General features: G+C 41.1%; 2 protein-coding genes across 3 annotated transcripts; both read right to left on the bottom strand.

Moving 5' to 3' along the window:
- Positions 1–41867: 41867 nt before the first annotated feature.
- On the bottom strand, positions 41868–42690 carry LOC147420565 (uncharacterized). The gene is made up of 2 exons (XM_086504902.1): positions 42547–42690; positions 41868–42123 (listed from the first exon to the last, which is right to left on the bottom strand). The coding sequence occupies exons 1-2, from the start codon at positions 42688–42690 to the stop codon at positions 41977–41979; spliced, it is 291 nt and encodes a 96-aa protein (XP_086361028.1). The 3' UTR covers positions 41868–41976.
- Positions 42691–42713: 23 nt separating this feature from the next.
- Positions 42714–57263, bottom strand: LOC147420564 (2-hydroxy-palmitic acid dioxygenase mpo1-like). 2 transcript variants are annotated; one of them, XM_086504900.1, is made up of 6 exons: positions 57124–57240; positions 56886–56989; positions 55812–56172; positions 55669–55731; positions 55508–55579; positions 42714–42964 (listed from the first exon to the last, which is right to left on the bottom strand). In XM_086504900.1, exons 1-6 carry the CDS (start codon positions 57223–57225, stop codon positions 42845–42847), a joined length of 822 nt encoding a protein of 273 aa, XP_086361026.1. In that variant the 5' UTR covers positions 57226–57240; the 3' UTR covers positions 42714–42844. The 2 variants fall into 2 exon arrangements, with proteins under 2 accessions (XP_086361026.1, XP_086361027.1); XM_086504901.1 differs by lacking the exon at positions 56886–56989 and having other exon boundaries at positions 57124–57263.
- Positions 57264–72089: the final 14826 nt, after the last annotated feature.

Raw genomic sequence — 72089 nt, 5'->3', positions numbered from 1 at the left:
TGCAAACTCTAAATTTGTGAAGATAATGAGCATGTAACTTGTGAAACCTGTATCCAAACACCTATAATCATGTAGAACCAATAAGCCAATCTCGGTATGCATACAAATTGTAGAAATCAATTTCTAACGCACATGTGACATACATAAACCAAAGCACATATGGCTACATGTTTTGAGCATCTAAATTTTGCCAGTTTGATGTGTTTGCAAAAATCTCATGTGATTGTCTCATTGCAGTATCTGGAAGCACCATCTAAGCATGTTTGTCAAGGCTATATTTTTGGGAAAATGTAGTTCTATGTTAGTGAAAGATGGTTCATTGTGAACTACTCACACGTTGCACCTTATTCACACTCCTTCTTTTAATAATCATTTGTACTTTGTGAATTACATTGATGATTACTCATGGCATGCATGGGTATATCCACTCAAGGCTAAGTCCAAAGTGTTAATATGCTTCACACGGTTTTTGTTGTTGATTGAAAATGTATCTAGTTGTAATGTGGGCACCCTCCGTTTTGATTTGGGGGGGTGAGGGAATATATGTCCAAAGTATTTGATGCAATTTTGGTTGGTCATGGGATAAAACACCAGCATATAGTGCCTTATACACCTCATTAACATGGTGTTGCTAAGAGGAAAAATAGGTCACTTATGGACATGGCAAATGGTCAAAGTCAAGCTTTTCCACATGCTTTATGGCTAGAGGCTATCAAGTGAATTGCCTACATACTTAACAGGTGTCCCACTAAAGCTTTGTAGATTAGGAATCCATATGAGGCATGGCATGATAAGAAGCCATTGGTCACTTGCGTGTTTTGGTTGCTTGGATGATGCTATGGTGCCACAACTACAATACATGAAATTGGATGATAAGGACTGAGAACAAGGGTTATTGGTTATATCATTTGTAGTCAAAACATATCTTGACTTCTCAAGATGTTTCTTTTTGTAGAAAATGCAATTTAACCGTTGTTGTCATGTACTAAACAAATAGATGTAAGGTTACATGACATTTTTGATACTTTGTTGCCTCTTTTCAATGGTGGAAATACAAATATAATTCCAAATGAGTCTACTATTCAACCTATATATGTTTCACGTGATATCACATATTATTTTTAATACAAATGTAAATGATGCATTTGATGAGGATAGGGGTGAAAATGAGGAAGCTAGAGGTATGCCAAAATAGCTAGTGTAGACTTTGCATGACAATAAATTGGATGCACCTTTGTTTGATTGTACTCATTAGGGTTCTCATCATGCTTCTTTTTCATAAGATTGTTATGCTTTTGCTATTATTTCAAGTATGTGTGACAAGGAGGGAGCCTCTTACGTTTAATAAAGTACAATTTTCAAAAAATTGGATGGCTGCAATGCAAGATGAATATGATGTACTTGTGAGGAACAATATTGTCAAAGTCAATGATGCAGAAGTGATGAGACCAAGGAGAGAATGCATGAGAGAGAGAGAGAGAGAGAGAGTTCCACCTGCATCTCAATAGTGATTGCAATGTGATCTTGTAGATCACAAAAGTAACCTTCCACTTCCCATTTTTCTCGTTCTAGTACTTCTAATAAGTTCTTTTTGTCACATTGTAGGCCTTCTATTTGCTTTTGTAGCCTTGCATTTTTTGTTTCTGCTACTTGTGTTTCCTCTCCTTCTTGAGTAGTGTGTTGTTGGGAGGTCCTAGGCATCGACTCTTTGCTTTGTTTCTCATGTACATGGTGTTCTCCATCTCTTGTTTTGTGTTGGCCATCTTCCACAGAATCTTTTTGAGCCACTTGAGCTTTCTCTTGATCTTGTTCTTTCAGTCTCTTCTTTCTCTTTGTCCATAGGAAGTGGTGTTGCCTGCTTCGGTGAGACTTGTCATTTTGTTTCTATCTGAGTCCTCCCTTGGTGGTTCCTCTTTTGTTGTCTCATGGCCTTTAAGAGATTCTATAAGAGATTCCAAATTATCTAATTTTTTTCCTTTAGAATCCTATTTTTGTTGCTTGGCTTTCCTTTTAAGCACTTCAAGGATGTGTTGTTTGAATGTGCCAGGTAGCTCTACATCTTCAGTTGATTTCCTTTGTCAATACTGTCATATTTTTTCCATTTTCTCTACCTTTCTTTTCTCTAACTTTTTATCAAGCTCTAAATCATCTTTGTCATCTGCATCAGAGCCCGTTTCATCAATTTTCTTCTTTTCTTCTGCAGGCTGCTTTTGTCTCCCCTCTCTCAGCCACTGAGCTTCTTCCATAGACCTTTGAGTCTACATTATTGGTATCTGCTCAGCCAATTTGCATTTTTTCTTGACCAAAGGAATGGTGATTTCATCCTCCTTCTCTTTTGTTGCTAAATGGAATTATGAAAGAGTGTCCCTATTTGTGGCTTAATCTCTCCCCTAAGCTCTATATCAGGCTCCGTTGCTTCACTGTCAGTGACCTTTGCCTTGGAGCTCTGTCCTCTTTTGCGCCTTTTTACATATTTAAAGGAGGATCCTCCAATTGATTTGACTGCATGCTTGGATTTGTGTGAAAGCTCCAACTGTGACTCTGCAGGTGGTAGCTAATCAATCATACCAAAAGGACTTATTATGTGATCCTTGTCAACACTGAAACTGCGTTCATGTAGGTCTTATTTTGGTCCCTCCCCTTCAGGTTGGCTTCGACTACATTTTCTAGGATATAATTTCCGACCCTTTGCTTTGCTAGTCCCATCTTCATTACCACCGCTATGTGCAAATTCGGCTCTGTGTAGCGGGGTGGTTTCTGAACTTTGAGATACTGCAAGATCAATCTTAGGGGAAACTCTATTTTAGTGTAGACAAAGTCCTTGTATGCAAATTTGTGCCCCTATTGCTTGATAAGTGCTTTATTGTTGTTGATGGGTTTGGTCTTGTGGAACAGACCCTGATTTCCTGTTGGTATGTGGAGGGCTTGATCGATGAGCTCATTAGTTATCCTGACTTTTATTGTTTCACCACCCTTGTCGGTCAGTGTGGATTCAATGTTGAATTAAATTGAGCTCATAAGCTCGGGGGCTCTCTGGAAGACAGTGCCAAAAAAATGTATTCAATTGAAGGAATGTGGATCTTTCAATCATATCTCTCTGCTTGTGCAAGATTCACAATCCCCTTGTGAATATTGTCATCTTTACTTTGGTACCATCTACCGCTTGAAACTTCTCGATGAATATGTTTGCTGGTATTTTGGCTAGTTCTTCCTCTGAAATGTGTGCCTTCTCATTTGAAAAGATGTCAATGACCTTGTAGGGAGATGATTCCCACTCCTTTTGAGATCTTCTTTGAGGCATTTTGGTATCAAAAAACCAATTAATTAGCTCCTAAAATTTGTCAAAAAGTTGTCGAGAAAGTTAAAAAATTGCAAACTTGATCATAAAACAAAAAATGAGCATAACTTGATCAAAACAAGTCCAAATTTGAGCAAACTTCACCAATGCATCTAGGACAACTACATGCCCTAGGTCATGTGGCTACATGTCAGATTTGAGTCAAAGGTACATGGATCACGATCCATGTTGGGACACATTTTTTACTTTTGATGACACCATGTGATTAAGCATTATACATCGACGCTAAAATTTAAAAGTTTTTGGATTTGGATCATTGGCTTGAGATTATGCCAATTCTTGGAGAATTCCATAGACTTACAAATTTTGGCACTTTGGCTAGGGTTTTGAAATCCATACGGCTTGATAATTTAGGGTTAGGCTTTACTTGGCAATTGGGACCTTATGATAAGGTTCTGGCCTAGAGAAGTGAAAAAGGTACATGGATTGCAATTCATGCTTGGTAGCCTTTGAGGTAAAACTTGGTATACATCTTCCTATAGCCTATCTTGATACATTGGTGAACTCTTTTCAGATTTGGACAAGTTTTTCTCAAGTTTGCCTAATTTCCCAGTTTATGAACCAATTTGGTTCAATTTTTCCATATTTGGTTTTGCTCCCATCTTTAATCTTTGCTTGGGATTGATTTGTTTGAGATTTTGCAGATGTGATGGTTGAGAGTTGAAGTACAATCCCAATCCTATCTGTCTGTCTAGTTTCACAATTGTTGGGGTTTGTTTGGACCTCCCAAGCCTGTTGGCAAGATTGGCCCATTTTGCAAGCACTTTGGCATTATTTTTGATATTTTGAGCTCACCACTTCTTCAATACCATAACTTTACTAAAGTCACAAACTTTTGCATTTGCACTCTAAAATTGCTGAACTTTGACATATGACCCATTTTATGCTTCAAACACTAGAATTCTGAAATACACTCCCACAATTGGCTTGTACCACCAACTTTCACTAAAATTTTGTCAGACATTGTCTTTTTTAGTCTCAGTCACCATGTCTTCTGCCATCTTCTTTGTTGGTTTGTGTCATGATCAATGACTTTGCTTGTTGCCCCCACTTTTCTCTGCATGTTTCCAATTGCAGTGAGATCCATAAGACTAGGTCTGTCTTTTTGCTTGCTCTGCATGTCGCTCCATGAGTATTGATAGTGCTAAATGACTATATTGCAAACATCCAATCACGATGACCCTCTAACATTGGCGCCATTGTTGGGGATAGTGATCCTTAGGTGGCGAGTGACCTAGTCGTATTCATAGTCTTCTTGTTTTTAGATTTTGATATCCATTCCATTTACACCTTAGCAATCAAGCAGCTAGACACAGAGTTTAGTGCTTGGTAGAGGCTAGAGGTTGAGGACTTGCTAAATCTACTCTTGATAGGCATAAAGAGTTGTTGTGAGTGAGATATGAAAAACATTTCATTCTCATTTTTCTAGATGTTTGAAAGTACTATTCCATCATCCATTCCACTCTCAATTTTGCATTATTTGTTTGTTTTTGTTCCTAGATTCATTTAAATACTTAGGAGTAGGTTAAGTAACACCCATTACCATCAAATTGGGCTGAAAATTTCAAGGCAAAAAATGCACAAAACCATATTTTGGTGAGACCATAGCTCTAAAAATTTGGAAATTTGATTGTTAGAGCTTGAAAGTTGATCAAAACCCAAAAATTTGTGCAAAAAGGAGATAACCAAACCCATAAGAAGGATTTTGGAAAGTTTCATCCTGTTTGGTGGAGGAACATGGATCGCAATCCATGTATCTATGTGAGAGTTTGAGCAGAGGCTGATACCATTGGGTCAAGGGTGGTTCCTAGCAATTGAATACTTGATTTTGGAGTGAAATTGACACTGAAAACACCTGAAAATAAAAAAATTGGACAAAACATGCAACAACTTTGAAATCTGAAAATCTGACCAAAATTTAAGGTTTTCCAACTTTTAGAAATCCAAATTCAAAAAGGGGGTAAGAATTGATCTAGACATGGCATAAACATTATGATGACCAAGTTTCATTCCAAAATGCGATCAAACATGGATCACAATCCATGTATCTTTTGATCATATGAGGCTAAGATTTGAGCAATAGATAGTTGACATCATTTCAACAACTCTCCCAAAGGCACCATAGCAAAAAGTGCAACAAAGTTGGTTAAATCATCAAAAGACTAGTACATAGTCAAAATCGCAGGGCTGACACAAAAGTTTGCTTTTGATTGAAAGAAAGTTTTTCAAACTCAAAAAAAAGTGGCGAAATAGACTATTGACACTGCAAGTAATCAACATGTCAAATTGGGGGTCCAAATCTGATGGAACACAGATTGTAATCCATGTTCCTTTTATGAGTTTTTGGACTGTGGAAATCAAGAGCCAATTGGGAGCAAAAGTTACATTCAGCTCTATGGGCGTATAGGGTAGTATACAAAACAAACCTGGGAACAAAACCTTTCAAATTGGTGTACAAGATCAATGCCATATTGCCCTTAGAATTCTTGGCAGAGTTCCTCAACTCACCATATTAGGTGAATTGTGACAATTAAACCCAAGTTTGCTAAAGATTGGTGCCAAAAAGCCCTTGTTGGGGAGGATCCAAATCTGATGGTCCACACCAAAGGACTCAACTTCAATTTGTCTAAGTGGTAAAAAAAGGAAAAAATTTAGATACTTTGGGCACCATTTCTAAAAGTTTAGAGTTGTTAAGGGAGTAGAGGTTATTTTGAAATTATTTGATGGCTTCTAGAGCAACACTTTCTCCGCAAAAGGTGCCCCCCATTTGAGGGATAGTAGGAGTACTAGGGGCATCGATAAAAGTTGGTTTAAGACCACATAGGTTTTTGACAAAGTTAGATAATTCCTCTCCAGATGAAGAGAACTGAGCTAGCTCTTGTTGGTATTGTAACAAAAGTATGGGTAGTTGGGTAATGTATTGGGAAATCATAGCAATCCCATCTTTGGTGTCTTTGTCTAGAGTAGCCAAGACTTTGACCCAATCGTTAAAACAAAGCATGTGCAAGATAGAAGACTTTTTATCTGTAGCTAAGGCCGATTCATAAATAAGTTGAGAAGCATCCAAGCTGCTTATACATCTGAGTACAAGGGAGGTTGCTACATAGAAAGGTTCAGAAGCTAATTCCAGGCCTTGTGAGAGAGCAAGGGTGTGCAACAGACAAAATGCTCAATTAGCGAGAGATTACTTAGGGTACGAGGTTACAATGCTCTCTAGCAAGAAAAGGTCTAGTTCTAGTAGCCAAGTCCTTTATAGGAGGATGGTCCTTTAAGTAAAATCTAATTTGTTCTAAAATTATTGCATGCTTCTTTGGGTTGTGGATTATCCTTATGCGAGTAGTCAATTTATATTGTGTGTGAACCTGAAAGTTTATACAAAGTATAGGTTAGTATTGTAGGATGGTCCTGCAACCCTTAAATTGGCAAAATCAAAACGACTAAGATAGTCGTGAGCAAGTATCCAAAATTCTAGTCTACGAAGGACCACCTAACACCAACCAACCTAGAAAAGAATTATAGACAGTGGGTCCAACATAGCACCATAATTCGATCACAACCCTAAAGCCAACATCCTGGCTTCTCAGAGAATTGGGAAAGCCTTATTTATACGATGTGTGTGTAGTTGTTTTACTTAAATAATACAACATAAATGAACATTTCAATTTAAAGTACAAATGGCTTTACACAAGTGACTATGATTAGTACAAAAATAATTGAGTCTTAGAACTATTTTTGTACATTGCTATAAGAATGACGTCTCATCCTAGTGTAGAAGTACAGTGTATGTTTCATGAAATGACAAGAGCTTAGTATGTCAAGGGCAGACGTTTTCTTTAACCCAAAAAATTTCCAAGAAAGGATAAAGTCTTCACTTGCATCCATCCAAACAAGCATGTTAGCCTTGAATGCTTTTTACATGTGTCAACATACTATATTAGTTGTTATCCATGTCCAACTTACAACTTTTTTAACTTAAAACAAATGTTCAAAGTGTATATGTAATCTAGTTTTGTAAAGTACAAGGAGTGTGTTTTTTTAAGTTAGTTTCAATATTTGTAAAAAAGTCATTATCCTTTTGAATTATGGCAGTAGTTACATGTAAGGTTTTTATAAGGCCATTAGACCTTAAATAGATATTAATATACATATCATTCTAATGGAAAGGCCACCATCCCTTTCGATCCAACTGTCCTAATACCATTTAAAATCCCAAAGATATTTTGTACTTATGTCTTAGCCATATAACACCATAAAATTTTTGCAAGGTTGTCCTGCTCTTTCTTGATGTAGCAATTTAAAACCACTTCTAGCTCAACCAAGTGTACATGGTTTCTAAAGGCCATCAGATAGACCATAGTAGCCTATACTTCATCATTAGATACAACTCTAAGACAAACCATACATGTCTTTTGTTTTGGTTCAGGTATCAAGATCAGCTAAGCCTATCAAATTAACATAAATTCCTAGATTGAATAAAAAACAAAGATTGCATCAACAAGCGTATACCCGCCAGCCTAATTTTTAAAAAAAACATAAGCACATGTATTATGATCAAAACCCTAGTGATAAGTACAATATTCTAAAGGCGGCAACACCATTACATTAGCAGTGCATCTTGGTATTAGATTCAACAACAACCACCCATAGCAAGAAATGACACATATAGTGCACCAATTTCCTACATCCAAAAATCTACAGTACATGTGACTCGCGCCTTTTGAGCCGGGAGTATCCAAAGATACCTATACAATAGTTTAAGCTTGCAAAAAATAAGGGTATAACCACCCACTCTTCCCTTACCAACTTAGGCAACATGTTTTTTAGCCCAAGCCAAATTATATGGTGTCAATATCTATCAAAAAATCAACTTATTTAAGGAGTAAAAAGATGGTAATTTTTGCAAGAGCCTTGAAAGTCAACCATAGGTTTTTTTAACAATCTAAATATTCAAGCCCATTATCTGGCGTACAAAGCAGAACAACAAAGTCGTCTAATACATTAAAAAGCCAGAGAGAACACAAATAACGTAATTTGAATAGGTTGGTCTGCTGTTCGTAGCCAATAAAACCCCAAGCCAAACAATCCCAACCATAATTGCATAGGTAAAAAAATTTCTTGCAAACTAAGGTATACCATAGAAAACCAGACAGTGAAACGGAAAAAAATAGAGCTCATCTTAATCACGTCACCACCCAAGTGAGAGTAGGTCCAATGTTTGATAAAAATGAGAAGTTTCTGGTAAGCTACCGACCTAACCAGTACCCCCAAGTTACACCAACTCCATAGCTATACAACACTCAGTCGAGTAGAGGAAGCCCTAAAAAAACTCCCTTTCACATACACACACAATATGCAAAGGACAAGGCTAAGTGAGGGGTATAGAGCCTCCTTCACCTTGTTTAAATAGTGGAGACCATGAGCTACGAAGATTTATTGGTATGTGTGCATACTATAGATGCTTCATAGCAAAATTCTCTCAAATGGTGAGATCGTTACATGACTTAACAAAGAAGAACATTAAGTACTCATGGACTGCTAAAGAGAAAAACGCTTTTGACAAGCTCAAAGAGAATCTTATCTCTCAATTAGTGCTTATGCTTCCGGATCTCTCAAAGCCATTTGAGGTCCAATGTGATGCTTGTGGTGATTGCCTTGGAGCAGTCTTTCTTCAACGGCATATGAGAGCCAAAGGCTCAATACCAATGAACCGGTTTTGGGCATAAATGAAAAAGATCTTTTACTTGTTCTATATGCCCTAGAGACATGGAAGCACTATCTATTGGGGACACCATTTATTTTGCAAACGGACCACCAAAGTCTCAAGTACTTCATGACAAAAACGAAGCTTTCGAACAAGAAAATGAGGTGGGCAAACTTTCTTTCGCAATTTTAATTTTTATATTGCTCACATTGCTGGTAAACATAATCAAGTGGCCAATGTACTATCACGATGATCGAGGGTTAATGTGGTGTCTATAGCAACTCACAATGATCTATCTTCCATGATAGATGAGTATGCTACCGACCCTGATTTTAAAGACATAATGTCATCCCTTGCCTTACGGAAAAAAGAGGAACCATTCACCTTTTAGGATGGTTATCTTCTCCAATGGCAACAGGATATGTGTTACTCACTCCCTTCGTGAGAAAGTCATGTATGAATCCCATGCTCCTCCCTATGCAGGGCATCGAGGGATTCAACCTACTCTTTGAGGAGTAGAAACATACTTCTATTTTCCTACCATAAAAGTGGACATACAAGAGTATGTATCCAAATGTGTGATATGCCAAAAGACAAAGTATGATAGAGGGAAACAACCTAGATTACTCCAACCATTGCCAATCCCTAATTCGCCATGGGAGAGTATATCCATGGACTTTATCTTTTGTTTACCCAAGTCTATCCATGGGAATACGGGAATATGGACAAGAGTCGACAGGTTTAGCAAGCAAGCACACTTTATTCCTATCAAAAAGACTATTAAGGCACACTAAATGGAAACCCTCTTCATATCCTAGATTTTCAAATACCATGGATTGCCAACATCCATCGTGTCAGATAGAGATCCTAGAATGACCAGTAATTCCTAAAAAGGTCTCTTTGAAAATCTAGGTACAAGATTGATTTCTCTTCGGCCTATCACCCACAAATGGATGGTCAAAGTGAGATAGACAATCTTACAATTCTTGATCTACTAAAGACTTATATTATAGAAGTAGATCAACGCTCACAATGGGAGAAGTACTTACCCCTTGTAGAGTATGCGTACAATAATATTGTTCATACTACTACGGGAAAGGTAGCTTTTGAGATCATAGAGGGAAGACATTAAAGACCTTTGCTACTTAAAGTACATGGGAAGATCTTCGTTGCCAATGAGTATAGCCATGACCTACAAGAATATTTCCAAAAGATCAAGGAGGCTATATCCATCTCTCAACAAAGGCAAAAAGTTGTTGCTGATAAGCACAAAAGGGCCTTAATTTTCAAATAAAATGATTGGGTCTTACTCACGTTTCCCAAGGCTCAATTGAGGCAAATGACGAGCAAAAATCCTACGGGCCACCAAAAGTATTATGCTAAACTAGCAAAAAGATACTATGGTCATTTTCAAATCTTGAAGCCAATCAATGACATGTCTTATCAACTCAAGTTTCCCAACCATTGGCTCATACAAAAGGCTTTTCATGTGAGCCTACTCAAGCCTTACACAGGAGAGCCACCTACAAACCCAATTATTGAAAACATATGCATTAGACACTCTTTTTTGCTTCCACCTATGCACCTTGAGTGGACTACAACAGGCAAACCAATGTTCCATCATGCTACCCTCTCATATTTTTCTTCCTTTTTAATTTATCAGCAAATAATCCGTTCAATACTTTATTAATATTTTCCATGCTACTCAGTACTTCATAATGCGCTTATCCCAAAGGCACTTTTTCTCCACTGGGTTTTTTCCTTTTGGTGAACCAGGTATTAGACCCTAATTTAGATCATCATCATTCTACTTCTCTTGTACATACTCATAATAAATAAACAACAGCCTCGCCATTATGCTGCTACAATGGACAAATGCAACATCATCTCTCACATCAGATATATTTGGACCAATCAAGATGTTGCAGCAAATTGAACCTCATCAACAAATTCCACAACAAATGAAGACAATCAGCCCATCAACAACCAATCAAAAACCTTCCACAACCTCCATGGACACTTTTCATGAGTGCTCGAGGACGGTTGTGATAGTTAAAGTGCAATTGTGTTAGCAAAGAACCCCGTATTTTACTCCAAGTCAAAACACATAGAGGTCAAGTATCATGTGGTATGGGATGTTTTTGCTAGCAAACACATTGAGTTAGTCACAGTTCACACAGATGAAAACCCAGCGGATGCTCTAACGAAGAGCTTAGCCTCCCATCTTTACTCTATTCTTTGGTTATACTAACAATAAGGAGATAGAGAAAATTACTCTCTACACCTCCACCCATACACTGTGTATTTCTCTCATCTCCTTCCCCTTCTCTCCTTCCCTCTCTTACACCCATACGACGATTCTATCAATCATGTGTGCTACTTATGTACTTAATAGGTGTCCTACAAAAGCTTTGCAGTCTAGAATCCTTATGAAGCATGACATGATAAGATGCCATCTATTGATCACATGCACATTTTTGGTTGGTTATCTTATGCTTTGGTGCAACACTAAAATTTGGATGATATGGTTGTTAAATGCATATTTTTTTATTACACTACTAAATGCAAATGTTATAGCAGGCACTAAAATCAAAAGGGGGGAATGTTAACTAAGGACGTCAGTTAACAGGAGTTGCAAAAGATCCAAGCCTTATGAATGTACATCAAACATGAATATGAAGAAGCAGTGAAGATTGGAGTTACACACTTTTCACATTTTTCCAAAAATGCCATGTATTGTAATTTCCTGATTTATTTAGCCATTGTGATAATTGTAGCATTGTCAAGAGTTTTTTGGAGCAAGAGATTGCGCATATGTACATATACATGCATGGTGCATCAAATAAAGAATTGCCCATTTTTCAGAGCCAGGTGGTTACGTGGGGCCCACATGTGTACAGGTAGGACAGGGTGTACATAGTGCATCGATTTTCACTATTACCAGTACCACTGTGTTTTTTCTACAATAAGGAGGAGTTGGTAGCGCGTAAAACTTCTCGAGGAAGCTATCCGCGGGCCGATGACATGAGGTAAGCAGGTGCGTCAGATGGCATTGAGTGGCGTCAGGAGGTCGAACGGGGTCAATACTTGCACGCGGAGAAGTATGGACACGACGTGGGTGTTTTCTTGTGATACTTATGCAGATAGGTCATCATGAGGACCACTTTTTGGGGCCACTTCACGTGGTTGCGGGATGCATTATTTGGAAAAACTGAGTCCGGGTGTGCGGATGATGCAAAAAGGTGACAACTATGCACTGCGAGGTCAGTTTTTGGCCTGTTCGGGGTCCGTTTGAGGTCATCTAAAAGGCCACTGGTGCCCAACTAATAAAGCTAATTGTGGGAACTGAAAAAACAGAGAGAAGACCAGAAAAAATGTGGAGAAGAGAGGAGGAACAGCCGCAAGAGTGTTTTTGCTGTTTTTGGAGCATTTTTTGGCCCTAAATTGCTCATCCGAGGTCGGATTTGAGCACTGTGACATTGTAGGGTGGGGTTTTTGGGCGTTCCGGACACAATGGCGCTATCCATTTTGCCAAATTCTCACAGATTTTCTACTGTGTTTTTGTGTAATCTTCTCCGGTGAGTGAAGCCTCTGCTTAACTTTGTGGTTGTATCTGGTGTATTTCCTCAATACTGTGTAAACTATTTGCCCCATTGGTGTTGGGCTGAGCTTCATTGAGTTTAAATAACAGCAATTTTCTTCCTTTGAGCTGAATTGAGAGCGTATTTGTGAGTGTGTATGTGTGAGTGTTGAGTGGGCAAGTGGGAAATCTCTCTCTTCTCACTCCGTCTGTGTGTTTCCTGTCTCGGCCAGGCTGGTTGTGTAAGCCGAGTGGTGCCCCATAATGTGTGTGTGTGTGTCATCCCAAGAGTGTGTGTCGGGTCATTATAGAGGCATTGTGTGTATTTCCATCCCGCTCACATTCTTTTGGTGCCCCCACGGAGGATCTTCTTCAAGTACCTTCTGCTTCGAGCTTCAAGCTTCAAGCTTCGAGATTCGGGGCTACAGGTTACAGGTTACAGGTTACAGGTTACAGGTTACAAGGATAGGTACAGGTACAGGTGATTCACACAGGTACAGGTAGCTGGAGTACAGTGATATACTAGCAGTGATGTCACTTGCAGTTGTTGTGGGTATGCATCACTTGGCGCCTATTTGAGCGCATTGTCTGCTGGATTGTACGTTACTTGTGGAAACTGCCATTGTACACATTTGTGGAGCCATACGTGGTTGTATTTGGCAATCCCAACCATTTCTGAGACTTGGTCTGGAAGATAGTCATTTCTGAGACTTGACTATACGCGATTTGCATTAGCCTTCGTGTGAGGGTCGATAGCGTGAGGTTTTTATTGAGCTGGGGGATTCTCAAATGTGGAGATCCTTTTGGTGATACAGGTAGCTGGAGCACCCTTTTTGTGACCTCGCCATAGGCTATGTACTAGTGAGTCCTATTTGATGCTCGGGTTCTATTGTTGACAGTTTATGCATATATATACAGTCTATATTTTGGGTTCCTACTGCTCTACTTCTGGGGAAACTCTGTCAAAATTTTTCCAAGTTATGATGACTGGTTTCTTGGTTTTTTGAGCCATTTATGCTGTTATGCTGCTGAAATTTTGGCAAAATCAGAGGTTAAGTCAGGTGTGCCTTCTTGGGAGCTTCATGGTTGGCTTTAATGGAGGATCAAAATGGCCCTCAATTCACTCCTTTTCATTTAACTCAAAGAATCCAGATAAATGTTCATGTGTCCAGGAAGATCTTTTTCCAGCAGCGCATAGTCTTTATGTTCGGGCCAAGAAGATTGAGAGAGATCCTGGAATGTCCTTTGCCTGTTGTAATTCCAATGATTAACTATGAAAACTCATTTGATGTGCATGTGTTTGTCCTTATCTAAAGTTGAGCTCCATTGAAGTTTCTGGGGATTGCGTAGTGAGACGTTTTGGGTTCTTGCACGTGTGTTCGAAGGGGTTCTCAAAGCATTATAACTTGGGTAGCCATGGCTTTCTCTTATCCGGAGTTTCATGGAAGAAGTGATGAAGATGTGGAAGAATTTTTGGAAAAGATGGAGGTTGCCTGCATTAGCAACCAGATTCATGACCCTGCGCAGATGTTACGCCTTCTTCAAATTTGTTTGAAGAGTGATGCACGAGTTTGGTCTAAAGCATTTGAGGAGGAGTTGTGTGTGGCTGATCCACCTGTAAGGTTGAGTTGGGACAATCTACGACATGGGTTGGAAGTGGAGTTTGTGAAGATAGAAGATCCTGACAAAGTGTGGCAAGAAGTACAGGCTTTGGTGCAAAAGGAAGGTGAGCCAGTAGATGCGTACATACGTAAGTTTTCATTGGCATGGGAGCGAATGTGCAAGGCCTTAGCACCACAGGTACCCCCGCCTGACATGATGAAGAAGGATAGGTTCTTGGCTAGTCTTTGGGAGAATATACGTTGGAGAGTGGAGCTAAATAAGCCTAGGACATATGAAGATGCACTAGAGGTAGCAAGGAACAAAGAGTGGAAGCTGAGGAAAATGAGCCAGTTAGGGGTGGTGTCTTTGCCCATGAGGTCTGAATTTCAGCCTATGGACTCTTTACAAGGTCGCATGCCAGGGGTTCATCATGAACCAGTGGTTCCTGTTACTACTCAGGTTATGTCAGCAGTGGTCACTACAGCAGTGCAAGATGATGGGCTAAGGCAAGACATGAGGCAAATGGTATATTTAATGAAGAATCTCAGCCTAAACATGCTAGGTCAAGTGGGAAATAATCGAGGTCGAGGGAGGTTTGCAAATCAGCCAGGAGGTGAAGAAAGGCCTAGGAATGGTGTTGGACAAAGCAATGGTAGGTTTTGGAGGCAGACGCCCACATGTTATAATTGTGGAGAGTTGGGTCACATCAGCCCGCAATGTGATAAGCCACCAAGGATGGGGGGAGACATGTATCCATTGCCAAGACAGGTGCTAACTAGGTCAAATGATTATGGCATCGAAATTAAGGGAGACGAAGGAACCAGTGGACTGACCCAGGAGGAAAAGGGAAGGACAAAAGTGCTAAGTGTAGTCACCTTGGAGAAGGCATCAAAGCTAGAGGATACATTAGTGATGCCTATTGGGAAGAGGACCACAGAGGATAAGGAAGGAAGAAGTGCCCCAGGTCCTAGTAAGAAGAAAGGAAAGAGCCATGAAGGCGAGGATGTCAAGGCCAAGAGGAAAAGGAGAGCTCATCGAAAGTTTCATGTTTCAGATTTTCCACTAGGGGATGGGCAATTAAGCTATGACTTGAAGGAGGATCTGACGAGCAGGAAGGCAGATGTTACTTTTGGGCAGCTTATAGAGATGGTTTCTAAGCTAAAGCGACAGTGGAAGAGGATGGTTAACCCAATGGAGAAAGAGCCAAAGAGAGGTTCAGTAAAGGTGTTGGCAATGGATGAGCTACCAGATATTTGTCCAATAGTAGATGTGTGGCATAAAAGCAAAAATTTGGGACAAGGTTATGTGGATGGCGGAGCCCAAATATGCGTCATAACACACTCATGCGTTGAGAAGATGGGTCTCACAGTGGCTGGGGTGTCAGGTTTCCGGATTAGATTGGAAAACCATCAAAAAGTAAAATGCTTGGGTGTTGTAAAGATCTTAGAAGTGGAGGCATATGATGCAAAGGCAGTGGTTGATTTTCATGTGATGCCAGCAGGGTTGGGAGCATATCCTATTATACTGGACAGACCATGGTTACGTGCAGTAGGAGCTGTTCAAGATTGGCGACATGGTACGATTAGCCTCTATGGAAAGACAGGTACCAAGAAGCTTTATAATATGGACACAAGGAAATGATTAGAGGAGCTTTATGAAGATGAGGATGAGTCTAGTGATGAAGACTCTTCCACGGTGACAGATGAGGACAGTGATAGCACTACCAGCAGTGATGAGGATGTTGATGTTGCATTTCTTTTGATGGACAAAGAAATCCAGGAGTTTGGTTTAGTTGCATTTGCGAATGAGGTTGAAGATGAAAGTGAAGGGCCTTATGAAGTGATTGAAGGGCTAATGCAAACCAAGGTTGAGTTGTCAAAGAAGCAGGAATTGATGACACAAATGATCAGTGGAGACCTCTCAGCTATGGAGAGGGATATATATTTGCACATGCTGGCTAGTTTTCCTGATTTGTTCATTACTTCATATGAAGAGATCAGAGGGTTCAAGGGCGAAGAGATGCATATAGAGCTGAAAGAAGGTGCTAAGCCAGTGCGGCAAAGGCTAAGAAGGATGGGTCAAGAGCAAATGGAAGCCTTGCGAGAAGAGGTGGACAAGTTATTGAAGGCAGGGTTCATAGTCCCTGTGGAGACCACAGAATGGGTGAGTCCAGTTGTAGTCAGTCCAAAGAAGGATGGGAAGTGGAGAATTTGTGTAGATTTTAAACCCTTAAACGTAGCCACTAAGAAGAACTCATATCCTCTTCCATTCATCGATCAGATCTTGGATTCAGTGGCAGGTTATGAGAGGTACAGTGTGTGTGATGGTTTTTCACGCTATTTTCAATTGAAAATTGCTCTTAAAGACCGCACAAAGACCACTTTTATTATGCCATGGGGCTGCTATTGCTACACAGTATTGCCATTTGGGTTGTCAAATGGACCTTCCTTCTATCAAGAGAGAGCAAATTGGGTGTTGGAACCATTCATTGGTAGTTGTGTTAAAGCTTTTATGGATGACTTCTGTGTTTATATCAGTAGGGCTGAACACCATGAGAAGTTGCAGATGGTATTGGCTCGATATGATGAATGTGGAGGACAACTAAATCCAAAGAAATGTCATCTAGCATAGCCAAGGGTGAAGTTATTGGGCCATATGGTGTCAGAAAATGGCATTGAGGCTGATCCAGATAAGGTTAAGTCTGTTATTCTTCTTCCATCACCTACGAGTACGAAGCAATTGGCAACTTTTATACACAAAGTGAAGTACATGGCACGGTTTATTCCATTGTCTTTGCAGCTTCTTTATCCATTACAACAAGTGTCAAAGCATGATCCATTGCAATGGGATGACAAGTGTGAAGAAGTGTTTCAAGAGGTGAAAGAGGTGTTAGGGGGGTTGTCAGCCATGCAAGCTCCTGATTGGGAGAAAGTGTTTTATGTAAATCCATCAGTAGGGGATGATGCCATTGGAGCCATGCTATTGCAAAAGGGTAAGGGTAGCCATTATATGAGGCCAGTGTATTGTGCAAGCCGAGTGAAGTTGGTAGCGGAGAGAAAGTTCTCGGAAGTAGAGCTAGTGATGGCCAGTGTAATATTTTCTTGTCGACGATTTTGTCATTACTTGCTACCACGGCCTTTTGTTTTCTTGATGAGTTATGCCTTTTTGCCACAATTAATTAATGGTACTAACATGTCAAATGTGGTGAAGAAATGGGTAATTGAGCTGCAAGAGTTTGAGTTCTCTTTTCTAGTGGAAGATAGTACAAGGGCTACCCTACTGATTTGTTGACCTACAAGGAGAATCCCTTTATTGTTTAGGAAGAGGTGGTGAGAAAGGTAGTTGAAGAAGTGCCACGGATCAGCAATGCACATGTGTTGTTCTTTGATGGTGCATACAGAAAGAGCCACTATGCAGCTTCAGGGGGTATAGCACTTTATGATCCAGAGGGGAAGCTAGTATACAAGAGAGGGTTCAAATTGGATGCTCATAGTAACAATGAGGCTGAATATGCTACTCTGGAAGCCGGATTACACATTTTTTTGAAGCATAGGGTTCGAAGGTTGAGCATAAAAGGTGATGCCTTGTTAGTGGTGAAGCAAGTGCTGGGTGTGTGGAAGAGCAAGAACAGCTCATTGAAGGAAATGTGCTTCAAAATTAAAGGCCTGTTAAAAAAGTTCGAAGCATGGATCATCAGACACATTGAACGTGCTCTAAATGGAGAGGCACATGAAGCATCTCAAGGCATGATTGGGGAGCTATTTGTGTTGAGGACCACTTTACCTCTTTATCATGGCCGGGAAAGTTTGGCTCAAGAAGAGGAGTTTTTGCTAACAGGAATCATTCCAAAGGAGATTCAGAAGTCTAAGAAGTATGGCTTAGTGCGTAGAGCATACAAGTACAAATTGATTGGTGATGTCTTATACATGAAAGGGGTTGATCTCGTGTTGAGACGTGTACCTTGGCGGGAGGAGCTTTATAGAGTGTTGGAAGAGAATCATGAAGGCGCATGTGGTGGCCATTTTGCTCTAAAGATCACCTTGCATAAGATTTTGCAAGAGGGGTATGTATGGCCTAGTTTGCACAAGGATGCTCACCATTGGTGTAGGTCTTGCAATAGGTGTCAAGCATTTGGGAAGAGAGTGTTGAAGCCAGAGCTACGAAAAACCATTATGGCGTTTGATGTGTTTGAAAAGTGGGGGATTGATGCAATAGGCCCGTTACCTATCACAAGCAGGGGCAAAAGCTATATTTTGACGGCAGTGGACTATCGCTCTAGATGGGCAGAGGCTATAGCAGTAAAACAGATCACTGCAAAGGATGTGGCAAAATTTGTGTATGATGAAATATGTTGCAAGTTTGGGGTGCCATTGGAGCTACTTTCAGATAAGGGGCCTGGCTTTAGAGCTAAACTGCTAGATTTTTTATGTGCAAAGATGAAGATTAGGCATCAGCATACCACTCCTTATTACCCGCAGTGTAATGGCTTAAATGAAAGATTCAATGGTGAGTTGGTACAAATTCTTTCTAAAGTGACAGAGCACCAAGGAAAGAATTGGGATTTGGAATTTCCTAGTGCATTATGGGCTTAACGTACTTCGGTGAAGACAGGTACAGGGTTTACTCCATTTCATTTGGTGTATGGAAAGGAAGCACTATTGCCTGTGGAGGTAGAGTTGCCTGCGGTCAAGATGTTAGAGAAGTTGCTTGGGCCGCCTAGTGATGCATTCGAAGAGAGGCTCTTACAGCTACAAGAGGTTCAGCTGGATAGGATGAGTACATTGGAACATTATGGGCAGATGCAAGATAGGGCTTTGGCAAAGATAAATGAAAAGGTCAAAAGTAAGGGTATCAAGAAGCATGACTTGGTTTTGCGCTACAACAGTAAGCTGGAAAACACCTTCCAAAAGAAGTTTCAAATTAAGTGGAAAGGCCCTTTCAAGGTAGTGGAGTGTTTCCCGAATGGTACATATCAGTTGGCTAACCTGGATGGGATTCTACATAAGTCAAGGGTAAATGGATTGCGTCTTAAATTATATCATGCCAGGTTAATGATGGTGGAGCAAGATGAGCTGTCTGTGGAGCAAGAAATGTTGGTGAAGGATGAGGAGACCTGTGAGTGGCGAGTCTCATATCTCTCTTTGCTGCTGCTGATCATGAATGATCTAGCAGGCTAGGGGATGGGCAAATTATGTCAGGAGTTTTTTGGAGCAAGGGATTGCACATATGTACATATACATGCATGGTGCATCAAATAAAGAATTGCCCATTTTTCAGAGCCAGGTGGTTACGTGGGGCCCACATGTGTACAGGTAGGACAGGGTGTACATAGTGCATCGATTTTCACTATTACCAGTACCACTGTGTTTTTTTTACAATAAGGAGGAGTTGGTAGCGCGTAAAACTTCTCGAGGAAGCTATCTACGGGCCGATGACATGAGGTAAGCAGGTGCGTCAGATGGCATTGAGTGGCGTCAGGAGGTCGAACGGGGTCAATACTTGCATGCAGAGAAGTATGGACACGACGTGGGTGTTTTCTTGTGATACTTATGCAGATAGGTCATCATGAGGACCACTTTTTGGGGCCACTTCACGTGGTTGCGGGATGCATTATTTGGAAAAACTGAGTGCCAGGTGTGCGGATGATGCAAAAAGGTGACAACTATGCACTGCGAGGTCAGTTTTTGGCCTGTTCGGGGTCCGTTTGAGATCATCTAAAAGGCCACGGGTGCCCAACTAATAAAGCTAAGTGTGGGAACTGAAAAAACACAGAGAAGACCAGAAAAAACGTGGAGAAGAGAGGAGGAACAGCCGCAAGTGTGTTTTTGCTGTTTTTGGAGCATTTTTTGGCCCTAAATTGCTCATCCGAGGTCGGATTTGAGCACTGTGACATTGTAGGGTGGGGTTTTTGGGCGTTCCGGACACAATGGCACTGTCCATTTTGCCAAATTCTCACAGATTTTCTGCTGTTTTTTTGTGTAATCTTCTCCGGTGAGTGAAGCCTCTGCTTAACTTTGTGGTTGTATCTGGTGTATTTCCTCAATACTGTGTAAACTATTTGCCCCATTGGTGTTGGGTTGAGCTTCATTGAGTCTAAACAACAGCAATTTGCCTCCTTTGAGCTGAATTGAGAGCGTATGTGTGAGTGTGTATGTGTGAGTGTTGAGTGGGCAAGTGGGAAATCTCTCTCTTCTCACTCCGTCTGTGTGTTTCCTGTCTCGGCCAGGCTGGTTGTGTAAGCCGAGTGGTGCCCCATAATGTGTGTGTGTGTCATCCCAAGAGTGTGTGTCGGGTCATTATAGAGGCGTTGTGTGTGTTTCCATCCCGCTCACAACGTGTTACGGGCTCAATAAGAGTTTTAAGATGTAAAGAATAGGTCAATTAATGTACCCAGGTTGCAGACACAGTAAGTTGTGGAGCCTCAAAGGTCTTGGGCACCAGGACATTACACATTTTAAACCTTGTCTAAGGTATAAAAGCCAAGTTTATAAAGTTTTGATTAAGTTTTTGGATAAGTAATACACATCGTGAGCTAACGGCGCTCACTTCTCTCCTTCTCATGCTTCCTACTCCCTTGTTGGTTGTCACATTGTAGTGCCATCTATTGCGTTGCAACCGCAGGTAAGAGCTCTACGGATTGACGTAAACATATCATGGTAAACCGTAGCTTTTGCCATCGCCAACCCGCGGCCTAATTTCATCATAAGTAGGAATTTAAGTTAGAAAATCACAAAGTAAGCATAGGTGGGGTATTGGAACATCATTGCTAAGCATTTAAATGCATTCAGAGTCAAAAACGACTAGGTCAAAATCTCACTGTTGTTGTCAATAATCGTGATTTTTTACCTTCATCAAAAGTGAGGTTTGAGACCATAAGCATGCGTGCTTAGGTCTTATATACTTGTCCTAGAATTTTTGTAACATTCAGATGTCGTTTGATCTGTAACGGTCATGTTTTGTTTGCTGGTTAGTGACTAGCTTTTTATGACTAAGGTCATTTGAGTGTAGCTTGTGTTAGATGCGAGTTGTCTATTGTTTTCCAAGAGATTGACACCCTCTTGTGGCCTCTATGCACTAGTCAAGTCAGCTTCATCCCATGGATTGACAATTATGTTTGTGGTTCTCACTATGTCTGCAATAAGATAAGAGTGAGGTTACGAAACCCATCCACATTTGGCGTCGTTGCCGGAGACAAATAGACCTAAACTAGCAAAAACAAGAGCGTCTTGTGTAGTAGTCCTTTAACTTCCTCTAGGATCACCTAGAGTAAAACTTTCTCTTTAAAATCGCATAGCTTAAGAGTGTCGTCTTTTGCTGTGTAGAGGTAGCTTGGAAGTAGATTGTACTTGCTAAGTACCTTGTAGGATTGTAGGATTGTAGGATTAGGTTAGGATTTTGAGAATGATTGATGGACAAGAAAAGTCTTAAAATCAATGCTCAAGCAACCATAAAAAACAAGAAAACAAGAAAACAAGAAAGAAAGTATTTGTGGACACCTTCCACAACCCAATTACAGAAGAACCTAAGAGTAGGGTAAGTAGAATCCGAGGTGGGATCTCACATCATTGCTCACTCCAAAGGAATCATTTGTGAGTTGTTTATGTGAAGTTACAGAATTTCAGATCTACGACTTGAAACAGCACTAAAAAACTGTCAACTAACTAATCGGCTGGAGATTATGCTCATAAAAGTTGTATAAACCAGTGGGTAAGCATAAGGATGCAATTGAGGTAAATTTTCAAGAGTTTACAAAAACTCAAAATAATTTACATTTTCTTTAGAATTTAGGTCAAATTAAGTTTTGACTTGACTAAGAGGCTTAAAACATGTCACAAAAAGACTGGCCAGTGAAAAATTTGCAAAAAGTATTCATTTTAGGCTAAAAGTAAATAATCGTCACTTTTTACTGTTCTCTCAAAATGGATCAAGGTTGATACCAAAGACTCTATGCATGATTACAAACATCTTTTGTGAAGGCTCATAGAGTTTGGATCCCAACATACCAAAAACTTGATAAAAACTAATATCTATACTGATTGTCGAGAAATTGGGTTTGACTTAATAAATCTTGTTCAAATTTTATGAAACTTGACTCAGAGGCTTAAAACATGTCACAAAAAGACTGACCATTGAAAAAATTACAAAAAGTGTTCATTTTAGGCCAAAAGTAAATAATCGTGATTATTTACTTTATCTCAAAATGGATCAAGGTTGATACCAAAGACTCTATGTATGATTACAAACATCTTTTGTGAAGGCTCATAGAGTTTGGATCACAAAAGAGACCAAAAACTTGATAATAACTGATATCTATATTGCTTGTCGAGAAATTGAGTTTGACTTGATAAATCTTGCTCAAATTTAGTGAAACTTGACTCAAAGGCTTAGTTTAAAGTGCTTAACATGTATATATGCTCAGATAATGCCAAAATTTTCCATAAGTAAATAATCACGATAATTTACTTTTGTCCAATTTTCAAAATTTTTTGGTCATCCAAGCATACCACAAGTTCTATCATGTTCTATTGAGCACACACATCAAATTTGGTAAGATTTAGATCTTTAACGTGGAAATTTTGGCTAGAGTTGTAAAGTCAGTATGAAGACACAAAATTGTTGACAAATTGAGTAGAGTTTATCCAAACTTGGTGAAACTTTGCTAGGGAGCTTAAGTTGAGCTGCTTTACCTGTTTGTATCATCATCTTGGCAAAAAAAATGCTTTAAAATCCCATAAGTAAATAATCGCGATTATTTACAACTGCTCCATATTTGAGATTTTTTGCACAATTGACTATACCATAGGGTCAAGCATATCAAGTAGAGTACTCATATCAAGTTTGATGGAATTTGGATCACAAAAGTGAGGCTTAAGTCAAATTCTTGAAAACTGAGTCTTCGGACACTAAAAAGTTGATAACTTGGACAAATCTTGTTCAAACACAGTGAAAATTGTCCAGACACTACAACAAGGTGTCTATATGGAAAATCAAGCCTAAAAAGTGAGAAAATTTGAGAAAAAAAAATAATCATATTATTTACTTTTGAGTCCCAGAGACAAGATTTTGGACTTTTGAGCTTGTACATGTTAGAGTCATAATACAAGGTCAGTGGTCAAGTTTGCGTTCCATCGGCTCAAAATTAATACATGATAACTCAATTTCCAGGTTGTAGATTAGTCATTTAGCTCTTTGCAAGGATAGAATTTGGAAATCTCATTTGCTGACTCACTTAGCTCAGATTGAAGTGATATACACAAACCAATCACAATAGTTAGCAAAAAATTGAGCAGTTTGAGCGTACGATCAAAACCCTGTCAAAATGGGATCAAGGATATAAAAGTGCAGTTCAAAATGGATTTTTAGTAAAATCAAGCCATTAGGATACTTCCACGCATGGGACTTGCCAATCGGGGCACAAATCACATTGGATTGCAGGTTAGGTTATTCAAGGCCTAGATTTTCATCATTTCAAAGGCTACAATCAATTTTGACACTTTTGAGCTAGAGTTAATCAACTCTTGTGAGTCTAAGAGCAATCCACTGCCAAAAGTACTTCGGCAAAAGCAGTCTTATCAAACTCGAGTAGGAGTAATTTTGCTAATCAACACTAGGATCTGCTAAGAGACAGTTCTTAGAGATCAAGACAACATGGAGTCAAGTCGAGCCAAGAGTTCAAATGCACGAGAACCAAAGCTAACCAATAGCAGTAGCAACACAGATAGTGCAATAGAGTAGATTTTACAGCTATATGGCTACAATGGAGATAAAGTCTTATATGCAGATTCAAAAGGCCATAGATATGTTATGAGTAGCAAAAGCAACACAGGATCCAAGATCCTATTGATCAAAGTAAATCTAGATCTAGAAAACTCCCATATGTTCACAGATTTTAGTGGAGCTAGGTACTGCAAGCTTGAAGATGAAGTGCAAATAGAAGTTTAAAAAATCAACCCAAGTGTTTATCCAAAAACCTGCACAAGCCAGTAAACCATCATGTTGGTACATATGCAATCAAGGTCATTGTACATGGATTATAGTGGTCAGATCTATAGTCGAGACCAAAAATTGAACATCCAACAGATCAACCAATAGGAGCTAGTATAATTGGAGAACCAAGCCAAAGATGGTACAAAGGTCAAGATGGAGCAGTCTACAGCTTGATACTTAGTCTTTTGAAAGAAGATGCCGACAACTTGGCAAGCACAAAAACAAAAGCTCCTCTGCAAGGGCTTGACATGACAGAACCAAATGAAATACCACCAATCATGGCACATTACTCAGATTGTGAAAGAAAAAGTGGACATTTTCATGAAGATTCTCTAAGAAATCCAGACAATAGGGACACATCAGCTGCCAAGGCCAAGCAGGGTACAAAGCAAATTGGAAATGCGAATCTCTATGTAAGTGCATCTAACTTCTCACTTTTAATGCAATCAGATGATTTTGCATTATAGTTAGAAGCACCAGTAAAAGCACTGCAATTTTAAAATCACCCATAAAGATGCACAGGCACCTAAAAAGCTTAAAATTGATTCTTTGAACTACAAACTCCTACGTGAATTTGGTCAAAGTGTCTACATATCAGCGAATGTTGAAAAGACTGTTAGGTTTGCAAATGATTATGCATCCACTATCACAAGTGTGCAATCATGCATGAATCTAAGAGACACATCAAAGCGAATGCTTTTAGCATTGTATGGTACACATAATTTGTATGCACACTATGTAGACCAAAAAAGAAAATTGTACAAAAAGGATCAACCAGTGTTTGAACGGCCCACATCCCAGCTCATAGAAGTGCGTCCAGTGATAGATCATATTGGATGGTTCGTTTTAGAGGATAGAAATTATTATAGCCCATTCTCTCTAGAGGTGAAGGATATAACCCGAGTGAACCCAAAAATCTATTCAGAGCCAAACTCTCCTCCATCCGAAATCAAGCTTTGACGTTGTGACCAAATGAGAATATACTTTGACCAAAACAAATGTAGATATAGACGAGAGTCTAAAATCTATAATGCATTCGGTCCTAAAACCACAAAAGCTTGTATCATAGGAGACCCATGGGATAGACAATATCAGGGCAAAGATAATGCTATCTACAGCTTGACTTGGAGAATAATTTTTCATGTTTCACGGAGATACATAAGAAACTATGCAGAAGGTTTACTGATGCCAAACATCAACAATGCTACCCAAAGTGTGCCTTCACAATCCCAAAAGGTGAGACTAACCCAGAGCCAAACAGTTTTGAACTCTCATAATGGAGCTGACTATAGTGATCACCCTAGGAAGGGGGGAGCTACAAATCCATCAAGCTCAGGTCTACACCAATTAGAAGCCCAAGAACTTCTAGCCAGCAGACTCTTTCAAAGAAAAATCCATTGAAAGATCATATGGTTGTTGGAAGTTCCCAATTGACACAAATTCCATCAGAATCTGAAGCAAATTCTTCTATGAAGATCATGAAGGAAAAAGTTTCAGCTAATCTCCACAAGTCAAAGCCAAAAGCTGACAAATCCTGTAGTGTTCAAGCAATTTCATGTGACCAAGCTCACATATGCATATCGAGATATAGACAATAATGAATACCAACAAGTTCATGACCTTGTACAAGCCCCTGGATGTTAAACTTGAAGTCAAAGACTATCTGAAATGATGCAAAGCCTCAAGTTACCAGAATAGGTGATAGATAGGTCAAATTCAATGGAAGTTAAAGTCTAGAAGGCTACACAAAGGTCACCACCAAAATCTCCTCCGAAGAGACAAATTCTTCCAGAAAGTAAAGTGGATCTATTAAGATCAAGGGTTACCCAAATACAGGCGGACAATTCTCAACAGTTGCAATCAAAAGGTGTAATATTACAGTAAAACGAGCCAACATCAATGAAAGCAAGTGATCAAGACAAAGCCAATGTAGAAAAAGTTCAACCCATGACACCGCCACCACAAAAACACTCAATACAGAAAAAGACCATGAGATGATCAAGTGCAACATTGTTAGTGAGAATGAAGAAAAACTCTCAAGAAAAGTAAAGTTAGATTTTTAGCTGGACAAGAACCTCATGTCTTTTTGCACTTGCAGAAAATGTGGTCAACCAAAGCTTGAAGATGCTCCTGAATTTGTGAGCATATCTAGAGACAAACGAGCAAAATATTACGGAATCATCTCCACCAGCATTCAAATAGGTTCACAAATCATCACAGCCCAATTCCACGTGATCACAGCAAAAGATCTTACAGATAACATCATAGTGGGAATGTCAATGGCCCAGAAGATGTTAGAGATACGGAGTTCAAACATGACGGAGTCATCACAGACAACAAAGAATGAACACCAAGACTAATCACACTCGTGGACGACAATACAAAGTCTTCAAGCATAGTAAAAATTGAGACTGATATAAAAGCAGATCTTATTGAAGATGATTCATCTCCATCAGACATAACCTCCAAAGAACTTAAAGCAGATCGAGCATCAAGAAGTGCAGATCAAACAGAGCAAAGAGCAACGAGGAAAGCTATTGAGCAGAGAATGCCACTAAGACAAGAACTAAAGAAAATCAAAATTGCGGATACCCAGGAAGCAAAAAGAAGTACAAAGATCCAAACATTCGCAGCTCAATCAATGATGAAATTCAGATTGGAAAATAGAGTCTCAAGCCACGCTCCATAGAGACACATTTAAATCAAGATGAAACCATGACAAAAGCAAAATAGAAATCTTCAATAGAACCTCAAATGAGAATAGCTATAGTTCTCAGCAGTACAAAAGGAGCAAGTGTCAGATGCAATTCTCTATTGGATAAAGAAGCACAGTACAATATGGTTGTAAATAGCATCCAAAGAATATTTGAGATCACTCCAGGAAAACAGATACACGTACCGTTAATGCTACATTCACAGTTGCAAAAGTCACAGGAATCAAAGACAAATCTTGCATACAAAGGTAAAGCTAAAGTGGACCTTCGACCAATTAGCACGAAAGGTGTGACAACATATGGTTGTACATCAAATAACCCTCATGGATCAGCTTCTTCAAGCAAGTCAAGCTTTCAAAACTTCAAGTCAATGCTGACCCAATTGAAACCTCTAAGGAGACACCCAAAAAAGCAAAGATATATCAGCCCAAGTACTCAAGAAATCAGAAAAAAGTAAAGCAAGTGTCTGTTTAGAGAAATTTAGTCAAAGTCAATGATCCAGTTTGGATTAAAGACAGTAAATCAACACGAAAAAACAAACACATGGGATGGATAGCATCACAATGGAGCTTAAAGGAATAGGAGTAGTATAGAGGTAACAGACAGATATGGATACAAAAACCTCAGATAAAGGCATATGAAGTAACGTCAAGTCCGTCCCAAGAAAGAAGTCCCACAAGGTATCAACCTTGTGAATATCCTAGGATACCTAAGAAGAAGGTATACATCAGAACAACATCAGAATATGCTAAAGTCTACCACAACTCTCAAGAGGATACAGGACAGAGACGGATTTCAAAGAATCTTCCTCTTAGAAAAGGATTCTACACAGGTTATACAAAGATTTGGCTACTAGTCAACCACAAGCCAACTACGAAGCAAAGTCAACAAAGGAGATACAAAGGTCATCAAGAGATTCGGATTCCTAAGTCTTCCAATGAACTGATTCAAAAGACAGATGTCGATAGCCAACAGAGGCCTACAACAACCTCAAAGACTCCTATCAACATGCCTAATTGGAGAATCATACCTGGATAATGGAGTCTTCACAGTCAAAGAAGGACAACCCAAACAATAAATCTCTTGATTCAAAGATAATAAAACAGGTATGGCAAAAGAAATTTTCCATTCCAACTTGGTCCTTCACTTAACCTCTTTTTGAGGATTCAACATGAAGAAATGTTTGTAGTAAGCACAAGAATGTAAAAAGTCAAGTCGCCACGGTGCAAAAAAAAAACCGTCTTTTTGGCATAATTAGAGTCAGGCTGTTGAGCCAAAAAGTGAGAAAAGCATTAGTCCCAAAGCTTCAAGTCATATTAAACTATGTGCTAAGAGTCATAGAGGCTTACGCTCAAGGTGGAAGAGTTCAACATATCTAAGTCATGTCGCTCATGCAGGATGAGATAAGCGTAAGAGTCAAAGTCTATTAACTTACAGTCAATGGAGTGTCATAGAGTCCAACACTCACGCACAATGCACAGTAATATGAGAGCACATATCCTTGATAGTGAAAACTCTTCTTAAAGGGTGCCAGCTTGTAAATCCATGTCATATGCTTTTATAGCTACACCATCTTTTTGAAGAACCCCTCAAAAATTCTTCTTTCACAGCATATTATTGACCATGCATTTCTATGTATGCATATAGGATGTCCCATCATCGGACATATGCATTAGACACTTTTTTTTGCTTCCACCTATGCACCTTGAGTGAACTACAACAGGCAAACCAATGTTCCATCATGCTACCTTCTCATGTTTTACTTCCTTTTTAATTCAATATCTATCAGCAAATAATCCCTTCAATACTTTATAAATATTTTCCATGCTACTCAGTACTTTATAATGTGCTTATCCCAAAGGCACTTTTTTCCCATTGGGTTTTTCCCCTTTTCTCATCAACCCTAATTTAAATCCTCATTGTTCTACTTCTTTTGTACATACTCATAATAAATAAACAAACAACCTCGCCATTATGCGGCTACAATGGACAAATGCACGCAACATCATCCCTCACATCAAACATATGCGGACTAATCAAGATGTTGCAGCAAATTGAACCTCATCAACACAATCAACGACAAATGAAGACAATCAACCCATCAACAACCAGTCAAAAACCTTCCACAGTCTCCACGAACACTTTCAACAGTGCCCGAGGACGGACACTAAAACCGGAAGGGAGGAATGTTAACTAAGCCGACGTCAGTTAACAGGAGCTGCTAAAGATCGAAGCCTTATGAATGCACATCGAAGATGAATGTGAAGAAGCAGTGAAGATTGCAGCTACACACTTTTCACCTTTTTCCAAAATGGCCATGTGTTGTAATTTCCCAATTTATTTAACCATTGTGATAAATGTAACGTGTTACGGGCTCAATAAAAGTTCCAAGATGTAAAGAATAGGTCAGTTAGTGTACCTAGGTTGCAAATACAGTAAGTTGTGGAGCCTCAAAGGTCTTGGGCACCAGAACATTACACATTTTAAACCTTGGCTAAGGTATAAAATCCAATTTTGTAAAGTTTTGATTAAGTTTTGGATAAGTAACACACAGTGTGAGCTAATGGTGCTCACTTCTCTCCTTCTCATGCTTCCTACTCCCTTGTCTGTTGTCACATTGCAGTGTCATCTATTGCGTTGCAACCGCAAGTAAGAGCTCTATGCATTGATGTAAACATATCATGGTAAACCTAGCTTTTGGCGTTACCAATCCGTGGCCTAATTTCATCATAAGTAGGAATTTAAGCTAGGAATCATAAAGTAAGCATAGGTGGGGTATTGGGGCATCATTGCTAAGCATTTAGATGCATTCAGGGTCAAAAAAAACTAGGTCAAAATCTCACTGCTGTTGTTAATAATTGCAATTTTTGCACTTCATTAAAAGTGAAGTTTGGGACCATAAGCATGTGTGCTTCGGTCTCATATACTTGTCCTAGAAGTTTTGTAACCTTCGGATATCGTTTGACGCTATAATGGTCATGTTTTGTTTGTCAATTAGTGATTAGCTTTTGATGACTTAGGTCATTTGAGTGTAGCTTGTGTTAGCTGCAAGTTGTCTATTGTTTTCCAAGAGATTGACACCCTCTTGTAGCCTTTATGCACTAGTCGAGTCAGCTTCGTCCCATGGATTGACAATTATGTTTGTGATTCTCGTTATGCCTGCAACAATAAGATAAGAATGAGGTTAGGAGACCCATCCACACACAAGATAAGAAGGTGGGCAAAGTGTTCATTGTTGTTCTTTATGTATCTAACATGAAAATTGCCATGGTTGCAAAAGAGTCAAGTTTTTGTAGACATTGGCATTTGTGGAATGTGCATATTGGACATGCAAATGTGGAAATGCAAAAAACCATGTAGAGCCAAGAGCTTATTATAGGTTGACAAGTGCTTAATATGGGTGAAATGCAAAAGGTTTGTGAGGCTTTTCAGTTTAGGAAGCAAGCAAAGTGTATCATTTCCTTGAGATAGAGCATTTCAATGTATGGGGTCTTGCAAAGATTGCTTCTATGGGTGGATGCATGTTTTATGTCACCTTCATCGATGAGACCATCCAAGGAAATGATGGGTGTACTTTATGAAGGAGAAGAGTGAGATGCTTACCTACTTTAAAAATTTCAAGGTTATGGTTGAAAAAACGACTAGGAAGTATGTATAATGCTTGAGGTCAAATAGAGGAGGAAAGTGCTTCTCTTATGAGTTTATACATTTTTGTAAAAGGAAAATTTCATGTAGGTTCACTCCACAACAAATGTGTCCCTCGCTACCATATTATGGTAGTGATGCGTGAACACATTGAGGACTGTCGGGGTGCTTTTTCCCTCGTTCAGCGGTTTTCTTCCTTGCGTCTTGTATATGCACCCATCACTCTAGGGAAATCCTTATCTTTGTATTAGCACTCTCAATAATATCACTTCATGGGTTATGTGGTATTGAGCATCTCCTTCATATTCTCCATCTTTGTGTCACAGTCGATCATGCAGAAGCGTACAATGAGGGAGAGGATACACGAGAGAGAGAGAGAGAGAGAGAGAGAGAGAGAGAGAGAGAGAGAGAGAGAGAGAGAGAGAGAGAGAGAGAGAGAGTCACTCTAGGGAAAGTCTTATCTTTGTATTAGCTCTCTCAACAATGTTGCTTCATGGGTTATGTGGTATTGAGCTTCTCCTTCATCTTCTCCATCTTTGTGTCAAAGTCGATGATGCAAAAGCATACAATGAGGGAGAGGATACACGCGAGAGAGAGAGAGAGAGAGAGAGAGAGAGAGAGAGAGAGAGAGAGAGAGAGAGAGAGAATGAGACTGAGACTGCTAATTCAACCAACTAGGCATTGTTTGAGCTAGGCACAAGGGTAGAGTGTTCCTTATATACTAGCTTTGGGTCCCTTTAGTATCCCCCTTAGCAAATTGCCCTCCCCAAAACTTTGACAAATAAGTAAAAGAATTACCTAAAGCCAAAATATATATTGGGATCACATTGTGACATTCATTTGACATGTTATAACTTTAACACTCCTGTGTGATAGCTCTTAGTGGACATATGTAGGAAGACCAAGTCCAAGAAGAAGCTACCATGTACACCCCAATAGTAGCTCCCTATTGGTTACACCTCGGAATTGCTACTACCAACGTGTCACATGAGATGAATGCCATCTTGAGCACCAGTTGCCTCACAAAAAGTTGAACTATAGATCACACTACCTCCAAGAATCCCCATTCGTGAATATGACAACATCACGTCCAAACATTCCTAGACAATGACCTTCTGGAACACATCTTGTTCATAGTCCGGCCAACAAGAATGGATTGTCTATAGTGCATCCATAGTGTTTGGTATACGTCAGGTTGGTTCCTTGCTATATGCATGTGCCTTTGAACTCTGACCCACACTGATAAAAAATTGAACTCCAACACATGGATCTAGCTCATTTGTAGGTAGCTCCTTTTGCCCCTCTCTATGGCTCTCAAGCCTCTTTCTGGTTGAAGCAAGTGGCGGTAATGGCCACTTGACTAGAAATCTAGCATCATGGCCATTGTGGCCACCACCATGTGTGCCATGCCAATCTCTGTGGTGAAAAATGTAGGGATTTAGGGCGAATATTGATAAGAGATGTTCAATATTAAAACATGATAATTAACTATTCAATCAACTCAAGAAAGATAATCAAATACAAATTCAGAATAGATACTTGATACTTCTTATTGAAGTTTGTACAAATAGTGCTCTTATATAGAGCTACATAGGCCACACAGTATTGACACAAAGGCTAGCACATGGTTATACATGTAGGCTGACACGTGGTAGGCAACACAACACACACACATGTAATTTGACACATGGAGAGGGAGAACACACGGGAGTTGTTACAAAACCTGCAATGCTAACAATCCTCTCCTTTGTAGGTTTTGGATACATAAAAAGTCACTCACATAATTCATAGTCGCCTCCCCTCAAACAACAACCAAGGATGAAGGATTATAATTTTTTCTCCCCTTGACACATAGGGTGTAGGCACACAAACTTCTCCTCACACATCAAGGTGTAAGCATACACAATCCCCCCCTAGAACCACTATAGAGTATGGAACACAAGATCCCACAAACACAAGGTGAGATCACACAAATACTCCCCTACAAACACATAGAGGGTAGCATAAACATATAAGTGAGTGCTTTATAAAAAAAAAGGAATCAAAAGTTTAAAACTATATTGACTTGGTCGAGGTCATTTTTGCCAACTTCTTCCACGAATTTACAGATTGGCATTAGTAGAGCAATGGGAGGTCGGGATCCACAATTATATCTGCTCTCAAATTGGTTGTCATCGTGGGATGAATTTACCTCTCAATTTCTTGGTCTTGTGTCCACTTGATTTAAGCGAGTCATTTTGCTTCGATTTTGAAGTATTGCTACTGGTAGCCATTCGAGTTATTCAATAATTAGTGGTTGATGTGAAGCACCTCTTCACCTATGGTGAAGCCACTCTTCACAATTAACCTTTGGTTTTTCAAGCCTTTGCTTGCCATGGGAAATACCTTTAGGTGGTGTGGGTTCTTGATATTGATGCTGAAAGGATGCACTATGTGAAGCCTTGATGCTTTCAATCTCGAAGTGTGCAACACTTTGGTGTGGAGTGACCACTCTTGGAGCTTGCTGGGAACGAGGGCTTGAGGATAATTAGTAATGTGAGCTATCGAATGATCCTGAAGCAGTAGTTTTTATACGGCAGCGACAGAGCACTTTAGCCAAGATGTGCAAGCATGGGACTGATTATAGACCACAGAGCCTGATGGTGGTGCATGGGGTGCTAAGCAGGGAGATAGCCATAGTAGATGAGCACCTAGCTGCATCGATAATGGGCACCAAATGCACCACGAGACAATGAGCGTTGATGACGGGCTTCACCAGCAAACACACGGAATTTGCTACATAACCAACAATCCTAACAAAAACTCTCCCGTCAAGGTTGCCTTTACCTTTGTCTTCTTGTGATCTCTTGCATTTGTCCTTGCTTCCACATTCCCGAGACAAACAAATAGGCATCTTCCTTGAGACCTCCAGTCGTGCATAGACCACTGACTGGGTGCTAGTCAATGCACTTTCCATAACCAATGGCTGAATCTTCTCGGGCCAAGGCCACTCAAAAACAATTCCCAAGAGTGTTGAATTTGGATGCTTTTGTTTGAAAGTTCCTAGGATGGTTCTTCGCTTCCTAGAGTGTTTTATAATGCTCTCTCTAGAAAGAATCATCACCACCTCCTACTTGTTGTCAAAACATTACACAAATTGCCCTTGCACATGCGCACACTCCACCACAGATAGCGCCATTTCAAAAGAGCTCTAGAACACCCCTTTAGCAGCACAGCTCCAAGCTCCACTAGCCACCTCCTACCATCGGCCTTTCATAATGTAGGCAAGCTCCCCACCTAGCTCTGCCAGATTTGCTCCACTACATTGTGCATTTCAAAACACAGATTTTGGGCAAGGCACCCTGTTTTTGCAGCATATCAAAATTCCATCAAAAAAATGGAGATGGATCCCTAGCCACTAGAGACAAAAAAAAATGTCCATTTGTTGTCTCCTCTTTGCCATGCAACTTCTCTTCACTGTGAGCACTTCTCTGCTCATGAGACTAATCACACATAGTTCTAATACCATGTCAAAGTCGATGATGTAGAAGTGTACAATGATGAAGAGAATAAATGAGAGAGAGAGAGAGAGAGAGACTCTGCTAAACCAACCAACTGGGTAATGAATTAGTGATAGTACAATGGGGACCGAGTGTTTATTATGTACTAGCTTTGGGACCCTTAAGTACCGCCCTCACCAAATTGCCCTACCCAGAACATTGACAAATAAGTAAAATAAATACCTAAAGCCAAAACAAATATTGGGATCATATTGGGCCATTCACTTGAGATGCTATAACTTTGACACTCTGCGTGTATTTTTGCGATTGTATTTACTCAGATGTTTTAGAGGCAAGGAATGACCCCGCGAGACTTTCCTTTGGAGGAAGTGGGAGATATTGTAGTGTGCCAAAGCCAAGTGCAAATCAAGAAGCATTGTAGAAGCGGTCATAGAAGAATACCCCCCTTTTGGCTAGCACTCTTTTAGCACTAGTGTTGTAAAGAAGTTCACCCACCTATGCATGGAGGAATGCATTTAAAATGCCATTATGCATTCCATTGGCTGCTAGTCTTCTTTCTCTAAGGGATAGATATATGCAATAGCCAAGACATAAACGTTAATTACACACTACACGAGTGAACAAAAGGAACTCTTGTGGAGTTTATAAAACACACAATTTGGTCGGTTAGCAGGAAAACCCGTCAATGTTGCTCAAAGATGTAGCTCAAAGTGCATATAATCATATTCAATGAGCATCTCGTTGACTTTTTTCCCAATCGTGATAAGCAAAAGTCTTTAACCCATCCTTTGCAAGTGTTAACCACAATTGGTATCAGAGCAGGCTTTACAAGCGTGAGCAAAATCACCAAAAACCTCCTTGATCACTTACCCCAATTAAGGTGACTTTGGATGTGTCTTGGTAGCCCGACATAACCTTTGGCCAAGCTCTTAAATCTTAGAATTGTCACAAGTTTGATTTGGGCTCATTTTGGTCTCCGTCTCAACATTACTGGCAGTATTGTAGAGGCAATATTGTGACAATGCATGTTTATGCAAAACACACTATTTGTAGACTATTGTGAGTTGTGCCAGTAGAGGCAATATTCCGACAATGCATCTTTATGAAAAAGACACTATTTGTAGACTATTGTGAGTTGTGTTATATACCACATGTTGGTTTTTTGGGTTTTTTCCTCTATACACGCAACTCTTGTATCAAATGCAATCATCGGCTAGGGTTGATAACAATGATGTTGTCCACATGATGTTTGTTGAGGACAAACTTGATGGGGACAACTACGCAATTTGAGCATGCATGACACAACATCTCTTGGTTGCAAAGGGAGTTTGAAACATTGTGTAGGGTTATGATGTACGAATACATGTTATGTGGATGATCGTGCAGATTTTAGCAATTCTCTTGCTAGTTGTTTTTCTTATTGCTGAGTAGACATGTTGGGATGTTACAGATGTGCAAGCTCATGCGTTCATCATGTTTATTTTCAAGCATTCTATTACTCCCACATTTTCTCAACACAAGTACCAAAATATGCATGTGGCAATTTAGCTTCTTTATATGCAAATCCAAATTTGGCAAAAATTGCTCACAAGTGTAAGGAGCTAGAGTCCAAGGTTATACACAAGGAGGATGATATGGATGTATTTCTTATGGAGATTAAAGATCTCAATGAGTAGTTAATTGCCATTGGTGAGGTCAATCATTGCAGTACTCTTGTGCATACACTTTTTTATGCTTTGCCATATTCTTATCAAACTTTTATATCCATGTTTAGACTTGTGGTTTATGAAGAATGGCACATGCTCTTTGTGCGACTTGCCTCTTGGCTAAAAGTCCATCAGTAAGTGGGGTTTCAAGTTAACACGTAAGCATGATGGTGATTTCTATAAGGCTAGACTTGTTGTAAAAGGATGCGCTAAAGAGAAGGGATTTTTATATGAGACTTTTGCTACGACTTGTCGTATGACTACCATTGAAAGCACATGTGTATTTGCAGCTCATAATGGGTAGAATGTACATTAGTTGAACTTGAAGACTGCATTTTCAAATGATGATTTTCATGAGGAAGTGTATGTAGCACAACCTCGTGCTTTTGTTCAAAAAGGGTAGGAAAACAAGGTATGACAACCTAAAAAAGCTTGTATGGATTAAAGAAGGCTCCATGTGCGTGGTATGAGAAGGTTCATGCTTACTTGGATTCACATGCTTTTCATACTAGTCGTAATTTGTTCATTTTTTGTGACAGCTCATGCGTACCCCAGTTGAGCAAGAAGAAGTCTACAATGGCTACTTCTAGGTAGCTTTCTCAACTACTTTTGAGTGAATTTGGTTCAGACACCTTTTGACCGACTTGTCATTCTGCAATGATGACCTTCACTCACAACCAAAGTGCTTTGGCAATTTCAAGGAACTGAGCCTTCCATGCTTTCACAAAGCATTATTATTATCATTAAGTCAAGGAGAGACTCCTAGGAGAGGTCAGATTGGCTTATGTGCTACACATGGCAACCCTCTTAATCTTTTCACAAAGACTCTGCCTCATGAGACTGTGAAGCTTTTCACAAAGCTTTGGGCTTACTCCCCTTTGGGGCCTGATTAGGTAGGGTCAGACACTTCCCAATACATGAGTGCCAGTTCATAAGCATTGCATCATTCTTAAAGGGGATTATCATATCATGATAGCAGTGTGTGTGAACACACATGGACCCTTATGGAACTTTTTTCCCTGGTTAGGAGTTTTTGTATTCTTTGCTTATATATACGCACATCACTATGGGGTAAGCCTTATCTTTTGTGTGTTGTTTGATGTCCTTCATTCTCTCCATCTTTCCAATATTGCTGAGCAAAAGAATAGGCACATTTTAGAAATTACAAGGACAATTGTGAGGACAAGGGTCTTGGGAAGAGCCATGCCATACGAATGCATATCCCGTACCCAGGACCCTTGTCCTGTCTTGCTATCTATAGCCCCCTTACCCAGGCTCTGCCCAGCACCCTTGTCCTCCCAATGAAGAATGAGATGAATTATTCTCATAATCTCTACAATTGTCTACATTTTGAAGGGCCTCCCACTACTACTCTACATAACATGATGCTCAAGGAAAATTTTACTCTACATAACTTCCGCATGCCTCAAAGTTTTTGGATATGCTTATGCGCATGTGCAAGAAGAGTTGTGAACTAAGATGGGCCAGAAAGTGGAAAAATGTTTGTTTACTGCATATTCCCTTGAGCCAAAAAAGTACACATGTTTTGACCCTTTCACCACACGTCTATCAAGCATCAAGTGGGGGTGAGTGAGGATGTTTTTTTTTTTTTAATGAGTTGAAGAGCTAGTTTTTTATGTAGAATATGATCTTGGGGTTGATGCAAAGGAGGATGTGGCTCCAAAAAATGCAAGTACGTAGTCACAAGTTTTGAGTGACCAAAAAGTGTATAGGGTTCAAGTCATGCTATGAATCCATGGAGTAGAAGATTGCATGATAGAGTAAAATGTATCTTCAAGGATACAAAATTTGGGTGCACGTCATGATAATGGTGATTCAATTGGCTCAAAGAAAATTCTTGATGAGGACTTTGGTATGCCTTTATGAAGACTTCAAGTGCAAGAAGGATGCCAACAAGAAATAGAGCACTTGGTAGTGACCTTGGACCACATAAATCTTGTGCAACATGTAGAGTTGACTTGTTTTGAGGATGCTATTGTAGATTCAAAGTGGGATTAATTGATAAATGAGGAGATGGCTTCTCTTGATTCTTGTGAGATATGAGATTTGGTACCATAGAAAGTGATAGGATTTAGATGGGTTTACAAGGTGAAATGCAATGCAAATGGCTCAATGAGCAGATACAAAGATAGATTGGTAGCAAATGACTATGCATAGACGTATGGCATTAATTATGAGGAGACATTTAGCCTTGTGGCTAAGATGGCTATTGTTTATACCATTATGCAATGGTTGCAATAAAAGGTAGTTGTTCTTCACTACATATTGCATGCCGAATGACTTCCCACGGGCAACTAGTGCTCTACAAAATAGACCTCCATCAAATAGATTTTCGTTTTAATTTTCATGTAGGTATACCCACTCAAAGTTCACGATAGAATTTGAATACGGAGATGACCACAAGTGCTATTGTTCCCAATAAAGACAAGATATCCTTGGGTGCTATTGTGGAATTCCTTGTCAATAGTAGTATCTTTTTCATATTGCATTTCAACCAACCAATTTTCTTCCTTCATGAGCTAGCACACATTCCTCCACATCAAACATAGTAGACATAGCCAAAGCATCAAAGTTTGGTGCAGGAGATGCATTCAAATAACCTCAATGAGTTCGTGTCAGATGGATGTGAAGATGCATTCTTGCATGGTGACTTACAAGAAGAAGGAGCCTCAAGGATATGAGGATGTGAGACATCCCGAGTTTGTGTGTAAGGTGAGGGAAAGAACTTTGATCAAACAGACATCTAGGGCTTGGCATGCAAGGATTTTTGCATATTGGTTCCCATTTATTCTTGTATGGATGTAGTATGGATCATGCACGCCGCTCTTTGTATGTGTGGGCGAATGAGATGGTTATTGTGATTATTTACATTTATGTGGATGATATGTGAGTGCTACATTGGATTATGCACTCCTTTATTAGGCTGGCATAGAGGTACAACTCTATGGTTACATAAATGTGGATTGAACTGGTAGTCTATTTGCTTAGTAATATACAAGCAAGAAGCAACCCACAGTTGCCTCAAGTACAAAGGTTGATTATAGGGGCACTATAGTGGTAACATGGTTATAGATGCTACTTGAAGATTTTGGTATACACATTCGGAGGTCAGTTGTCATCAATAGCAACAACCTCAGCATTATACAATTGATGTGGAACAACCTAGTGTTCCACATGAGGATAAAAGTACATTGGGGTGCACTACTACTTCATTAGAGACAGGGTCGTGGTTGGAAACATCAACCTTAGGTATGTGAGGATAGATGGGCAATTGCTAACATCTTTACAAAGGCCTTGAGAGCATAAAAATTGAGGCGGTTTTGAGCTATGCTTGGAGGACCAGATGGCATTGACCTTGAGAGGGAGTGTTGAGATATCAAACTCAACACATGTCCAACCTAGATGGCGTATCACCCACATTTATAATCATTGAGGCAACCACAGCACCCCATCTCCACTCTCCCTCAAGCTAATCTAGGCCGCAATTATGTACAAATTAGTGAGCATCTCTATGATATTGACTCAAAGCTTGTGGCACTTACAAAAGAGGTGGATATAGAGTGTTTTGTGTGTTTTTCCATTTAGGAAGCAAGAAAGTAGGTGCTTGTCTAATGGCTTGTCCGCTATGGGTAGGGCACCTTGATATGTACTTCTTAATTTAGTTAGGGCATGCCTAAAAATTTTCCTCTCCTTTGCATATAAGAAAAAATTTGCATTGGATTGTTTTGTTTTATCCTTGTATTGGTGGGAACACTTTGCCTCCTTATTGCTATCTCATCTCACAAATAATCAAGAGATGGTAGCAGATTAGTGATTAGTAGTGGCATTTGGTTTTGGTAAGCTTTGCTGTGTTTGCCCAACCTTGATGCCCCTTTGGTGGCTATGATCATATGAGACATGGCCTTTCAAAGGGCATTTTGCACCTCACCACCCCATTCAAATCCACACTCTCACAAGGTAGGATAGAGTCCTTGCATAATAGCTCATGTGATTAGAGCTAGCCGTTGCTATTGGCTCTACAACCATTAGTGGTGTAAACCTTTATGTTCCTAGGGAAGCCCAGCATTGCACGGTGTGTTCTTTGAGGCTATGAGAGTTGAATTTGTAGTATTGTGTACCTAAATGATCAAAGTATTTCCTAATGATGCCTCCTAAGAGTAAGAAAACCTAAATAATATGCTTCGAAGAATAGGGTCTACACCCATGGTTGATTGTTTTATACCTCCTAGAAAATAAGAGTAGTATCATCTACATATACTCTTCATACTATGGCCTCCCCAATCAAAGTGCAAGTTCACTTACAAAGATCCCCCCTTAGGAGTGTTTTCATTGCTCCCCCCTTATGTTCCTCAATTGTTCTAGGAAAATCTTCTATATTATGGGTCCAAACAAAGGTTGATCGTTTACGCTTTGGTCCACTGGCATCCATCCCAAAAGGATCTTTGTAGGCCTAGGGAACATTGGCTCACTTTGTGCAAGTGTGCTTCTATAAGGAAACCTTCCCTAAGGGTCCATCATTCCAAAGGGCCTCGTTTTTAGGTACCTTGTACCATATTGGCAAACCAAAAAATTAGTCACCCTTGTCTTTAGCTAAGAGTGATGGTTTGGTCCATTCATCTCCAAAAGCACCCATCTTAATCACTATGCATAATTACTTTGCTCTATTGTTACAAGAATCTCTTGAATGTGAGTTTTTATGGGCCTGAACAATGCGTGTGTTGCCTTTTTGTAAAATCCTACCCATGAATGTTGAAGATATGGTCTCCCAAGTAGAAGGCACATCCTTAGTGTTGGTGATATAGCTCTTCTCAGATTGGTTTCTAAAGGTGCTCTTTTAGGCTCAATTGGGGGTACCCCATGTTTGGGGGTGTGGACTTTGTCGTATGCACCAACATCTATGTGAACTCTATCTTGGGCTATTTATTGTGTATACCATTCCTTGTTCAATCATAGTGTGTGTGGTAGAGCATCATTTGCTAGTCATGTGGAGACATGTGCATCCCACGTGGCTTCTATATAGCAGCCAAACTTTCCCCTTTACTTGTAGGGCTCGGCCAATCTTTGTAGGAGGTGGGTCAAGCTTATCTCACTCATTTGTCATCTTGTGCAAGTCCTAAATACCCTTATGCCTTTAGAACTTCATTGTACACATTTGGTCCATCTATTCATGTTTCTCTTCCATTGTGTCAATTGAGTGCTCTCTTAATATGCTAGCCGAACTTCTTGATTAGTTGGCATGTGATTTGTGGAGGTAAATTTGCATTAGTGTATCTCGATTTTCAATCATCGCTCTTTCATTAACATTCCAATAAATCTTTGGCTAATCATCCTATCACACCTCTAATCTAGCCATTGATGAGATCTTCTGAGAGTAAGACTTGCAACTCTTGTATCATTATTTAGGCATATAGTTTAAGCAAGGCAATTGTTGAAGTGGCAAAACAGAAGAAAATGCGGAGAGAGTGTAGCCAAGGATCTAAGCATTGGTAGCAGGTTGAGCTCATCTTTTGCTATTTGTGTCACTATAACACTAGCATTGCTTTATCCCAAGGGGTGATCATTGCCACAAGACTTGCCTGCTTTTTCAGACTTCAATTAGGTTGGCCATTGTGACACTCCTATGTCCACAAGTGGTTTTTGCTTCATGTGTAGTGAGTCATAAATATCGCTTTTAAGCGAGAAGTTTCATGTTAAGGCTGCTTCATGTTAACCTGCTATGGCAGCATCAAGTTGTGAAACTATCGATGAGTGTGTTTGACACCTTATAACTACTTTGGATGTTGGTGCCACCAATATCTTTTTTCATAGTCAGAGCAAATTTTTAAGCAAGTAATCCAAATGTTTTAATCTCACACTAAGCACATTGACAGGCAATACCATCACGTTAGGGAAACAGACTTTGGAGGGAAAATTGGTAGGCCAGACACTGCAATTTTCTCACCAAGGCTTTGCCTCACAAGAAGTTCAAATCCTTTAGCAAAGCTTTGAGCTTGCTGCCCTTCAAAGACTATCAAAAAACTAATCACTAAGACATTATCCGAATCTTACTAAGCAATCTGAATCTGTGTTATGTATAGCTTCACAACCACTAACATCAAAAGATGACAAAAAGTTGAGGATGGGAATTAAAACGCATGAGGAGATCAAACTCCCAAAAAGCATTTATTTCTCTTTGAGAGAGTCCTTAAATCTCGAATAAAACTTCCGAACGGATGCATCATTCATAATGGGAAGAACACTCATTACAGTGGACAAACAATCTCTTGAAATATCTTTTCCATAGTTGGCTTCCACACCAAAAGGTTTAACCTACAGACAAAATGATTGAAGTTAATTTGCAAATAACAATACCTACATAACCTCTTGATTTAACCTCACCCCCAAAGACGACACAAAAACTTTGTCAATGTTGATTTTTTACATCCAGAAGTGCTGAATCTAACAGTAGGCATTATCGCTCACTATCCAAGCTCAAAATAACTCAGCATATTGTGTGCTAACCACATACTTCTCCTAGAGTCTCATATCCTACATAAGCATTCATGCATGCAGTTGAGTGTACTTTGCCCAGTTGCAACACGTCTCCTATTTTTAGCTCACAAATGCATACCGGTGCAGACATAAGCACGTAAAACGAAAAAAACTAGCATCTTATTGAAGGGCATTTTTTTTGTGTAGACGAAGTAAAATGCATATTACATTTTCTTGCAGCTACTTGGCATGAAATCTCACCGAGGTATTCTTTGCTTCGACATTAACTTCCTCACTGATTTCCTCCTTGATGTATTGCACTAAGGGGTTCTTGCGAGTATAGATCACTTGATTCTTCTTCAATGTGAACACTTTTGCAGATGTTGATATTGAAATGTATGGCATCCTTCATGAACTTGATGACACTATTTACTCCCAACAGTCCGATGAAATATAATGAAGTAGACAAATTTGATTGAATGAGACAAAGGCAGTATCTGTACAGCAGAACGTGGGTATGGGAAGGCCAAAGTCTTTTGTGAGAGGTTCAACTCACAGTTCACCGCCTCTTCTGACTGGCAGATTTTGCTCTCCATGCAGTTATATTTGCTTTCACTTTGGCTTGCACGTTCCTTCTAAAGCCAGGATAAGGCTCATAATTGAACGCCGTTTGCAGAACCTATAATCAAACCAGCAGCAATGAATACAACCTTTTATGTAGTAATATGCACGATTGAAATGCAATTAGAACATCATCACTCACTGCATTGAAGGTATAAATGTAAAACAGGGTGAAGAATCACATGAGCATTACAACACAAATATGAGATTCCCCCACTCCCAAAATAAAAGATTGTCTGCCTCGCGCACGCACGTCAGCAAGCCTCGCTCTCTGCCTGCACGCCAGCCCTTCGCTCATGCATTCCCCACCGCAACACCAGCTCCCCCAGCCTACCTACCCACTCATGTGGCTCTCCTGCCTCTCCCCTCAGCCCTGCCTCTCACGCAGCGGAAGAGAGAAAGAGAGAGAACCCTGACAGCTTCTGCGAACAGAGAGAGGCAGAGAGGAAGAGCCTCTGTGCGACCTCACCATGCAGAGAGAGAGAGAGAGAGAGAGAGAGAATCTCCAGAAAGAATCTCAATTTTCCTATTTTTTTACTATTTTTATTATTTATGTTTTTATTGTATGTAAGCATAATATACACACAAAGAACAATGTAAGCCTTAGAGTATCACACTGTTCTACGGTAAGCTTAGGTTAATCGTCCAACTGTGTAGCATGTACAGGAGTAGAAACTTCATATACTCAGTGTGGGCTTCCTTGCAAGCATTCTCTTCATCACATGAAACCTAGTAACTAGGTAGTATTAGAGAAAACATTACAGCTTGGCCTTTATCTCTGTTATTAAGAATCTAGAATTCCTCTATGCAAACCATATGACATGGGACCAGTCCTGAATAGCTGGGACGCAAATCAGGGGACGAAACTTAAGAGGGAAATTGTCATGTCCCCAGACATCAAGATGGAAGACTGATCTATGTCTGGCAATGAACATGGCCCTATGGTTAAGGCGGTTAAGGAGTCCTCTCAATAGGACCCTACGCTCATGCGTGAGCTATCTTGTGTGACCGCCACACTTGAACTTTAGGCCCTTGGAAACTCTACCCACACCTATAATGGTGAGGGCTTGGGCCATGTGGTAGAGGCTAGCCCATTGGTTGCAGGCTCCAAGGCTCGGAGCCGGACCCATATTGGCTCTATGGTTGGGAAGTGAGCTTGATGTCTGCTCTCTCTACGCTTCATTTTGTGACACTATGGATTGTGTCATGTCGTGTGCAGGATGGATCCAGCGAGGGACTAACACAAATCTTGAAGGGATTCCGGGGGGGGGGGAGCTCAGAAGTGGGTGTGTCACAAACTAATGACGTAGCATGACCTAAAGGACAAACTCCGAACAAAGAGGGATTAAAGCCCTAATGAAAAAGGCAGAAGAAGTTTTACCAAACTTACAAGGCTTGCCGAGTGGCCTATTTTTAAAGATAAGTTCCGACCAACTTATGGAGCCCTCTCCGACGCGGCCTAGGGACACTATAACCGGCCGGTAGGGCGGTGGACTTTGGCTTTCACCCAAAATTCTTTACTTCACAACTTTAGGACACAAGGAACTTCATGAACAAGCCTGTGACTGGAATTCAACACCTCAAGACGAACCACAGCCTGGCAGCTAGAGCGCTACCAAGCAGCAACGACACCCTGTTGGCCCCAAAGACTGGCGCCCCTTTCGGTATTTCTTTATTCTTATTATACTTGAGAAAAACCTGTAAACTTCTACAAGCTGTCCCACTTTTATCAGGCTGAAATTCCTTTACTCTAACCCGATTTCGGCAACATAACCACAGTAGAAGTCTCCACGAACAAAATCCCAAGTAAACATTGACTTTCCACGCACTTTAGAGCTCTTTGCAAAACCTGGCGAGAAATTGCAGCTCGCTGAATTCTCTGTTTTGAGCTCCGATCCCTTTACTGCTCGGATTCCAGTGCCGATCGACCCGACCATCTCATGGTGACCTACCCTTTCCGACTGCCGGCAAAACTCTCCGCAGTCGGCCATTTCACACTGGCCATACAATGTCCGACCATTTGCAACTTTAAAAAGAGGGTCCCAAAAAAAATTAAACAAAAATCATTGGAAAGAAACCAACAACTAAGGTTAGTATTTGCCACGTCCTCATGATAGTAATTAGCCATTGCCACGTCCTCGTGACATACCCCCCTCTTGAAATCGCAAACCTCTCCGATTGCATGCATATATACATGCCATTGATGATCTTGTGTTGTTAGCACGCTTTTATCATCGCATGTACCCGCAAGAAAGGTCATAACACAGATACAAATGACTTAATGAGACCTTCATACTTTTGTCATTTCCATCTATGATAGAAGTGAACATTATGGATTTAACATTTAAAGAGCATTGCACACTTATATTGCACTGAATTTATATGTATAATTGATGTACTAGCTCTATCATTACCCCTCCTTTGTACACGTTGAGTTGGGGCATACGTAGGCTGTAACCCAAAGGCCTCAAGGTAAAGCTGCAATACATTTAATGACTCTGACAACTCACACTCTTCCATCCACTTTGCATCCATAGGTGGATAGTTCTTCAACTTCACCAAATAGCGTCGTGCAACCTATCCCTTAACTTTTCTTTCTTTGTGTCAAAATCTACTCAGGAACCAAAATTTCATCAAGTTCCTCAACTTCTGACTGGTCCTCATCTGGCACATCACCCATGAAGGGTCTTAGAAGACTCACATGAAACGCACTATGAATCTTCCCAGCGTCAAGCAATTTCAGCCTGTAAGCAACATCGTTGATCTTATCAAGCACTTGAAAAGGCCCATAGTAACGCATGCTAAGCTTTGGAAATAACCTTTCCTTGCCCTTTATCTTCTTTAACCTTACCTTTTCAAACCGTAAGAGTACCCAATCACCAAGTGAAAATAGTAATTCACGACGGTGACGATCAGCAACCCTTTTCTGCTTTGCCCGAGTCTTCTCCAAGGCAACTTTGACTTTCTTATACATTTCATCCATGTGTTCTCAACATTTCTGCCTCAAAGATCGTGTCCTTCGTATGCAAAATGGGAGGAACCTTTTTGCCACCTTCAACAATCTCAAAAGGTGCCTTGCTTGTGGACGAATGCACCGTATTGTTGTACGCATACTCAAGCATAGGCAAATATTGTTCCCGTTTGCCCTTATTATCTGATACAAAGCATTTCAGCAGATCCAAGACAGTAGAATTAGCCTCTTCTGACTGTCCATCAGTTTGTGGATAAAACAAAGACGAGAACTTGAGCATAGTGCCCATGTTCTCAAACAATCCTCTCCAAAATAAACTTGTCATGCGAGGATTACGATCACTAACAATCGATTACTACCATGGTACGTAAACACATTGTACATAAATAACTGTGCCATCTGATGAGATTTTATCTTCTTCCTGACAGGGATAAAATGGGCCTATTTGTTGAACCTACAAATAATGGTCCATATACCATCATTCCCTGTTGGCGTTCTTGGAAGATCAAAGATGAAGTCCATAGCAATGCTTTCCCATGGCTTATCCGGAATCGGCAGTGGCTGTAACAACCCTGGTGCCTTTTGCCTGTCAAACTTGACCTTTTGGCAAATCACGCATGCTCGCACAAAGGCATCCACATCTCTCCTCAAAGTAGGCCAATGAAAGAATGTCTCTACCAATTTAATTGTCGCATCAATACCACAATGCCCTGCATATGGTGGGACGTGACTTTCTACCGTGACCTTATGTTGCAATGGCCTAGTGACACAAAGTCTGCCATGCATTATCATAAAATCATCTCTGAGGAGGTAGTGCTCATGATGTTGCCCGTCTTGCAACTGTTCAAAGATCCTTGCAAAATCTTCATCAGTAGCATATTGTTCCTTCATGTCATCAAGCTCATGATGATAAGGATTGACACAGCTGAAATTTGTGGCTTCCTTGATAACGCATCAGCCACAACGTTCTTCTTGCCTTCCACATGCATAATCTCGAAGTGGAACATAGAAAGAATGTTTGCCCATGGCATATGCTTTTCAGATAGCTTTGACTATGTCAAGAAGAATCGCAAGGTTTGATAATCTATTTGGACAACAAAATTAGCACCTAGTAGGTAGTGCTTCCAACTAGAGAGCGCATGAATCACGGCCAATAACTCTCTCATAGATTTGCATAGTCTTTTATGACCCTTGCAAGATTCTGCTCTCATAAGCTACTACCCGACCATCTTGCATTAGCACTGCTTCGATGTTATTGCCACACACGTCACACTTGACCACAAATGACTTCTTGAGATCTAGCAAAACAATCACGGGATCTGAAGTCAACTTTTCCTTTAAGAGACTGAAAGCTGAAATCTCTCTTGGGGTCCATCTAAAAGTGGCCTCTTTCTTTTGCTTTACCTCTGCAAAATTCCTAATAACCCTTCTATAGTAAGAGCACAATCCCAAGAAGCTTCGGACATCATGCACAGTCTTTTAAGTCTGGCCATGTCTTAATAGCTTCAACCTTTGCGGGATCTATACGGACACCATCCTTTTGACACTATGTGGCCAAGAAAGTGGATCTCTTCCAACAAGAATTCACTTTTCTTTGGATTGACAAGTAACCTGTGACTGTGCAGCTCTTGGAACACAATGGTCAAGTGGCACCTATGCTCCTCTTCATTCTTCGAGGAGACTATTATGTCGTCAAAGAATGTCCCAACAAACTTCTAATGCAAGCGGAAAATCCGATCCATCATTCTATTGAACGTGGCAGGAGCATTTGTAAGACAAAATGGCATCACTAAGAATTCATAAAGACAAAATGTCGTTCTAAACGCAGTCCTGTGCACATCCTCTGGCCTTATACGAATTTGATGGTACCCACTCTTAAGGTCTATCCTCCTGAAAATTGCAGCACCCTCTAAACGGTCAAGAATATCATCGATCCTTGGGATAGGAAACCTGTTCTTGACGGTATTCTTATTCAACGCATAGATTAGTGAGCATCTCTATGATATTGACTCAAAGTTGGTGGCACTTACAAAAGAGGTGGATATAAAGTGTTTTATGTGTTTTTCCATTTAGGAAGCAAGAAAGTAGGTGCTTTTCTAATGGCTTGTCCGCTATGTGTAGGGCATCGTGATATGTACTTCTTGATTTAGTTAGGGCATGCCTAAAAATTTTCCTCTCCTTGGCATTTAAGAAAAAATTTGCATTGGATTGTTTGCTTTATCCTTGTATTGGTGGGAACACTTTGCCTCCTTACTGCTATCTCATCTCACAAATAGTCAAGAGATGGTAGCAAATTAGTGATTAGTACTTGCATTTGGTTTTGGTAAGCTTTGTTGTGTTTGCCCAACCTTGATGCCCCTGTGGTGGCTATGATCATATGAGTAATCGATACACATGCGCCAACAGCCATCCTTCTTCTGCACTAAAAGCACTGGGAAGCAGAAAGGTGAAGAACTAGCATGAATCAGCCCCTTCTCTAAAAGCTCCTGCACCTGGCTCATAATCTCTTTCTATTGTGCCGCACTAACCTTGTAGGGAGGTCTGTTCGGTGGACTACACCCTGGCACCAAATCTATCGCATGGTCCTCAGGCCTCTCCGGCAGCAATTGCGACGGTAATGAATCAGAAAAACAGTCATTAAACTCTCGCAAAAATGCTGACCTTTCTTTATCTAACACAGATAAATTTGACTGACAATTATCTGAAACATCACGTGCAAAGATCAAGTACACAGAACGATGATTTTAAATTACAGAAGTGATAGCCGAAGCAGATATAATAGGGACGGACTCCCCTTTGAGCTTTACATCCAAAACATGAATTTTGCCCCTATGTTGAAGGGTGACCGTTTTGCCAAAGACATCCAACACACCATGTGCTCTAAACATCCACGGGATTCCCGATAGCGCATCACACCCTTCCAATGGCATGAAGTAGAACTCTTCAATGTCCACAAACGACTGAATATGCAAACGCAGTTTTCCAATGATGGGAGTAACACACTTTGAGAGGCCAAGACATGCCAACCCTGCCTCTGTTGTGTACCCCATCTCTTCAACTCTGATGCCCAGCTTCATAGCTAACTCTAGTGAGATAAAGTTTGCTTTGGCACCTAGATCAAAGAAGATGAGTGTCGTCTGATCTTTGACTTTACCCCATGCTCTACATTAACTCCCTGGCATATGTGTTTGGCATGTCACCCACCATATCTGGCACCAACCCTATCGTGGGCTTAGGCTTCTTCCTTTCTTATCTTCTTTATCGTCAAAATCACCTGGCCTTTTCCTCTGTGGACAATCTGCAGCAAAGTGATCAGGCTGCTCGCATATAAAGCATTCATTTTCAGCCATCAAGACCTTTTCCTCGAGCGACTTGCGCACAAAAGGCCTCCTTTTTGGCTTCTTTGCTTGCCCTCCAAAAGTCCCGGCTGAGTCCTTATCCTTGTTGACCTTTTCTGACCCCTATGACGCTTCAGGAGCCGTTTTCACAAAGGGCTTCTTTGCTGAATTTTTCTTTTGCTGCCCCCCCTTTTACATTGCCCGGAAACCCACTATCCTCTCCTTGCAACAAGGCAAGACCAGTGTTGGCAACTTCCATAAGTTGAGTGAGAGTAGCCACTTTGTTCTTTGTACAGTAATCTCGAAGCCCTTTAGGCAGCCCACAACAATACTTCTCGATCAGCTCTGTCAGTGGCACAAACCTGTAGGAGGTTACTGAGAGCAATGCTTTGCAAAACCTCCGATCGTACTCCTGTAGGCCCTTGCAAGTAGCCGCAGTGAGTTGGTGCCAATCCGTCATGACATCGACTTCAAATTCATTTGACAGCCACGTAGATGCAAACATTTGTTTGAAGTATACCCATGTGGTGGGTGCATGTCCTTGCATCAAGAGGGTCTTCCACCATGTAAGCGCATTGTCTTTCAAGAAAGTGGCAGCTTTCCTGACCTTGAGGCCTCTGTAAAATTCCCTCCTGCATAAGCTATATTAAACTGCTAGAGGAAAGTAAGAGCCTTTGCCTTATCCTCAAAGCCGCTAAACTTTACAGCTGCACCACCTTCTTTATAAGCTTTCGGCTTTTCCAGTGCCCCCAAATTGTCATATGGAATTGTCTGCAACATGGGCACTGTAGCAGGGATCATTGGCGCGTCTTGGCCATTGACATTTTGCGTCATAGGTGCCATACCTGGCTGCTTTCCAGAAAAACCAGCCATGCCAAAATTACCCTGTGGCACCCCAAACCGGCCTTGGTTGCTCTGAAAGCTTTGTTGCATGCCGATGCTACCATACATGGGGTTTGGCATCATGCCTTGCATACCCCCAAACACTATTCTTGGCATATATTGTCGGTTTCCAGGCGCATAACCAGCCATATTTTGGAACACAGATCCACCCCCGAAATAACCCGGATGTACCGTGGGTGGTGGAAAAACCTGATGCATTGCCTGGACTTGTCCCTATAACAAAACATGCAAGCTTAGAAAGGTGGCGGGCTGAACTGGCAAAGCCTGTAGAATAGGCGTCCTAACCACCTGTTCAAGGACGGAAGGAACCTGTTTTGAAGCCCTTGACTCCGCAACATGCGAGTGCTCCCTATCCTGTTGAGACGCATGAAGGACTTGAGCTTGAGCCTCAACAGGCTCCACGGGCCGTGTGAGTTGCCTTGATTGTTGTGGCACTAGTGGCGCTTGCAAAAACTCCATAAACCTTGGGTTCTGCACCAGTCGAGAAAACACATTCATAGCGGCAACCAATCGAGTCCTAAACACATAATCTTCAAGTTGCCCAGTCATAAAGCCCTGCATTGGGGGAACATTCACAACAACAGGAGGTACAGACAGACGTGGCCGTGAACTCTCGCCAACCTCGAACACTGTAGGAATTTCCTGTCTGTCCTTCGAAGAGGAACCCTCTTGCATTATACCCTTCCCTTTGTCGGCCATAGTGTAATCCCGCGTTCCTATACTCTATGTCTTCACCAAACCAACTGAGGCTCACTTCTTGAGGAAAAAGTGATTCTATCGTGGCCATGGAACCATGAAACCGGCCCGTAGGGCGGTCGTAGGCTTTCACCCAAAACTTTACTTTAGACTTTAGGACACAGAGAAACTTTGCAAAAGAAAACCTGTAACGGGAATTGATACTTCAAACACACACGGCTTGGAAGCTAGAGCGCTACCAAGCAGACGCCGACACCTATTGGCCCCAAAGACTGGCGCCCCTTTCAATATTTCTTTATTGTATTCAAAGAGGGAATAAAACCTGTGATTTCCTACGAGCTGTCCCCCATAATCCGGGCTGAAGATGACCTGTTCTGGCCCATTTCGGGAGCATAACTGTACTAGGACGTTTCACAAACAGTATCCCCACACAATAGATGACTTTTCCGGCACACTTTGCAAAACCTGGCGAGAATCTGCAGCATGCTGAATTCTTTGTTTTCTGCCCTGAAAATGCGCCAAATCACTTGTACAACGGTCCCCTTGCGTCCAAAACCCTAAACCTGCAAAAATACACAGCAGGCTGTATTTCCCTGTTTTGGGCTCCATTTCGCGAGCCGGTCGCGTCCGTAGCAAGTCCTCGAGCTCCCGCACCTGTAGGGCTACTTGCCCTTTGAATCGGAGGAGGTTTCTCGCGTGAAATCTCTCTCAATTCACATGTACTTGCGGGGGATTAGCAACTAGCTAATCCAGTACCTGTGCAAGAGGCTCTTGCCTCGGCAATCGCGCATGAACCCACACAACCGTACATACAGATGAAAAGCCCTTGAGCGGGCCATCACGTTTCTGTATTCAACGGGGGAGAGAGATGCACGAGAACGGAATCATCGCGCTACATAAGAGAAGGGAGAAGGCAAGCTTTCCATTAAAGCTATGAGACCTACACCCACTACTCACCCACACACTGTAGTCACTTAATGAAGAAGAGGCAGCCCCAAATTAGCCTTTACTCTCGAAATGGGCGCCACCAGCCGATGTGGCATGCAGAATGGCTCACAGCCGCCAAGTGTCCCTTATGCCCCTTTTGAGTTAATTCCTAGTACCCACCGACTTGTAAGTGTAGCAAGGGGGCCTGAATGACTTTGAACTGAGCCTAGACACCCTTTTATTGCTCTGATTCCAATGCCGATCGGCCCGACCATCTCGTGGTGACCTACCCTTCCCGACTGCGCGCGAAACTCTCGGTCATCGGCCATTTCACACTCGCCATACAATGTCCGGCCATTTGCAACTTCAAAAAGAGGGTCCTAAAAAAAATTAAACAAAAATCATTGGAAAGAAACCAACAACTAAGGTTAGCAGTTGCCACGTCCTCGTGACAATAATTAGCCATTGCCACGTCCTCGACACCATGGGCTCTCAAAAACAGTACATGAAAAGCTTCAAACTCAAAAGCTCTAGGCCAAAAAGCAAGCAACGGAAATTCGTACGCTGCCACGTCATCAATCAGCGCAAAACGCAGAGCGTTCGTGCAGCTGCCACGCGCAATTGCTGGAGATGGGTATCATTCTCGGAACTACGCACAATCGTTGACTCTTAAACAGCCCCCTCAAGAGAGGACAAGCGAATATTCGTATGAACATTTGTGTTTTCCAGAGCAGATATACGTTGGTCAAGGCTCTGAAAAACACCTGTGATCCATGTGTACAGAGTATGCATGAACGAAATTTGAATGTTATCGGACCCAAGACGGGGCCTAGGGACACTAGACATTAAAAGAAAGCAAGACCACTCACACACTCAAAGCTTGCGCAAGAACATGCTGGCGTGGCAGTTGTACGGACGCTCGCAATCTGCGCTGATGATGTGGCGGGCTGTATGGAGGACCACGTTCTACGTTGATGACGTGGTAGCTATACGCGTTTCCGTAAAACGCGCTAGCAACTGTAAGTGCTAGCTTTTGGGGCAAGATGTTTTTAGACTTGATGCTTTTCATGTACTACTTTTGGGCCCTTGGATATAGAGGGGAGGACTCCAGAAAAGCAAGGCGGCCACCAATTTGTCATGTCCCCTCCCCCTTTTTTTATGAATCAAGTCAAAAGCAATTCCTACGCCAAATTTTGGACACAAGCTTTTGAACTTAATAAAAACAATTTTAAGAGAGAAAAAATCGATAGATTCTAGAGAAAGAAAATTGATGTGCATGGCGTGGAGGATTCTGGCTCTAACAAAGAGAGTGGCATGGACCACCTATATATGTGTGTGTGTGTGTGTGTGTGTGTGTGTGTGTCTCTCTCTCTCTCTCTCTCTCTCTCTCTCTCTCTCTCTCTCTCTCTCTCTCTCTCTCTCTCTCTCTCTCTCTCTCAGTTGTGGGTCAGGTCCGCACTCCCAAGGGGGTGTCTGCACTTTCACTCCACTATTGAGGTGAAACATGGTTGTCCACTCTCCCCTACTTTATTTGGTATTTAAGTGGATGAGGTTTCAGAATACATTGAGAGGAGAGGCGACAGAGGAGCACAGTTAGCAACGACCTGGATCTCATTGATACTATATGCAGATGATATTGTGTTGGTCTCAAATTCACCAAAGGGAATGCAGCGACATTTGGATACATTGCACACATTTGCTAGTGATAGCGGCTTGTCGGTGAACCTTGGCAAGACCAAGGTTATGGTGTTCAACACCACACCACAGTGGGTCAGGCAATCTGCACCTACCTTTGCATATGGTCAGGAGACGATGGAGTATACAGATGCATACACTTACCTTGGTGTGGTCTTTAGTGGCCTAGTGTTTTCTTTAAGGAGAGCAGCAGAGACTAGGCTAACGAGAGCATATGCAGCTTTAGGGAAGATGGAGAGGATGTGTTCGCAGGTTCAGTTTCAGGAACCTCGAACGAAACCATGGCTTTTTGATACTTTGGTCACATCAGCTATGCTTTATGGGGTGCAGATTTGGGGGCCATGAGTGGACCGCCATAGCCGGGCTAGCAGTACTGATGGATGGAACTGCATGAAGAGGTCTCTAGTATCTATGATTTCTCAGATGATTAAGGCCAAGCCCTCTGTACCACATGAGTCTTGAGATAATCCGTGCAGAGCTCGCTGCTCCACCACTAGTCATCAAGGCACTCACCGAATCTTCTCGACAGCTTGCCTCCCAGGGAGACACCTCTTGTTGGTATGCACAGGTGACAGCTTGGTTCAAGTTGCATGGTTTTGACATGGATAGACTACCCCCTTTCAAGTATTCGCTGGATGCACCCTCCTTGTCTCGCACACGCACCCAGATCACTCAACTTATCAGACAGGACTTGATTCAGTTAGACACTAGGAGGACATGGATACAGCCTATGCGTGTGCTTGGCACGAAGATGGCTTTCTACGAAGAACATCTCCTTGAGCTTACAGAGGATGGTTTTGCGATCAAACCCGCCTATATGGACACTCATCTATCCCATGGATTATGATGTGCTATTGGATAGATGCGCACATCATCACATCAGCTAGAGATTGAGGCAAGTAGCTTTAGAGGAGTACCAGCAGAGGCCAGGATTTGTCAACTATGCCATATAGAGCCAGAGACAGAGTTGCATCACATATGTCACTGCCCAGTTTACTATGAGATACGAGGCCATTTCCACTGCCTATTCACAGTGGGTTTTGGACCACTGGCCAAAGTTATGAGATATCAAGATCAGAGATGCCTTGGGCTATTTTTATTGGAGCTACGCAGACATAGGGAGAGCCTCTTGAGGAGACCAGACAGTAGGAGACACTCACAGAGGGAGATCACTCATTTTTTCAAACTACATGTGCAACGTTTAGATGAGCAAGCATCACAGCAGACTTAAGAGTCCACCTGTACCAGAGGTACACTGGCTGACAAGGCCACTGAGCTAGGCAAATCCAGATGCCCACGGTTGCGAGGGTCATCGAGACATCGATGGAAGCTTGAGACCAAACGAGAGAAATAATTAGTTGCGTCTATGACCTTAACGCAAAGACCCTAACCCCGAAACCCGTCATACCGATATATATTATTCGTGCTTCGGATGGTGCTCCAAGAACCTTCAGATGATGCTCCAAGAACCCTCACTCATTTGGCATGCCTTCTACACAATTCCCTATGTCCTTGCCTTCACTCTCGTGCATATTCAAGACACTCCACCGCTTCAGTTTCTCCAAAATGCCCTGGACTACAGGTAAGCAAGGCCACCTAAGTAGAATGGCTATGAGAAAATTGACACCCCTTTCCTGAATCGGTTTTTTTGGACCTTGTAACTTGACCCTGAAAAATGTGTTTCACAAAGTGTGCTTCCACAGCACTAGCCACCTCTGCCCCAGTCAAAACCTGCTCGTCAGATTTTGCCACTTGCGTGATGCCATCTTCAGCATACTTTGGACCTTGGCTTTAGCCCTCCAATGTAGAGGCTTGAAGAATTCATGTGCCACATCTTCATAAAGGATGATATATCCCTGAAATAGAATTGTAAACTGGCTGGTCCCCCGCGAAAAGGGCGGTAACTAAGCATACCACCAAGTTTAATGACTAAATGAGTGCCTAGAATTAGTCCAAATGCACATGAATATGATCCTCATATGCATCAGTGTGAACTTGCATACTTAATTTCTATGTACCAACACCAGCACTTTAAATACATCCTCCCTATCATATATCCCAGATGGCTTACCTCTAGAAGGACAAAAAAGGGTGCCATAAACAATGCTTGAGAAAGATTGTCGAGTAAAGCTGGGCTCCTTCCCTACAAGGTAACAAAATATGACAATCAAGCATGTACTCTCGACAACGTCCAAAATGGAAATGATATCTGGTAGAGATGTAATCACTTACTTCAAACACACCATGCCCAATAAACTGACTGGTCCAACAGACAAGTTGAGAAACAAGAACAACCTGTACAAAAAATAGATAAGGGTTTGCTGCCTCAAACCAACATATCCATAGAAAGCTGAACGACTTGTAGAGCTTACTACCTTCCACCCCAACGAGAAACCAAGTCTTTGAGCAAGAGCGTTACTGCCAATCCAGCAAGCTAAACATAGAAAAGCTGCCAAGGACCCTGCCTTTCTATCAAGTGCAGCGTAAAAGAGAGCATAGACAGAAGCTCCCACAAAACTCCAGTTCATCACCATATATTGTTGCAACGGTAAAAGGCCAGATGGCAGTGGAAATGGGCACAAAGGAGATGTAAAAGCAAGAAAAAGAAGAAAAGTGAAAAATATCGGCCATACAAATATCACGTGAATCATGATATTGATGGGGTTGGAATGATAAGCACCATAAAATGCAAAATGCTTCTCAATATCTACCAATCGACCTCCCATTTTCGTCAAACTGCGTACAAGACAAGATTATTGATTACTTATGCTCTGCAGACACGCAAAACAACAACTAAAAATTAAAAATTGATACAAGACACATAAGATAAATATGCAAGCCAATGCCAGCTTACAAAGGCCACGCTTGTGAGGTTCCAACATCACAAACATGACTTATCTATGTGCCTTGGTTGAAAAGTGCAGATCATGCAATAACATAAGATCGTGAACATCCTTGGTTGCAAGCTCAAGCTTCCATGGCTTGCAAGCTTGGATTGTACTGAGGCATGGAGAGCTTCTCTCGTTCTCTACTCTCTTCTATTCTCTATTGAGTGTGTGCTCTTTAATTCTCACATTGCAAGTGTGTTAGTGACACTAAGCGCATGCTTATGTATGTGTAGAGAAAAGTGATCTCTCCAATGCTTGTGTGAAAAACATCTTTTGCCATTGCTTGCAATAGCATCTTCTATTTAAATTAAAACCAATAAGCATTGAAACTCCTCTCCCATTCCAGGGTGAAAACTCTTCGAAAGCTCTACATAAATTGCTTATATCGTACATCCTATGCATCAAAGTTCCGAGGTTTTGCATCGCAACTTCAATTCAAGCTTGGAGTCTACACTTTGAGATTTCTAGGATGTCAATCGGCCAAAGCATTGTCCTGAAATCTGAAAGGAAATAACTCTTAACGATAATTAAGCAAAAACATCTGAGGATCACTTTGACAACCACAAGATTATTGTAGCGATGTTGGTGATACAGGATAAATGTTTTGTAAGCGTGCTTCTGCAACTGAAGCTGCTGCAAAACTCTTTTCTCCCCACTACATGAAACTGTTTGTGCCAGAATCACTCAGTAGGCAAAACTAAGTGCTTTTCCGCAGCTCACGCACACGCACACGCGCACCCTCTTATGTAATCAACCTAAAATGTACGCACACGGAGACCGTGGAGAGAAGGATACATACCTCGAAGGAAATGGCAAGTCGTTCGGAGTTTGCGAGCCAGTTCAACGAATCATACAAAAGTGAGCGGACTAGTCTTGCCTCAGGACTAAGTGGCACGGCCATGGGAGGGTGGGATCTACGGCCTGGGGATTGTAGGCCGTAAATTTGGAATGCAGGGTACCCGAGTTTTGAAAGTAAACTAGGGTACCCACGTGGGTTTTGAACCCGTGACCTTACCCATGAGAGACCCGCAACAATTAAGTGAGTTAACTGAGTTTTAAAGAAGGATGTACATTTCAAAAAATGTTATTATGTTTTTGGAAGACACAAAGTTAAGTGCAGCAGTTAAGATAGATTATGGGGATGATTTTCAAGAGAGTTAGTTGAGTTTTAAAGAGAAGCATACACGTTTTAAAATTGTTATTATGTTTATGGGAGGACACAGTTTAAGTGCATCAATTAATAAAAATTAAAGGTGGGAGGACACAGTTTAAGTGCATCAATTAATAAAAATTAAAGGAGATTGATATTAGAAATAAAGATGTTGTTGATTTGAATAAAGTTGCAAGAATGATAGTAGTGGACAAATCTACTGGACGTGAATTTTGCACATGGATTCTCGTCAAAATCGTCGAGAAAAGAAAGAGGATGTTGTCTTAGCAGAGAGAACAACAACTTTCAATGAGACATGTACGATTGTGGCAAGGAGAAATTAAATCTTTCTTGTTTGTTTCAAGAACATGTATTCTTGCAATGAGGGGGATGAGCTTGCAAAACATTATATCCAAGCAAAGTTGTGCTACTATGTCTACTGATGAATGTTTTTTCTAATATACATGCTACATGTAAATTCTTGCAGACGGAAAATATTTCTAAAAAAATGTTTTCACAAATGGTTGGTAGTGCAAAACGTCAGCTTGCATTTTTGAAGGTGGATGTCGAGTGTGTTCTGTCTTTCTTCTCTTGTAGTTATTTATGCACCTATGTACTCGCATTCGTTTTGGCAGCATGTGATGGAGTAAACAATGTATCCGATATCCATTGTTTTTTGTTGGCTTGATTCTCCTGCTCGAGCAACAGAACCTAATTCTTGTTGTCTTGTTCTGCACAGCCAAAAACACAGGGTTAGCATAAGATTGAGTGCTATAAATTGAGAATATTGGAGTATATATTCGAGTCTGACATTTGGTGGTACTTTTGTAAAGGTGGTCGACCTATGGGTTGTTTGTCGATGTTGATGAAGACGTACGGATCAAAACTTCTGAATTGCGCTCTATAGCCATCCTTGTCATGTTGCCATGTGAGCTTTTTGTCCGTGATTGATGGTGGCTCGTCATTGCACTGTTTTCCAAAGCTTGCTAGGATCTCGCTAGCATCGGTGTTTGTTGTATCTAAAGAGATCCTCGAGTGCGACATCGTAGCCATAGTGTAACATCTCGAGAATGTAGGGCTTTAGTGGCATCTTTATTGAAGCAAGCGATTATCATCCTCGACTGTCATGAGATCCTTGGGCACGTCACTTTCTATGTTTAGTATGTGGATGATCTCTTTCATTAGACCTAGAGAGAAGAATAATGGAAAGGCTAAAAAATAAATAAATTTGAAGCATGTTTGCTACATATAGCAAAGCAATGACAAGAAGAAAAAACATTTACAATCATATTGATGTGTGTCTATAACTAACATGTTCCTCTTTTAATATGTCATAATAACTAATATCTAATTCTCCTAAATAATTTTCTCATGTTAAACTGATCATTTAATATGGGGAAGTGCCGGGGGAGAAAAAGCTAGAATATTGGTTAAGCTAGCAGGCCAACCACGGTAGGGATTCAAAGGAGGGAAAATAGGGATCCAAAAGGGGGGGGGGGGGGGGGGGGGGGGGGGGGGGGGGCATCTCCAAAGGAGCAATGTGCAACAATGGGCTTTAAAGACCCTAAGGTTCGGTCCATTAAGACTTCCAAAATGCTAAGGTTCCAAAATTCAAAGGTTGTGTCCAAAGGTCAAGCACTAGGGAAATTGGATGCCAAAAAGTTTTCAAAACTCCTACAAAGGAGGGGGCGAGCCTTGCAAGTAGGGGATGAGAGAGAAACACACACACACACACAAGCTTCCTTTACACAAAGGGAATGAGGGACACATGTCAACTCCCTAGCCCAGATGCCCACAAGGTGCACTCAAATCCTATTGGATGGCCATGGAGGTGGACCTATGAGAATTAGGCTAGAGTAAATCTAGTTTAATTCATTAAAAAACACGTAATGCTTGCTTAATTCCTATTGGCCAGGAGACAAAGGTGTCCAATGAGAGTTTAGTTGCATTAATTAATTACATAACGCTCTCACAATAGGGGAAAGGGGGACACATATCACAAGACTATCACTTATGCTTCTTAAATCCTATTGGCTAAGCCTGGAGGGGCCTAATGGGAAGCTAGCAAGAGGAAATAGCATGATGGGTCGACCAAGAGAGAGAGGGAGCTGAATTTCTCAAGGCATTATTCCACACACACTCACACTAGCTCGTGTGTGAAGCAAGAAGACTCTCTCTCTCTCCTTCTCAAGCTTTAATGGAAAGCTTATCACCTACTCCAAGCTTGTGAGAAGGGAGGCCTACACCAACAACTCTTGCCTTTGTGATGAAAATCCAACCAAGAGCCAAGCTTCAATGCATGCTCGTCTCCTCTACCATGCTAATTACTAAGCTATGCTATGCTAATATGAGTGATTATGTGAGGAGATGTGCATCTTTCTCGTAAGACTACTCCTTCTTCCTCTCAATCTACTCTCATACCCCGCTAGCTCTCACCATCTTCGAAGGTGTGTGAGGTCTTGGGTCTGAGACCGTGAGGGAATTGATGTTGTGTTTTATAAGTGTTTGCTTAGTGCGTGAAGCTTACATCTTCATTGCACTAGCTAGTTACTGAAGGAACACAAAGAATTGTATTGTAAAATGTCTCCCTTGATGGGGGAAACCTATAATCCAAAGCCTTTTGGAGGGGGGACCGGCTCCATGTAAATCTGGTCCTCAACTATTGTCAATAGCTTAATTTCTCTCCCTTTTGAAGTATTGTTCATGCCTATCTAACTAGGTGTTCTGCTTTTTGTTGCTCTCTCCACCCAAGCACTCTTGTTATGCTCATTAGGAATCTATTCTAATGAAATGCTCACTATGTTCATGCTATTTTCCACTACACACAAGTTACTAGGCCATTAAATGTTACATTGGTATCAGAGCACAAGGTTTCTCTTTTCTTGCTCAAGAACGGAGGTCCTCAAGCTAGCTATAAATGGTTGTTATTATTCATTGCAATTGAGTAAGTACAATAGGGAGTTTTAAGCCTTGTAGTGCACCTGCCTTCGTGCAGATAACAACGCATCACTGTCGAGAGCTATGGTCTTAATAGTGGAGTCCTACAGGGCTTGCCTACGGCTTAACCACTATTGAGCTATTAGAAGCTTGACAAGAGCCGGTGCTGTTTTGGTGTTGAAAGACCCTCTCTTCTATTCCTTGCAATTAATGGTATATGAGCCACGGGTACAGTAGCTTGAGTGCTTTTCTAAAGGGGTAAAGAGGAGTAGCAACTAGGGCTTGAAGTGAGTACACCTAAAAATTGTTAGAATGACTGACAATAGTAAAGAGAGTGAAATTAATGTTGATAGCTTTGATTTTGCTAATGAGCAGGCTACTAATGATGCCCCTATGCTTGTTAACTACATTGTTTCTAGGCTTCAACAAGGCATGCGCAATCCATCCCTCCAAAGTGAAGTGCAACGGCAGCTTCGTGCTCATGGGATTCTCCAAACTCCCCACCATGACGAGAGTGTACCTAGGAAGCCTCCTTGTGAGACTTCCAAAAGAGGCCTCTCTCCGATTCGGGAAGAAGAAGAGGATCCATACGAAGGGCTCAAAAAGTTTCTTCTTGATGACGCACCTCCTTCTCAAATGAGAACTCAAGAGCCCCCACCGAAGGAACGAGAAAGAAGTGAGTATCCTGCCACCTTGGTGGAGATGACTCCACGAAGGCGGCGGGCTAAACGCTCTCCCTCGCCTCCTACACGGAGAAGACCATCGCACACTTCTCCACACCATAATTCAAAGAGGGATGACAAAAAGCAAGAGAAGAAAAAGGCAAGAAAGAGGTCACCCTCTTCTCCATCTTCTTCATCCTCTTCCTCTTATGAAGAAAGTGATGGTGCGGACAAAGAGAACCAAGGCAAGAAAAATGCGAGAAAGAGATCACCCTCTTCTCCATCTTCCTCAAATTCTTCATCTTTTGAAGAAAGAGATGGTGCAACTTTTGAACCATCAAAAAGAAGAGGCCATAGGAAATCCTATGCTGCGTGGAAGAGGTCATCCAAGCTCAAGAAGTTCAAAGAGGGAGGAAAGAGCATCTCTTTCCTTACCTACGATGGCACCTTTGGTGCTACGGACAAAGTCTTGGCCTTTATCCAACAATTCGATGAGGCGTTTGGAGATGAGGGTTTCACAGAGTCCTCTAAGCTATGCCATGAAGCCATGCACTTTCAAAAGTCCGCCAGGCAATGGTGGTCTAGCCTACGGGAAAACGCTGAAGCTCCACGAACATAAAAAACTTTAAGAGCTTCCATTATGAAGCAGTTTTTGGCCACCGATGCCAAAGATAAAGTACTCACCGAATGGCGAAGCTTCAAGCTTTCTCCCTACAAATCCATTCACAAATATGTAGCCAAGTTTTGGGATTTACATCTCAAAGCCAGTGTCTTCAAAAAGATGGATTTTGGAGAGCAAAAACAACAATTTTGTGCGGACTTAACTGAAGAAATGGCGGAGTATGTCAACTTCCAAAGGCCACACACCATATCTGCAGTTATACACGATACTATGGTGGCTTCTTGAATCAATTTCCAAACAGGGGCTAAGAGAAATTCTAAGCCCACGAAAAACAAGGGTTCCAATGAACCTAATGTTACCATATACATGTGGTAGTGATGTGTGTGAACACACTAGGACTACTGGGGTATTTTTTCCCTCTTTAGGAGGTTTTTTCCCCCGAGCATTGTATATACGCCCATCACTCTAGGGCTATCTATCTTTCCATTGCACACTAAGTAACACACTCTCTATTGTGTGCCTTGAGCTTCCTTCGTCTTCTCCAAGCTATGTGTGTTTCTCTGCAACCCTAATTCCAACAATTGTTATCAGAGCAGGTTACGTCCTCCCGGGCTTAGTCGCCAGCTGCTCCAGCACACGTCTGCTCACTTTCTCCGATTTCAGTGAGCTTTGGAAAGCGTTCGCAGGTCGACAAAAATTTCAATTGAGCTCGTAGAGCACAATTTGCTCAGATTTTTTATTCGGGCTCATTTCGGCCTCCGTTTCCACTACAGGCGGTTCTACACAGGCAATTTCGTCATTTTGTGCAAAATTTCTGTCAGTGCTAATTTCTGCATAACAGGTGCCTTACAGTCTTCTACGGTTTGTGCTATATAGCAGTTGTTGTTCCCGCTCCGTTTCTCATATTTTCGGGCATTTTTCACATCAGGAGCAACATTTACCATGGCTGACAACAACACATATGTGTTCAAGATGTCTGTTGTTCAGGACAGGTTGGATGGGGACGATTACCCTATGTGGGCTTATATGATGCAACATGTTCTTGTGTCAAAGGGCGTCTAGAATATTGTGTAGGGCATTGATGTACGTCCTGGTTCTGAGGATGTAGGCGATGTTGAGGATGTTGCAGGTCTTGCTGCAAGGATTGTTGCTATTAGAGTTGTTTTGCCTACGGCGGCAGAACAAGCTCGTTGGGATGTAAAGGATGCGCAGGCTCATGCATTGATTGTGTTGTTTGTGAAGCGCACTATTGTTTCCCACATCCGTTCATCAAAATTTGCAAAACAGGCTTGGGATATTTTAGCAGGTCTTTATGCAAGCCGTAATTAGGCTAAAATTGCTTTGATGCGTGATCAAGCTCTTTGTAATTGCGGGAACGTGTGTCACATTCTTCAGCGTGAAAGAAGAGCCATTCTGAAACTTCAATTGAACATCTCCAACACCTAAGATCTCACATGTCTGCCCATTGCCTAGCCGAACATGATCTTTAATGGTCACATAAGAAGTAAACCACTCCTTGTTTGGAGACACATGAAGTGATGCCCCTGAGTCTATAATCCAGTCACTCAGTGCATTTCCATCAGATGCTGTAAGAAGAGCTGAGTCCATTGTATTCTTCAAGAAGTAGATGTCTCCTGACACTAGACTGTCATCCTCTGCAACAGTGTTTGTCACATTTATTTCTTGAATCTTCACTGAGGACTTGTTCTTCTCACCATGGTGTTCAGCTTTCTCTTTGCCTTTTTCTGCTTTCCATTCTCTGCAATCTCTTTTCATGTGACCCTTCTTGCCACAATGGTAGCATTCTATGTCACTCTTGCCTTTAGCACTGTGGGACTTGCTACGAGACTGATTCCTCTTTCCACCTTTGTACTTTTCTTTGGTCCTTCCCCTGACAACTAAGGCTGTTCCTTTGCCTTTGTCCATTGTCTTTCTATTGGTTTCTTCAGTAAGCAGACTTCCTTCTACACCTGCTATGTTCAAACCATCTGGAGGTGCAGAATTACTCAAAGCTGTGCGAAAAGTGTCCCAACTTTTCGGCAATGTGATCAACAGGAACATAGCTCTAACAAGTTCATCAAACTTGACACCTTGAGCTGACAACTGACTGTAGATTGTGTTGAATTCATTCAGATGATTGGACATAGGTGTCCCTTCTTTCATCTTCAAGTCAACAAGCTTCTTAAGCAAGTATACCTGTGAAGCTGCACTCTGCTTCTGATAAAGATCACTCAGCTTTAACCATGCTTGATAAGCCGACATCTCCTCTACTACATTGAAGTAAACGCTTTCTGCCAAAGTCAGCATAATGGTAGAAAGTGCCAATTCATCCATTTCGCTCCATTCATCTTCGTCCATATCTTGTGGTTTTATCCCCTTGAGCTTCATAGGTTTTATCTGCTTCTTTTGTACCAACACGTGCCAAATCTGCTGCTTCCACAATGGGAAATTGGTTCCATCCAGCTTCTTGATATTGTAAAGAGCAGTGTCCTGTGATCCAGCCATAGCTACGCTTCACAGTAGTTTACTTTCTTGGGAAAAATTCGGCAGAGTTTCCCCTGTAAACTGACCTCTGAACCAATATCAACCTGATGAACTAGTGGATGTCGCCTACAGACTGTGTGTAGATGCGCCCGTGTCGTCTGTGACACGCCTCCAAGAACTATGAGCCGTCCTTCGATGTGTAGACAACCACAAATCAACACTCTGGGAGTGTCGATATCCTCAGCACCTGTAGTCGTAGGCCGAAAACCCCAAATTTGCAGAGTCGGATCTGCACCCGTCGAGACCACTTAGTCGAAAATGGCCTGCGCAGACCTTTGTCGAAGCCGAACGGTGGCCGAGATGACCTCAGAATGAAATTCTGACAACGAGATTTGGGGTCGTGTCTTCCCCTGTCGAATTTCACTCCAATCTGAGCTGGTGACTCTAGCCTCCTGCAGTGCTGCCCCGAGCCTCGATCTGAGCTCTGATACCAGTTGAAGGAGTACGAGCGGAAGTGCGACGCGAGAGAGAGTGCGAGAAGAAGAGCACGACGATATGGTGAACTCGCTCTATTGTAATGTGTAGAGCATAGCGAGTTCTTATTAGGTTTTTACAAAAGAATATGTGTACATACCTGGCGGCCCGCCCACTTACCTGGGCGACCACATTGGGCTTTATACCCCAACAGAATGGATCCTCCAGATTTCACGGTTGTTTTCTTCAACTTGTCCTGGGCTAGCTTCTTTGCTTTCTCTTCAATTTCAACCCGTTGTTTTTGTTTTCTCATCTCATATCTTTTGCTTCTGCTCCTTTTGATTCTTTCAGAAGAAACTTTTGTGTTCTCCAAATCATTAGAGGAGTTGTGTTTCTTTTTCTTTGCCTGGGCTCTAGTGATTACCTTGATTGGAACAATTGGTTCACTCTTTGATGAGCTACTAGGCATGTTCAAGTCCATGATTGACCTTGGTCGAATGTTTTGGAACCATGTCAATGCCTTTCCTTCTAATGTCATTCCAAACCCCTCGAATTGAGTATGGAAATCGAATATGCGCTGCTCTTAGCACTTGCTTAAAGCTTGCTAAGTGGTCGTAAGGATCCCCTGATCCACTATATTTTCTGACCCATTTTTGAAAATCAACTAGTCTGACGCGTCTGTTTGGTTCAACTCCAGGTCTTCTGGGAGTTGGTCATGTTCTGAGTCCTTCAAACCAGTCTGTTGGAAATAGTGACTCGTGTAGCCCTGGACTGTCCTTAGTGTCACCCGGTTTTCTACGTGATGAGGTGGTTTCTGGTTTCTTCACATTACTCTCAAATGATCTCTCATGGTGTTCATCCCTTGGAATTATTTCTAGTCCTTGCCCCAATATCCAATCTCGGATGGAATACCCTTGGTATTTGTTTTGTTCTACCTCTTCAGGAGTTATCATAACAATGTTGTTGTTATAACAATCCTTAAACAGGTAGGTCGGTAGGTCTATTGATCCCTTATCTTTGATCTTGAAGATATAGATAATCTTCATGGCCGTTAATTGTCCTAGTTTGGCATGAGAAGTCCACAGTAGATCTTTTCCGTTTCTATCTTCCCAACAATAGACTCTAATCCTAGGATTATCCGTACTAAGCCGTTTCAAAGGTTTCAAGTCTGGTCCTTCTTTTGCTGACATATCTGGAATTATGGTGTTTACTTCTAACCCCCATTTGTCTATCACGTCAGGGTTTTTGACTTGTAAATACTGAGTTCCATTTCGATCCATGTACACTTTTCCTTGTTTGTTTGCCCTAACCTCTTCTTCGAACTCAATACCATGGTCATCAATGCGAATAGCATACTCCTCGTTAGGGTCCAAGTAAACATGGGCTCCATGACGATTAGTCTTGTAAAAGATAGTATATGCTTATAGCGCATTGTCGTTTCGATTTCCGAGTGAGTCGAGTAAGAAGACATTTCGGATGTTGAATCTGAAAAAGTGTCTGAGACTTCTTCAAGAATTGTGTGCAAGGAATTGCCTTGATTCAGGCTTTCTTCGGTAGATACTCTACTGGAGGTTTCTCCGAGTATGTCCTGATTTCCTAGTATACGACGAGATCTAAGCTTCATATAGACTTATGAAGCCCTGGATAGAGTACTCACTTTTGGATTGACTTGTAGTCAATTTACACTTGATTGAATTGCAACTTTCTGTCAAGCCACTGATTCCTCGTTTGCAACCTGATTCCTGTACAAATTGGATCAAGTTAGCTATTCTTCTATAAAGACAATAGAATTTTTGCTATTCTCGTGATTGTTCTCTGGGTATCACTTCAATTCGAGCTATGAGAGTCAAAATTTGACTTTAGCAAAAATCAAAGGTTTGATCTGCAACCTAAAAACTAAGTGTACATGTATCAATTTTGATCTGATTGAACCCAAAATTGCCATGTGGCTTTATATTATGTTGGTCTATCATTGTATAAGTTCAAAAGTCAAAATTGATGTCTCTGGATAGCAGAAGTAAATAATCGTGATTATTTACTTTTGTCAAATTTTTGCACTTTTTTTATAGTTTTGGCAAGTATACAACTTGTTAGAGTCCCTGGACAGGTTTCAACAAGTTTGGATAAAATTTGATCAAGTTTATTAATTGTTTGGTGTCCGTAGACTCTGATTTTGTAAATCTGGCTTAAGTCTCCCTTTTGCAATCCAAATTTCACCACAAATTGATTTGTGAGGTCTACTTGATGTGCTTGACCTTGTGGTATACTCAAGTTTGCAAAATCATCAAGTTTTGAAGCAAATATAAATAATCGTTATTATTTACTCCAGCTAGATTTTTGCAAGTTTTTACCCCAACTTTGATACAGATCTATTAAGCACCTTAAGTTAAGGTCACTAGCCAATTTTCATCAAGTTTGGATAAATTTTGGTCAAATGGTTATCAATTATCTGTCCGCAGACTAACTTTGTAAATTTAGTCATAATTTTCACTCTAGTGGTCCAACTCTTACCAAATTTGGTTTGTGGCAACATGGTGAAACTAGTGGTATGCAGACTTGGTCCAAAAAGTCAAAAAATAGGGCAAATATAAATAATCACGATTATTTACTTTTGATAAATTTTTGGTCAACTGAGCATATACACATGTTTATTACATCAACATAAGCCTATGAATCAAATTTCAACAAGTTTGGATAAATTTTTCCCCAATTTATACTCAAGATTCAAAAAGTCAGTACAAACTTTAGTTTTTACCCAGTTTTTTGCCAGTTTAGTGATCCAAATCTCTTGGGCCTTTACAAAAGTTGTTTGTACACATGCAATGAGTCAATGGTATGAACCTTGGTCAGTTTAGAGCAGAAAACTAATAATCGTGATTATTAACTTTAGGCTTAAAATGAGCACTTTTTTTGCAATTTTCTCAAAAACAATCTTTATATGAGCTATTTTAAGCTTATGAATCAAGTCAAAACTTAATTTGGCCTAAAATGTCAAGAAAAAGTAAATAATCTGAGTTTTGGCCAACTCTTGAAATTTTTTACCTCGAAGTGTCTTTGAGCTTACCCACTGGTTCAAACAACTCTTAGGCTTACTCTCCAGTTGAATTGAGTGGATTCGAGTCTTTTCGAGCTATTTCTAGCCGTAGACCTGAAATTCTGTAACTTCCAATAACAAATCACACTTGATTCTTTCAGAGAGAGCAATGTTCTGAAATCCACCTCATATCCTACTTACCCTACTCCTAGATTCTCATGCAATGGGGTTGTGGAAAGTGTCCACAAACACTCGTTTTCTTGTGTTTTTTAATGTTTTTTAGAGCCTTGATCGTAAGACTTGTCGCGTCTACCAATCATTCTCCAATTCCTAATCTAAATCTACAATCCTACAGTCCTAAAGGTATTCAACAAGTACGATTACTTCCAAGCTACCTCTCCACAGCAAAAGACGACAATCTTAAGCTATGCAGTTTCTAAAAGAAAGTTTTGAACTCTAGGCGAACCTAGAGGAAGTTAAAGGACAAATACACAAGACGCTCGTGTTTTTCCCTAGTTTAGGTCTCTTCGATCCCCGGCAACGGCGCCAAATGTGGGACGCGTGTCTAACCTCACCATCCTATCTTATTGCAGTATTAGCGAGAACCACAATTAATTTGTCAAACCATGGGACGAAGCTGACTCGACTAGTGCATAGAGGCTACAAGAGGTTGTCATATCTCTTGGAAAACAACTAACAACTCGCATCTAACTCAAGCTACACTCAAGTGACTGAAATCACCAAAAGCCAATCGCTCATCGACAAGCAAATGACATCCGTTACAACATCAAATGACATCCAAACGTAACGAAACTTCTAGGACAAGTTTATAAGACCTAAGCACACATGCCTATGGTCACAAACCCCACTTTAGGTCAAGTTCCAAAATTGCGATTATTAACAGGAATGGATTTTTGACCTACTCGTTTTCGACCCAAAATGCATCTAAATGCTTAGCAATGATACCCCAATACCCCGTCTATGCTTAGTTTTTGATTTAAAAGTGTCAATTCTTAATTATGACAAAATTAGGCCACGGGTCGGCGACGCCAAAAGCTACGAAATACCGTGAATGACTTACGTCAATGCGTAGAGCTCTTACCTGCACTTGCAATGCAACAAACGCAATCGCAATGTGACAACTGAAGAGGGAGTAGGAAGCGCGAGAAGGAGAGAAGTGAGCGCCGCTAGCTCACGCTGTGTATTTCTTATCCAAAAACTTATTAAAAAACTTACAAAAATTGGCTTTTATACCTTAGCCAAGGTTTTTGGGTGGTCAAAACTAATAATCTAGAGTTCTACCAAAGTTGGGTGATGACTGGCTGATACAATCTGGAAGCTTGTAGCCCGGGCTCATTAATTACAGAGTTTATCCGAAAAAGTAGGAGTTACAATATTCTCGATTCATCAAAATAATAATTTTTCTACAAAGAGAACTCCGAAAAATGGTGTCTGCGTTAGCTTGCTACTAACAATTTCTTACATCCAAACGAGCCTGCTCAGTTGTAGGCAAAACAACTCTGATAGCAGCAACCCTGGCAACAAAACCTGGAGCACCCTCAACATCGCTTGCATCCACAGTACCAGGACGTACATCAATGCCCTGAAGAATGCTCCAAACTCCCTTTGATACAAGTACATGTTGCATCATGTAAGCCCACATAGGGTAATTGTTCGCATCTAATCTATCCTCAGTAGCAAATATCTTGAACACATCTGTGTTATTGTTAGCCATGAAAAATGCATACACCTGATGTGAAAACTGCCCAAAATGAGGAGAAACTGAGTGAGACCAGCACGTGTTATATAACACAACCCGTAGTAGATTGTGTGGGACCTGTTATGCTGTAATTGGCACTCATAAAAAATTTGCACAAAATGACAAAATTACCTTTGCAGACATGGCTGTTGAGGAAACGGAGGTCAAAATGAGCCTGAAATGAAATTCTGAACAGACCAAGCTCTAAGAGCTAACCCAAATTTTTGATCGACCTACTGATGCTCGCCAAAGCTCGTTGAAATTTGAGAAAAGGAACATGGGTATTTTGGTGACACTGGCGACTAAGCCCGGGAGTCGTGACCTGCTCTGATACCAATTGTTAGAATTAGGGTTGCAGGGAAACACACACAACTTGGAGAAGATGAAGGAAGCTCAAGACACACAACAAAGAGTGTATTACTTAGTGTGCAATGGAAAGATAGATAGCCCTAGAGTCATGGGCGTATATACAATGCACCGGAGAAAAACCTCCTATAAAGAGGAAAAAAATGCCCCGGCGGTCCTAGTGTGTTCACACACATCACTACCACATGTATATGGTAACAATTTGCGAGAAGGTAATGTCCAAATTTTTTCACTGAATAGATCATTCCCAAGCCTTCTCTTTCTATGGTCGTGTAATTTTGTTTGGCGCTGTTGAGTTGTCTAATGAAGTAATAAATTGAAAAATCCATTTGTTTTCTCCAAGTTGAGCTAGGATACATCCAATAGCGTAAGCCGACGCATCTACATGGACATAAAAAAATATTGTTCCAGTCAATAGCTTTCAAAATCGGAGTAGAAATAAGTCTCTACTTCAATTGTTGAAATGCTTTCTCACATTCCTCATTCCATTCAAACTTAGTGATGAGTGTGTAAAGAGGTTTTGTAACTACCACGTACATGTAAATAAATCTTTGATAATAGCCACAATGGCCCATAAAATCTTGTGCCTCTCTAACTTTGGTGGGCCTTGGAAGAGCAACACCCACTTGTATTTTCTCAAGATCACTAGAAGTGCCATTTTTGGACACAATATGCCCTAGAATCTTGCATTGTCTTACCATGAAATCACATTTTTCACGGTTTAGACAGATGCAATACGTTTTGCATTTCTCAAAGACCTTCTTTAAGTGTTCTACATGTTCATTTCTATGGAGAGTGTCATAAAATCTAATATCTAACCAACCCAAATGATTTTCTCATATTAAACTCATCATTTAATGTGGGAGAATAAACCGGAACAAGTAAGATATAGACATGTGCTTATAGGTCTATCTCAACACGGGACCAATGGTAAAGGGGCCCAAATGAGAGATGGTCTATTAAAGAGCAAGGCTAACCAATGGATGCATAAGACCTTAGGGTTAGCTTCAGTGAAGACCTCCAATAGTTAGTGTAAAAGTCCTTTGACCTTAGGTAAGCTAGGGTTGAGCTTGAGGTGGGAGCCCGGCCCAAGCTTGAGGTGGGAACCCGTCCTAAGCTTAAGGTGCTTGAGATGCTTGAGGTGCTTGATGGATGCTTGAGATGCTAGGATTGTACTTGAGGTGAGAACCCAGCCCAAGCTTAAAGTGCTTAAGGGCCAAGCTTGTGGTGGGAACTGGGCCTAAGCTTGAGGGGCTTGAGGTGTCAAAAGTCAAAGATCCAATCCCTACAAGGATGGGGCGAGCCCTACATGAGGGGGGATGAGAGAGAACACACACACACTCACACAAGGCATGCCTAGTACAAAGGAAGCAAAGGGGACACTTGTCAAGTTCCTCCTCATGTTGCCCTCATGGTGTGCCTGAAGGCTATTGGTTGGCCACCCAAGGGGTCCAGTGATAATTTAGGAGATTTAATTAATTGTCTTTGCATTTATCAAGTCCTCTCTCTCAAAGGGGAAAGGGGGACACTTGTCCTAAGGCTACCCTTGTTGCTTGTAAGGCCTCGTGCTTGTGGTTGGCTAGGCGTGGAGGGGTCCAATGAGCTTCAAGCATGAGCTGGGGGGGGGGGGGGGGGGGGGGGCGGGGGGGTCGACCAAAGCAAGCTAGGGGGTTGCTTAGGAGGTATACTCTCCCACACACACTGACACACACTCTCATTATGCATTGTGCAAAGTGCAAGAGCTCCCTCTCCTTCTCCAAGCAAGTAGAGGGTGAGAGCCTACACCAACACTCTTGGCTATGGAGTGCAAATCCAACCAAGAGCCATACTTCAATGCTTGAGCTTGCCATCTTCTCCATCTTTATTACTAGGTTATTATGTATGCTAGCAGGAAGAGTTTTGATAAGTGAGGACCTAATTCTTTCTCCTATGAAATGTTTCTTCTTCCTCTTCTCTACCCTCATTCCCTGTTAGCTGTCTCCACCTTCGAAGGTGTTTGAGGTCTTGGGACTGAGGCTTGGGATAATTAAAGCTTTCTTCAAATTTTATGTTATGCTTGTGATGCATGAATCTTTCCATCTTTATTGCATCACCTAGGTCACAAGGAACACAAAGATTGTATTGTAACAAGTCTCTCTTAATGGGAGAAATCATAATACAAATGCCTATTGGAGGGGGGACCGGCTCCACATAAATCCGGTCATGTTCTCTAAATTCTCTCTCTTGCAAAATTATTGTTCATGCCAAGTTAACTAAATGCTATGTTAATGTTGCTAC

The sequence above is a fragment of the Adiantum capillus-veneris genome, chromosome 28, assembly GCF_014529385.1.
Source record: "Adiantum capillus-veneris isolate H3 chromosome 28, ASM1452938v2, whole genome shotgun sequence".
Classification (NCBI taxonomy): Eukaryota; Viridiplantae; Streptophyta; class Polypodiopsida; order Polypodiales; family Pteridaceae; genus Adiantum; species Adiantum capillus-veneris.
The sequence above is the reverse complement of the archived record's forward strand: the minus strand, read 5'-3'. Positions and strand labels throughout refer to the sequence as shown.

Bases quoted from the DNA above. Each gene is read 5' to 3' on its own strand.
- LOC147420565 (XM_086504902.1), bottom strand. From the start codon at position 42,690: ATGCCATACATTTCAATATCAACATCTGCAAAAGTGTTCACATTGAAG. The intron at 42,124-42,546 runs GTGAGATTTCAT...TTTTGTCTGTAG, and splicing joins TCGAAGCAAAGAATACCTCG to GTTAAACCTTTTGGTGTGGA.
- LOC147420564 (XM_086504900.1), bottom strand. From the start codon at position 57,225: ATGGCCGTGCCACTTAGTCCTGAGGCAAGACTAGTCCGCTCACTTTTG. The intron at 56,990-57,123 runs GTATGTATCCTT...TGGCACAAACAG, and splicing joins GACTTGCCATTTCCTTCGAG to TTTCATGTAGTGGGGAGAAA. The intron at 42,965-55,507 runs GTAAGCCATCTG...GTTTGATTATAG, and splicing joins CCTTTTTTGTCCTTCTAGAG to GTTCTGCAAACGGCGTTCAA.